General features: G+C 40.3%; 2 protein-coding genes and 2 pseudogenes across 3 annotated transcripts; 3 read left to right on the top strand and 1 right to left on the bottom strand.

Annotated features, from left to right (window-relative positions):
- The first annotated feature begins 21,775 nt into the window (after nt 1-21,775).
- LOC105032381 (uncharacterized) lies at nt 21,776-23,477 on the top strand. Its single transcript, XM_073256469.1, is given in 6 exon segments — nt 21,776-22,064; nt 22,151-22,327; nt 22,430-22,662; nt 22,664-22,939; nt 22,941-23,107; nt 23,109-23,477. Coding segments are annotated over 6 exon segments (1,203 nt in total). The 5' UTR covers nt 21,776-21,790; the 3' UTR covers nt 23,185-23,477.
- A 6,831-nt stretch (nt 23,478-30,308) lies between these two features.
- On the top strand, nt 30,309-34,026 carry LOC140857501 (receptor-like protein EIX2; annotated as a pseudogene).
- Nucleotides 34,027-52,159: 18,133 nt separating this feature from the next.
- Nucleotides 52,160-54,126, top strand: LOC140857502 (uncharacterized; annotated as a pseudogene).
- A 9,273-nt stretch (nt 54,127-63,399) lies between these two features.
- Nucleotides 63,400-68,448, bottom strand: LOC105032360 (elongation factor 2). Of its 2 annotated transcripts, XM_010906800.3 has the most exons (4): nt 68,312-68,448; nt 66,468-66,522; nt 66,284-66,371; nt 63,400-66,164 (listed from the first exon to the last, which is right to left on the bottom strand). In XM_010906800.3, the coding sequence occupies exons 2-4, from the start codon at nt 66,468-66,470 to the stop codon at nt 63,724-63,726; spliced, it is 2,532 nt and encodes an 843-aa protein (XP_010905102.1). In that variant the 5' UTR covers nt 66,471-66,522; nt 68,312-68,448; the 3' UTR covers nt 63,400-63,723. The 2 variants fall into 2 exon arrangements, with proteins under 2 accessions (XP_010905102.1, XP_010905101.1); XM_010906799.2 differs by lacking the exons at nt 66,468-66,522; nt 68,312-68,448 and having other exon boundaries at nt 63,647-66,164; nt 66,284-66,377.
- Between the last annotated feature and the right edge of the window lie 3,641 nt (nt 68,449-72,089).

The raw sequence follows: 72,089 nt of genomic DNA, 5'->3' as shown, positions 1-72,089 counted from the left end.
TGCCACATCTGGTCTTGTACATATCATGGCGTACATGATAGATCCCACGGCTGAAGCATATGAGACTCTACTCATACGCTCTCTCTCTTCAGGAGTTGTCAGACAATCCTTCTTAGAGAGAGAAATTCCATGGCCTATCGGTAGATAGCCCTTCTTGGAATTCTCCATGCTGAACCTCTTCAGCACAGTGTCTATGTACATGGACTGGGATAACCCAAGCATCCTTTTAGATCTATCCCTATAGATCTTCATCTCTAGGATGTAGGATGCTTCACCCAAGTCCTTCATGGAGAACTGTGATGACAACCAAACTTTTATTCCCTGTAGTGCGGGGATGTCATTTCCGATTAAGAGAATGTCATCCACGTACAAGATAAGGAATACCACAACTGGACCATTTGCCCATTTATAGATGCAGGGCTCTTCTCCATTCTTAATGAAGCCATACGTTTTGATCACCTTATCAAAACGCATGTTCCAACTCCGAGAAGCTTGCTTCAATCCATAAATGGATCTCTGAAGCTTGCACACCTTGGACTCATCTGTGGATGTAAACCCCTCAGGTTGTATCATATACACCTCTTCAGTCAGCTCTCCATTCAGGAAAGCTGTCTTTACATCCATCTGCCAGATCTCATAATCTAGATGGGCAGCTATTGCAAGCATTATCCGAATAGATTTGAGCATTGCCACAGGGAAAAATATCTCGTCATAGTCAATACCATAACGTTGACGATACCCCTTGGCTACCAGACGGGCTTTATAGGTCTCCACCTTTTCGTCTGCGCCCCTCTTCCTTTTGAAGACCCATTTACACCCAATGGGTTTAACCCCTTCAGGTGGGTCAACCAATGTCCATACATCGTTGACCTTCATGGACTCCATTTTGGATTTCATGGCTTCAAGCCATTTCTTGGAATCAGATCTCTGCATTGCATCCATATAGGTGATCGGATCCTCATTATTCTCATCAAGTTCGATGGGATCACCGTCCCGGACCAAGAAACTATAGTATCTGTCTGGTTGATGCGGTACTCTACCAGATCGCCTTAATGATGCAGGTATATTGGGCTCCGGATATGATCTAATCATATCAGACTCAGGTTCAGCTATTGGTGTCGGTCCTTCTACCTGTTGAACTTCATCAAGTTCAATCTTAGAGGCAACGGTTCCTTCACCAAGGAACTCCTTTTCTAAAAAGATTGCCTTAAGGCTGACGAACACATTTTGTTCATCAGCATGGTAGAAAAAATATCTTTTTGTCTCTTTGGGGTACCCTATGAATGAGCATTTGTCAGACCTAGGTCCAAGTTTGTCTGTGACTAATCGTTTGACATAGGTCGGGCACCCCCAGACTCTAAGGTGTGAAAGTGCTGGCTTACGTCCTATCCATATCTCATATGGAGTCTTAATTACAGACTTACTTGGAACCCTATTTAACAGATAACAGGCCGATTCGAGTGCATATCCCCAGAAGGATATCGGCAAGCTAGCAAAATCCATTATGGATCGGACCATGTCTAACAGAATCTGATTCCTCCTTTCAGACACACCATTATGCTGTGGTGTTTCTGGAGGAGTCTATTGGGAGAGAATCCCATTCTTTCTTAGATATGTGAGAAACTCACTAGAAAGATATTCTCCTCCTCGATCAGATCGAAGAGTTTTAATACTCTTCCGAGTTTGTTTTTCTACTTCACTTCGGAATCGTTTGACCATTTCAAATGAATCCGACTTATGTTTCATTAGATAGACATATCCATATCGGGATAGGTCATCCGTGAAAATTATGAAGTAGAAATATCCACCTCTAGCACTGGTGCTCATGGGTCCGCATACATCAGTATATACTAGGCCCAAGAGTTCAGTAGCTCTCTCACCTTTTTCAGTAAAAGATGACTTGATCATTTTATCAAGAAGACAGGACTCACAGGTTGGAAGTGATTCACAATCACTGACTTCGAGGATTTCCTCTTGAGTCAACCTGTTTACTCTGTTCTTGTTTATATGACCTAGCCTACAGTGCCATAAGTAGATATCTGACACACTATCTAATCTAGGGTGCTTGCCAGTAGAATAGGCTCTTATCAGGCTTGATCTTTTTGGTCTGGCTCTGCACAGATGTCCCAGCCTGAACTTGCACCTTCTTCACTTTCTTCTTCTTGTTCTTCTTCCTTTCTCAAAGGGTCGAGAACCAGAAGACGAACCTCCCACTGAGTTCACCGACTCCTTGAGGAGTTGGTGATCCTTCTCAAAGTTCTGAAGCAACCCCAGTAATCCGTGGTAGTTTACTTCAGGCTTTGTCATTCTATAATGAGTGAGGAATGGGAGATAAGACTTGGGCAGCGAGTTCAGTATTGCATCTTTCCCAAGCTGCTCATGCAAGGGAAAGTCGAGCTTGCTCAATCGTTCCATTAGCTCGATCATGTACAATACATGATCAATGACAGAGGCACCATCCCGCATTTTGACGTTGAAGATGGCACAACTAGTCTTGTGCCTCTCCACGTCATCGGGTGTGCCAAAGGCATCCTCCAACACTTGAAGCATGTCCTTTGGCTGAGCCGTCTCGAATCTGCAACTGAACTCGTCGCTCATGGTAGCCAGCATGATACAGCGCACTGTGGTCCGATCACTGAGCCACTTCTGATAAGTGTCTCTGACTGTTCCACGTGCATTGACAGCTGGCTCCTCAGGTGCAAGATCCATTATCACATATAGGATCCGTTCATGCTCCAGGACTATCTTCAACTTTCGGTACCAGCTACCGAAGTTGGGTCCCCTCAACTTATCATTGTCCAACAATGATCGGAGCGATAGGGAAGTGGCCATATTTGCACAAAGGAGAACCATAACCTAATTAGTAATTGATTCATTAAACATAAAGATTTGGACTTTAATCAAAAGGTTTCTCCCACTATTTTATTCGAATTGATAGCCTCTACCTCCAATTCAAGGAATTACCCTAATTCCTTAGTGGGTACTAGAATCCACTTAGACTGCACACAAGTCCAACTTTGGTTGGCCAACCCATGTACATCTAAGGGTAGGTTCATAATCAATTGTTTCTCTAAATAATTTCTAGTAATTTTAATTTTGCCTCAAACCTAATCAGTAGGCTTTGGCCTCCACTATAAGGATCCAATTAGGTCCAACCATTAACATGATCATACATGGTGTATCTAACCAACGAATGATTAAGCCCAACTTTGGTTGGCTCACCTAACCACCATTAGAGAGACACTTCCAAGTCATCATATGATGAGTGATAATTCCATTAGTCAACAAGCACCAGGCCTTTGGGTCTGCAATGATTATTGAGTTAATGGACTCATTATCAAACACCTTAATGGGAGGCTATGACTCAGTTATCTCCATAACTTTATTATTTTAAGGACCTAATAATTTTAGAGGATTTAAATAATATAGAGGATGAAGTCAGATGAACCAACTTATCATGATCCTTCCACTGGCTTCACCAAGTCAGCTTAAGGGAGACCAGGGCTGGTCTAGGAGCACCTAAATCAGTCACATTGATTTACCTAGCTGACATGGGTCAGCTCGAATAGTCAAGTGATCCGATCAAAACATAATTTCACCAAGAGGCCAGGTAAGTTCGATCAGTGGGAGAGTCTGCCAAAGCTTGCCTTAGACACCATCAGAAATGGCCAGGTAAGCAGGCTCCCAATTAAAAACCACTGGTCTGGTTTATCTTAGACACCAACTGGTTTAATTAGTTTCGATTAGATCAACCTAACAGTTCGTGCTAGACCGCTTAGCCAAGAATCAAGTCCATTTGGTTCTCGTTAAAGATATGGACTTGACCAACTACAACTATTGTAATTGATCTAGAGAATCTCTGACCTAATCTAAGACAACAATTGATTAGATTTAGTCAATTCTCTAATTAAGTCCATCTTCAATCTAACCATAGGTCTAACCCAATTAATGGACCTAATTCCCACTAACCCATTAACCCAATGTGTTATGGTTTGTGTCTTAGGTTCTTCAATTCACAATCCTAGAACCTAATCAAACAACTTCTTAATTCTTAATTAAGTTTTGGGCTGAGGGTTGGGTTTGGCTTTTCAAAAAATAATTTTTATATTTGTAAAATAATTTTACAATATGATTCTACCAACCATATTGCATATTTGATTCATAATCAAGATGCAAGTGAAATAAACATGAAACTACTTTAGATCTAATCTAAACAGGTTCATGTATTGAAATAATTTCAACTTTAAACAATTTCTTTGCACAAAAATTATTAACAAAGAGATTTTGTTTCAGATTTAAACATCTTTTAAATCTAATAAATTATAAATTTAATCTAGATCATATCTAATAAATCTATAATTAAAGATAGATCTACACAAACTAGGACAACCTTTGCACTGTAAGGGGTAAACCTTACAGCAGGACAACCTTGCAGTTTGTGATTGATCTAAAATTTTAATTTCAGATTTAATAATTAGATTATAAATTAGATCTAATCTAAAAAATAATCTAAGCATGTATAAATAATCATGTAATAAAGAACCTGGCTCTGATACCAATTATAGGAACCAGATCTAGGGTTTCAGGGTTAGATCTTGAAATTTTTTCAAGATCATACAGTGGAAGACTAAAATAAATCAAAATTTATTTTCTAAAACTAGAGAATCTCTAGATCTAAGATCCTATTACATGATTATTGCATAGCATTAAATCAAAAATTAAAATAGATAAATATAGCATGAACTACATGTTGATCATATCAACATATTTCTATACCACATCTAATGTATGTATTAAACAATAGATCAGATCTATTACCTTGCAAGTTAGACGCTCTAACCTTGCTGATCTGGGCTTAAGGATGATGTTGCAAGCTGCACACGCGTCCGGCCTCTAGGAGTCATCCACACGAGCCCACAAATCTCGATCAGAAGTCCTGCTTCAGGAAATCAGCACAGTATGCTAGTACTGCGCTGATCCTTCTTTGATGGTTGATCAGGTGCCTCCTTCTTCTTGATTTGGACTCTTCCAAAGATAGAAAGTAGAAGGAGGAGTTTCAGATATGAGATGCTCTCAGGAAACTCAAGATAGAGGGAGGAAAGATATGAAAACAAAAATCCTAGAAGAAGACCCTCTTCTTCTTCACGTTTTTCTCTCTAGACACCCAAACTTGCATCTTTTATATCTCCACGACCCAAAGGTATTTCTCTCTGATTTTTGAATGGTACAAAGGTCTCTCAAATATTTGACTTCTCCTAAAATTTCACAAATAAACTCATCTTATATAGAGAGATATGATAGAGTCCTTGTCTAGGTCAAACACCTAGTCAAGGCTTATCCAAACATGGCAAGTTAAGGGACGCCCAACTCTTGAGCACCTCCTCCATATTTTTGTGCATGGATCACCAGAAAGGGTGCACAATCTAAACCCTAAAATCTATAAAAATTCCAAAAAAAATTTGGATAAATTCGGTGCAAAATTGAAAGAGTTTTGGATTTCTAAAACTCTATCTCATAGAATTCGAAATCCAAACTTATTCCTTTTAGATTTGATCCAAACCACCTTCCATGTAAGAAAGAAGAGAAGAGACCTTTTGTGAACGTGGGAGAGATCTAGGAGAGGGCTTTTATCGCACAAAATAAGTGGAGATTGGCATTGAATTAAGAGAGAGGGCGTGGAGAAGGCTTATGTGGCGCAAGGTGGAATCCTAGTCTTACTAGGATTCTGTCTTATGACTTATTTTAATTTGTTTTTCCAAACCAAATCAAATCAAAATTAGATTAACCTAATTAAAATAGGTCTTAACCCAATTAAGAATATAATTTAATCAGATTAAATTAGATTTAAATCTGATTTAATTTTTTAATCAAATTAGAAATTAGATTGATCCAAGTCCTAGTTGAACTAGGACTAGTTTTTCTTGTACTTGGCTTATCCAATAAACCAATTGGACTTGATCCAATCAAGTCCAAATTAAATCTAATTAAATTATATTTAATTAGACTTAATCTCAGCCTATTGGCTTAATCAAATTAAGCCAATTAGCAATCAAATTGCTAATCGATCCTCCTGCAATACTTGTACTGGGTTAAATGTCAATCGTATTGATCATTTAACCCTAGAACGATTCTTAATCGTTGATCAACCATCCGATCGGATCATGAACTCTAATGTGTGTCACCTCATAGGTCCGAACCTAAGCCGGTAGCATAGGAACAAATTTTTATACCAATCGAAGTGACCATCTAGCAATGGTACCCGACGATCGGATAGGTCGAATGTGTAGAACAACATCCTTAGAACCCATGCGGATATAGTTTTCATATAATTCATCCTCTTGACCAAAATGATCATAGGACACCCCAGAGTTCAATTGTCAACTCTGATCAGGTTGTCCATATTGTATTTCAAAATATCAAATCCATCTGATGGATTACCCTGGCCAAGGTTTTGCTAAATTGAAATACAGCGACTCATTCTTCTCCAACTCTTGGAGTGGTCAATCCTATCTCGATCACACTCTGACTTCGCAAGTACTTGACTGTGCCCAGAAGCCTTCCGTCCCTGAATTAGAAATTCAGTTAGTCCAGTACCAAAGCACAGTGAGTTGCTTGCAAGTCACTGAGCGATCTCAAGTCTAAGGGACACTTATACCTATATCCCATCAGAGACATTCTCGACAGCAGAATGCTCTGGAGTTGGTCACGTTCAATGATGATGTACCCTTATATCTCACCTGTATGCCATACCAGTGTCTCCACACTCCTTGGTTAAGAGGACAACCAACCCATATGGCCTACAGCGACCTATGCTCGATAGAAGCTGTCGTCCTTATTAACAGCTTATCATTTGGTCGTGAACAGTTTTAAGGACTAATCGATAAATCCTCTCTTTATCGAACTTAAATAGTCTTAAGGACTTCATCATAACAACGGAGTTCATTAGAAGATGAAAGCTTATGATGAAGATGCCAAATATATTTTATTTGTTAACAAATTAATTACAATACTTGGTTGCTCAACCGTCAACAGCTTGACGATTGGCTTTTTGGGACATATTTTCCAACATGCTCATGTTAGGACGAGATTCTCCTCCTGTTCCTAACATAGCTGTGGGGGCACATAAGGATCGTTGCAAGGGCCTCTCCTCCTATCTGGTCTCTAAATAATCGGGCCTTCAACTTTGCTTATGTTAGGACGAGGTTCTCCTGCTGTTCCTAACATGACTATGGGGGCACATAAGGACCGTTGCAAGGGCCTCTCCCCCCATCTGGTCTCTAAATAATAGGGCCTTCATTCGTGTCAGGATGAGATTTTTCTCTTGTTCCTGACATACTTGATTTCGATTGTCTGAAGGAGCTACTCCCTGTCGTCATAAGCTCATACCAAAAGAAAAGATATGCGAATATGAAAGAACTTTTATTTAAGACAAAGTTATCGGTAATACATTCGTAGATTTTTCGAATTTTATGATCGCGGAAGGTCTGCTCCTCTAAGCTCTTTTAAATAATATGTTCCGGGCCAAACCACTTTTCTGACTTCATACGGGCCTTCCCAGTTAGGGGCAATTTTTTTTGATTCTGAGGTTATGAGACAGTGGCTCGCCGAAGTATTAAGTTTCCTGCTCTGAAGGCCTTGCTCTTGACCCGGGAGTTGTAGTAGCGGGCCACTTTCTGCTTGTAGACAGCCATCCGAACTTGAGCCATTTTTTGCTTTTCTTCTAATAAGTCGAGGTTGGCTTTGAGATCCTGTGAGTTGCGCTGCTTGTTGAATCCACGACTCACGCTTACGGAAGTTTGAGTTCGATCGGGATCACAGCTTCTGTTCCGAAGGCTAAGGCAAAGGGGGTCTCCCCTGTGGGCATTTTTGGGTAGTTCGGTATGCCCACAATACATGATAAAGCTCATCTGCCCAAGTTTCCTTTGCTCTTTCAAGTCTCGCCTTGATCCCTTGCAGTAGAGTCCTGTTAGTAACCTCGGCTTCACCGTTTGCTTGCAGATGGGCTACTGACGTGAAGTTATGGGAGATGTTTAAGTCCTCACAAAATTCAGTAAATTTTGCCTTAGCAAATTGTCGCCCATTAACAGTAATGAGAGTTCTGGATAGGCCGAACCTACAGACAATTAACTTCCAAACGAAGTCCTGCACCTTAGCTTCTGTAATTTTTGCCAAAGGTTCAGCTTCGACCCACTTGGTGAAGTAGTCAATTGCTACCAGGAGAAACTTTCGCTGTCCGGATGTCATGGAAAAAAGGTCCGAGGATATCCATCCCCCATTGTGCAAACGGCCATGGGGCACTCAAGGGTGTAAGTTCGGAGGCGGGTTGCCTTTGGATATTTGCATATCTCTGACACCGATCACACCTTCTGACATATTCGATGGAGTCGTGGTACATGGTAGACCAGTAATAGCCTTGTCAGAGCAGCTTATGGGATAAAGATCTGGCCCCCAGGTGACTTCCACAGACTCCCTCATGTACCTCCCACAAGGCGAAGTCGGTCTCAGAAGGCCGGAGACATTTCAGAAGGGGCAAAGAGTATACAGCTTGCCTTCATAAAGAATATATCGGGAGGCCTGGTTCCTAAGCTTCCGAGCTTCTTTTGCATCAGGAGGAAGAACCCCGTCCTTGAGGTATGCAACCAGTGGGTCAATGCAGCTGAGTTCATGATTGATCTCCATCACAAGCTGCGGTTCTTCCGTACTTAGGCACTTAAGAACTTCGAAGAAGACTTTCTTGGGCAGTTTAGTTGGAGCCAGTATAGCCAACTTGGAGAGAAGGTCGGTCCTAGTATTTCTGCTCTTGGAATCTGCTTGATGTCAAAGCTACTGAAGGCAGGGACGATCTCTTTTATCTTTTCGAGATACTTGCCATACTATCCTCCCGAGCTTCATAGTTTTCGCTGACTTGTCCCACCATCAATTGGGAGTCATTGTAGACTTGGAGCCGATCTACTTCTAACTCTTTGGCGATCCTCAGTCCTGCAATCAGAGCTTCATATTCTGCTCCGTTATTTGTCACAGAAAATTCGAAGCACAGCATGTACTCCGTAATAATTTCTTCTGGATTGATCAAGATCAGGCCCGCGCCTGCGCCTGACATGTTGGAGGAACCATCCACATAGAGGGCCCAAAAACCATTAGGGAGATTTGTTCTTTCTTCGGGAGAATTCGACTGGAGCCCTGAGTTGTCGGCTTCACCTCGTTCAAGTTCGGCCTCTTCTGAAATAGTATACTCCACTATGAAGTCTGCTAATATCTGTGCTTTAATCATCGATCGAGGTTCATAGTTGATGTCGAATTCTGTGAGCTTGACTGCCCATTTCGCTATCCTTCTGGAAGCATCCGTTCGATGCAGAACCGCCTTGATCGGCTGGTCGATGAGCAATGTTATGGTGTGCCCTTGAAAGTAAGGTCGGATCCTTCGAGCTGCAATCAACAAGGCATAAGTTAGTTTCTCTAACTTAGTATACCTGGTTTCGGCATCTCTCAATACTCGGCTAATGTAGTAGATCGGTCGTTGAATTTTTGCTTCTTCCTTAACCAGAACTGCTGCGAGAGCCACAGGAGAGACCATCAGGTACAGGAACAACTCTTCGGGTTTGGGTTTTGCCAATAGCGGAGGTGAGCCGAGGTAGCTCTTTAATTTTTCGAATGCTTGCTGACATTCAGTGGTCCAACAGAAGTTCTTCGACTGCTTGAGGGTCTGAAAGAAAGGTAGGCATCGTTCGACCGACCTTGAGACGAAGCAATTCAGAGCTGCTACTCTCCCAATAAGGCACTGAACTTCTTTTATTGACTTCGTAGCGGTCATTTTCTGGATGACACGAATCTTTTTCGGATTTGCCTCGATCCCGCACCCCGACACTATGAAGCCCAAGAATTTTTTTGAGGTTACTCAAAAAGCGCACTTGGCCGGATTCAGATTCATCTTATATTTTCAGAGGGCATTGAAGGTCTCCTCAAGGTCGGCGATGTGGTTCTTTATGAATTTGCTTTTTACAAGCATATCATCCACGTAGACCTCCATGTTGCGGCGATCTGCTCTTTGAAGATCTTATTCACCAGCCGTTGATAGGTCGCCCCTGCATTTTTGAGATCAAAAGGCATGACCCTGTAACAATAAAGACCACGGTTAGTAATAAAAATAGTTTTTTCTTCATCTTCCAGTGCCATCCTAATTTGATTGTAGCCGAAAAATACATCCATGAAAGTGAGAAGCTCGTGGCCCGAGGTTGCATCCACTTATTGGTCAATTCTGGGCAGAGGGTAACTATCCTTCGGATAGACTTTGTTTAGCTTTTTGAAGTCTATACACATCCTCCACTTGCCGTTCGCCTTCTTGACAAGAACCATATTGGAGACCCAGTTCGGGTAGTTGACTTCTCTGATGAACCCGGTATTCAGGAGTTTATCAACTTCTTCAGCTATTGCCACTTGCCTTTCTGGTGCATGACTTCAGATTTTTCCCTTCGTCGATCGATGTTTGAGATCAACAACCAGGCAGTGTTCCATGACTCCCGCATCAATCCCTAGCATGTCCGTCGGGACCCAAGCGAAAACATCCGCATTCTTTTGTAGAAAATTAATGAGCTGTGTCCGTACCTCTTCTCATAGGTTAGAGCCGATCTTCACCACATGCTCCTTATTCCCATCGTTCAAAGGAATTGAGATAAGATCTTCAATTGGCTCACCCCGTTCTTCAGCAAGATCATCGCGAGTATCCAATCCATCAATCGAACAGGGATCGGACTGACCATTTCTTTGAAGGGTTATGTTGTAGCAGTGTCTTGCCAGAGCTTGATCTCCTCTGACCTCTCTGACTCCTTGGCTAGTAGGAAATTTCAGCTTCAAGTGATAGGTCGACATCACAGCTCGGAGGGCGTTGAGGCCAGATCAGCCAAGTATTGCATTGTAGGCAGAAGGTGCCCTTACTACCAGAAAATCCACTTGCACTCTTGATTGCTTTGGGTACCGGCCTGCAACCATGATTAAAGTTATTACCCCTTCCACTGGCACAGCATCGCCAATGAACCCTACCAACGGAGAGTTTATTGACCCCAATCGACCATCCGGAATGGATATTTTCGAGAATGCATCGTAGAATAGAATATCGATCGAGCTTCCACTATCAACAAGGATGCGGCGTTCATCATAGTCAGCAATATTTAAAGAAACTAAAACTGCATCATTATGTAGGAATTGAATCTTCTGGGCATCTTCTTCAGTAAAGGTTATAGACTCTTCAGTCCTCTGCCGCTTGGACGGTACGGTCGATCCACTGGCTGCTCCCCGTCGGGGTCCTCCAGAGATGGTGTTGACGATCTCGGTTGGAGGTCGATCTTCAAGCTGTTCCTCTCTCCTTGGCAGCTCTGGCCATGGTAGGGCCCTCGGTCGATCCTCCCTACCTTCAGGTCGGCGTCGGATGAATCTGTCAAGCTGATCTCGTCTGATGAGCTCCTCGATCCGCCAGTTCATTTCTTGAAATCTTTGATCCAGGAGGTCCTCTTGACTGCGAGTCTCGAGGGTCTTCTGGTAGAAAGGAGGTAGGGATCCTCCGGGGGTGGAATCATGATCGGACGGAGGGCTCTCCGCCTTCTGCTTTCTCTTTTCAGGGAAGACAGGGTGACTGGCCCAAGTGGCCAGTCTGGTCGCTGGATTCTGAAACTCCGACGATGCTCTTTTCAGCCACACTGATGCCTGCAGCTGCTGCGGTTGTTGCTGCATGGCCTGCACCGCTTTGGTGAGGCCCCTGATCTGCTGAACCAGTAAGTCGAACTGCTCCATATCGACTGCCATTGTCGGAGGAGGAGAAGCCTGAAAAACTGGAGATGAGGTCGGAGCTTGCGGATCTCGCTGGGATCTGGCCGCGGAGGCCGTGGATCGCCTGGTGGATGCCTTTTGGAGAGGCATCAGGTGGAGATCTGGCAGGAGAAGAAGAAAGTGTCAGAGAAGATGACCGAAGACAGTTTCATTGAGTACTCCTTTAAGAACAAGGGTACTGCGAAGACACAGACCCTTTCTCTAGCGCCAATTCTGTTGGTGCAAAATTTCACCGACGCCGGAGAAGCTGAAGTCGAGGGGATCGCGTCCGCCATCGGGACCTGCAAGGGAAGTCTAAATCGGAGTTAGGGGTGCTCCGACAAGATCCTTCGATGCTCAAGTCAGTACTCTGCCTCAATAGAAATGGATCACTCGAATAAAATTTTAGCAGAGTTTCGAGATAGAGTTTAGAACTTAGAGAAGAACGTATCTGGGGGTCCCTTTTTATAGACGGAGGGCGTAACTGATTGACAGCGACGCCTGTAACTGCCTGGTAGTGGGCTGTTCGAGGCCACATGGAGTTTGTTACGGAGAGTAGTGGCGTCAGGGGGCCGTTCAGGGCCACGTGGAGTTTGTTATGGAGAGTAGAGTGGTGTCCATTATCGCGACTTGCCAGAGAGTGGTGGAGCAATGTAGAATCCGTTACAGAAGGTGGAGTAGGGTAGTGGCCATTGTCGTGACTTGCCAGAGAGTTCGGGCCTGACAGCTGAAGCTCGGCTGGGATGTCTGATGGAGCGGAATGGCTCTTTGTCTCAGTAATCCAGGAGAAGTTCGGATGTTTCTGAGGTTGCTGACGAGTCTATTGTTGTCAGATACCTTGGGCGCTGATGCTACAGACGGGAGTCATCTGTTGTAGAAGCTCGGACAGAGACTTTCTGTTAGTGAAGTACGGTAGAAGTCCGATTGCCAGAGAAGTCTGTTTGGGATTTACTTGATGTGGAAGCTCGTCTGAAGATTGTCCGTCGGAGAGGTCCAGTTTCATGAGGAATCCGATAGGAGGTCGTCCGACAGTGGAGTTCGGATGGCGTTGTGGAGGTTTGTCCGCTGGAGGAGTCTTAAGGACACTGTGGAAGGTTGAACATTGGAGGAGTCTAGGATTCAATATTCAATTCTGCTGTAGAAGTTCGGATGGAGTCCAGCTTTTGTAGGAGTTTGAAAAGAGGCTGCTTATTATAGAAGCTCGGACGAAGACCAGTTATCGTGGAAGCTCGGATGGAGACTTCTTATTATAGAAGTCCCACTGCTGGAGAAGCTCGATCATTGACGAAGTTCTAAAGAAGTTCAGAGTAGAGATCCGGCTGGTGGAGCCTGTCTGTTGTAGGAGTTCGTCTGTGATCCATCCACTGCGGAAGTTCGGATGGAGTCTGACTCTTGTAGGAGCTCGGATGAAGCCCGCTTGCAATAGAAGTTCGGGGTAGAGATCCGATTCTTGTAGGAGCTCGGATGAAATTCGGAAGGCGGTCGACCGTCATAGAAACTTGGATAGAGTTTGGTTACTATAGAAATCCTGCTGTTGGAGAAGCTCAGATATTGACGAAGTCTGGAAGGAGTTCGGAGTAAAGTCATTCGTGGCCGGAAGAAGTCTGGAAGAGATTCGGAGAATGGTTGATCACTATAGAAAATCGGCTGATAGTGAAGCTCGAAAATCATTTGGAGCAGCCCGACATATGAATAGAGGAGCTCATTATCGGAGAAGTCCGGATGGTATTATGGAAGCTCGGACGGTCGAGGGAGTTCAGAAAGATGCCACACAAGGTCGGAAGCCGGAAAAGCCCTAGAAGGGTCGGCCTTTTACAAACTTTGACTGGGGGTATTTTATACCCAACAGAACTAAAGGATTGGATCAGATTTTTTGATTTTGGTTTTGAATTTGGAGTCAATTTTTAAAAATTTTGAATTTTAGATTTAGATTTAAAATTATAAAATCCAAATCCAGTCTAGAGTTTAAATTATGGATCCAAATCAAATCCAATCTATTCTTCTAGTTTGTACTTTTGAATTTTACAATATATATATATATATATACAGAGTATGTATGTGTGTTTCAAGTTTAGTTTCTTTTTAATGTTATGGAACTTATTATATGTTGGCAATGTAGTTTTTTTTGAAAATCTAAAACTTATGTTTTTGACATGATGCTATTATAGCATGATTTGTTGAGACCCTTGATATTAAAATCTATATTTTTTTATTGCTTATCTATGGCTATTATAATATTAGTTGTTAGATGTATGGTGATATTATAGAGTACATATAAATAGTATATGTTTCGAATTCATATAACTTATTTTTGAATTATGATCTAAATTGCAGTCTAATGTATGTAAAAGTCTAAAAATTTAGTCCAATTCAATCTGAATTTTTTGAATTGGATTGGATTGGACTAGTCAAATATTTGTTTCAATTTTAGAACCAAGTTTTCAAGTCCAAAATATTTCAGATTGGAGTTGGATTTAGGTATAATCCAATCCAATCCAGTTTATTTATACCCCTAGCTGGTGGATATAGTTGTATTAAGCTCGAGTGAGCATTCTTTTCAATACTACTAAGGGCAAAGATCCATCACCATAAGATATAGTTGTATTAAGCTGGAGTAATAGCATTCTTGTCAATAATACTAAGGGCAAAGATCGACCACCCCATAACATTAACCTATTTGTATCAGAAGAGATGCTTGTATTAAGCTTGAGTAATAGCATTCTTGTCAATAATACTAAGGGCAAAGATCCATCACCATATTGCATTTATCTATTTGTTGCTGATACGTGAATTCGAATGTTTTAGTGATATTTAATATTTCAGTGATTCTGTTCTAAGAACTTCCTGCTCTGTCTTTTGTTCCAAACTTGTTTTATCCTTTATTTTGTTAGATTTATTTTGAAATATTTTTATTTTGTGAAGCAGCTCGGTAGAGCGGGCTAAATTCTTTCTTCAAAATTGTGAAGATTCATGTGGGTACGTGTTGGGTTTGATATTAGTTATCTCTTGGGTATTTATACACAATATAGTCAGTTGTTAATGTAACCTTCCTAATTCAAAATCAAATCTCTCCCAAGTACTTTTTGTTTCTTTTTCAACAATATATAGTTTTCATGAAATAAAAAATATTCCTTGAAAAAAGGAATATGATGACTATATAATAGAAATAACTTAAAACCAAGTTTGATCTCCATAATCATTAATGCGTCCTGCCGTTTACGAAAAGAAAAAGGAAAAGGAAGTGAAGAATGTTTGTCAGGTGTAAGACACAAGCCTCATGCCTACCAAATTATAAAACCTAATGATGTTTAAATAGTTGTCTTGAAAAAAAAAAATCTGACTTCTAGTACCGTTTTGCGATTGCCATATAATCAAATGTTGGGATGTAAGCTATACTCCGCGAGGGCCATGCGGGTGAGATCATAGACAACAAATTCCTTGCTGCTGCATTAGTGCTGTAAGGCCCTCACTTCTTCCATAGAAAACAGAGAACAGAGGGGTCGATCAACACAATGGCTGGCTAAATTTTGTTTCCTCCAATTTTCTCCTCTCATAATCTTCTTCTACATGGTCGGTTATGCAAAAACTTCATTGCTTTCATCAGCAGAAAGGCCTTCCACAAAAGAGCTGGGATATTAAACTTTAACACTTCCAAAGCTTAAAAACTGACGGAAAGAAAGAATTAGGAGGATGTTTGGTTCGCAACCGAAATCAAAATAAAAATGAAAATCGGAATGACTTGAAATCGGAATCGGAATGATCAAATCTCCTGAAATATTTGGTTTACGATCGAAATCGAAATCGAAATTGGAATGAAAATTTGAATCCATAGAGGAGAGTGGGGATTGAGTTCTATATAGATTGAGCCATTCCTATTTCATCCTTGAATTGAAATCGGAATGGGATTCTTCGCAACCAAATGGTTGGAATGGGAGTTGTTGGTGCAAAAATCCGCCTGCGTCGGAGAAGCTGGAGGTGAGGGAGTCGCGGTCGCCGTCGGGACCTGTAAAGGAAGTCTAAACCGGAGTTGGGGGTGCTCCGGCAAGACCCTCCGACGCTCAAGTCGGTTCTCTGCCTCAACAAGAATGGAGTGCTCGAACGGAAATTTTAGCAGAGTATTGAGATAGAAAATGAGGGCTTAAAGGATAACGTATCTGGTATCCCCTTTTTATAGGCGGAGGGTGCAATAGATTTATAGCGACGTTTGTAACCGTCTGTCAGTGGGCCGTTCGGAGTCAGGAGGAGTCTGTTATAAAGAGTAGTAGAGCGGAATCGTGGCCATCACCGTGACCCGCCACGTGGAGCCTGTTGTGGGGAGTGATGCGGCATCCGTTGTCGCGACTCGCCAGAGGGTGGAGAGACCGTGCGGTATCCGTCGCAGGAAGTGGAGCAGAGTCGTGGCCATTACTGTGGCCTGCCAGGGAGTGATGGAGCCGCGTGGAATCCGTCGCAGGAAGTGGAGCAGAGCCGTGGTCATTACTGTGGCCTGCCAGGGAGTGATGGAGCCGCGTGGAATCCATTGCAGGAAGTGGAGCAGAGCCGTGGCCGTTACTCAGGCCTTCTAGGAAGTGATGGAGCCGCGCGGAATCCATCGCAGGAAGTGGAGCAAAGTCGTGGCCGTTACTCAGGCCTTCCAGGGAGTGATGGAGCCGCGTGGAATCCATGCAGGAAGTGGAGCAGAGCCGTGGCCGTTACTCAGGCCTGTCGGCCGAAGTTCGATTGAGGTGCCGCAGGAGCTCGGAGTCCGGCTCCTGTAGGTGTCCGGATGAAGTCTCCCTGCAGTTGAAGTTGGGGACAAAGTCCGGCTCCCGTAGGAGCCCGGACGAAGTCTTCCTGCAGTTGAAGTTGGGGATGAAGTCCGGCTCCCGTAGGAGTCCGGGCGAAGTCTTCCTTCAGTGGAAGTCGGGGACGAAGTCCGACTCCCGTAGGAGTCCGGGCGAAGTCTTCCTTCAGTCAAAGTCGGGGATGAAGTCCGGCTCCCGTAGGAGTCCGGACGAAGTCTTCCTGCAGTTGGATCCGGGGACGAAGTCCAGCTCCCGTAGGAGTCCGGGCGAAGTCTTACTGCAGTTAAGTCGGAGACGAAGTCCGGCTCCCGTAGGAGTCCGGGAGAAGTCTTCCTTCAGTCGAAGTCGGGGACGAAATCCGGCTCCCATAGGAGTCTGGACGAAGTCTTCCTGCAGTTGAAGTCGGGGACGAAGTCCGGCTCCCATAGGAGTCCGGATGAAGTCTTCCTTCAGTGGAAGTCGGGGACGAAGTCTGGCTCCCGTAGGAGTTCGGGCGAAGTCTTCCTGCAGTTGAAGTCGGAGATGAAGTCCGGCCCTCATAGGAGTCCGGGCGAAGTCTTCCTTCAGTCAAAGTCGGGGACGAAGTCCGGCTCCCGTAGGAGTCCGGACGAAGTCTTCCTATAGTTGAAGTCGGGGATGAAGTCCGACTCCCATAGGAGTCCGGACGAAATCTTCCTTCAGTGAAAGTCGGGGACGAAGTTCGGCTCCCGTAGGAGTCTGGACGAAGACCAGAAGGTGGTCGATCATCATGGAAACTTGAGTGGAGCCCGTCAGTCGTGAAGAATCCGGTCGACGCTGGTGGGGGTTTATCCGTCGGCAGAACTTGGAAATGTTGCGGAGGCTCGGCCGTCGGAGAGGTTCGAAAAGATGCCGCCGAAGGTCGGACGCCGGTAGAACCCCTGGAGGGTCACTCCCGACACGAACTTCGGCTGGGGGTTTTATATCCAACACCAATCCCCCTACTTTCGAGTTCGAATTTCGAATGGAGAAAGTACAGAAAATTTTTCCAGCCGAAGTTATCCCCTTGAATCCTGTGCACGATCGCCCTCAGATATTCTGGCATTTAATGCGCGCGTGCCGGAGTCTTTTCAAATCGGGGCGATCCGAAGAGACCTTTCGGGATTTCCGCTGGAGCGTTGGCTCAGGAACGACGCAGTAATGGCTCTTTCAGCTGTCAGCCACTTTTGGCCGCCTGCTGTGGCGAGTGGGACACGTGGCGAGCATGGGTCAGCCTGGGGAGATTCGCGATTATTATAGCGCCAGATCCCAGGGTCTATTTAAACCCGCCTTTCCGCCTTCAAGAGTCTCATTCCGCTGAGAGTTCTGTCGGTGTCTGCCTTCTCTTCGAGAGCTCTGATCCTCTTTGGCGTCTACCTTAGCCCTACGCGTTCTTCGAGTCATCTCTGTCCTCGCACCTCGGCATCCTTCGGAGCGATTTAAGTTAGTTCCCGAAACTTTCGTTTCTCTTCTTGCCATCTAGGTGCCCTTTCTCCTTCATTTTTTTTCTGCGCATTCCCCTAGTTTGGCCCCCTGCGAACCTTTCGCCCCTTATTTCGTCTGATTTCTCTGAGATTTTTAGGGTCCTAGCTTAAGATGTCTTCTGGCACCTCTGCCTCTAGTGGTTCCGGGAGTTCGTCCGCCTCAGCCCCCCAGAACCCTCATAGTGTAGACGAACCCTCAACTAGGGTTGGGCCTCGTCCGATTTTTGCGCTGGGCACCATTCCTTGTTCCCTGACTCCGGATGAGCTTTTACTGATAAGGGTTCAATACGGAGTTCTCCCAGAGTACGATCTGAAACTTTCTGGTCCCGCCGATCGGGCTAGCACCCCCCCTCCTGGCCGTTTCTGTCTGTACCAGAAGGCCTTCCGTGCCGGGCTCCGTCTTCCGCTTCCGCCCTTCGTCGTCGCTCTTTTTTATTTTTTAGACATTTCTTTGGCTTCAGTCGCACCGAATTCCTTTAGGTTTCTGATAGGATTCCTCTCCCTTTGCCACGTAGTTGAAGTCCAGCCATCTCTTTCTTTGTTTAGGTATTTCTATACCTTCAAGCGCCACCCCTCGGCAAAGGACTGGTGGTACTTCTCCCCCCAGTTTGGCAAGAAGGGGTTACTGAAGGGTGCCCCCTCTTCAATCCATAATTGGAAGGGGAAGTACCTCTACATCCAATGCCCAACTTTGGAGCTGGGACTGCCCCCTTGGGGTTCCCTAAGGGACTCTGTCCGTCGGGCCCCCAGCCTGGGGGAGGACGACCTTCAGGCTGCCTGGAGGCTTCTTAGCTATTCGACTCCTTCCCTTCCCAACTTTCTGAAGGAGCAGTTTTTGTTCAACATCGGCTTGAGCCCCCTGGATCCTGCAAGTATCTCATCTTTCCCTTCCTCTTCTTTTCTCTGCTTTTCTTCTCTCTTCTTCTTTTTTTCTTTTTTTTTTTTTTTTTGCGCGTCACTTCTTCCTTTTTCACTCCATTACTGATCTCTTTTCTTCTTCTTTTTTTTTTTTAGGAATGGACGCCGAAGCCGCACGGATGCTCGCTAGGGGCCTCAAGGCTCACAAAAGAAAAGGCGTCACGACCTCCGGATCGATGAAGAAGGCCAGAACGGAGGAGACGAACTCGGCCACGTCTGCCCAAGCGGCACTCGCGGTCGACGTTCCTTCAGATGCTGAGCCTCCGGCCCCCCGGGCCTCTTCAAGGAGTTCCCCCACTGAGGTTCCCATTTCGGGGGCCTGCTTCGAGGAGGTGCCAGGGGTTGAGAGGGGAAGGAGAAGAAAGTCGGTGGCCCATAGGGTGAGCAGCCGTCGGGCCGCCATCGAAGAGTCTCGTGGTTCCGAAGAAGAGCCGGGGAGAATCCTTTTAATGACAGGGACCTGGTAAAGTGACTGGTTGATGGCTGCGTCTTGTCTGAAGTCGTCCAGAGGATCGTTCGCACCGATCCCGAGCAGCGGGTCTGGGACTCTCTAGGATCCTTTCTTGAGGTAAACAGGTTCATCTTCCTCCTTCCCCTCGCACCTTCATTTAATTTGCTTCCCAACTTTCGTCCTGACCTCCTAGCCGCCCTTGCAGATCGGGCACCAACTCCTTGCCAACATCGAGACAGCGAACCGGGCGAGGAGGGACGCCACCCAGGCGGAGGAGAGCCGCCGGGCCGAAGCCGTCCGCCTTAAAGAAAAGGCCGCGAGGTAGCTAACCTCCAAGAGGCCCTTGAGAGAGAAAAACAGGCCTCGGAGGAGTCGGTGAGGAAGGCGAGGCCGAGGTCGCAAATTTGACGAAGCAGATTCCAGTTCTAATCTCAGAGGCCAGGGTCCTAGCAGTGGAAGAGTTTAAGGCCTCTGCAGAGATGAGGGACCTGAACGTCAAGTTCGGCCAAGAAGCATTCATCAAAGAATTCGAGCTCTGTCAAGAGAAGGTGGTCAAGAAATTTTCCGAGCTCGACCTCAGCTTCTTGGACGAGGCATCTGAAGACAAAGCTGGACCCTCTTCCACTGCCACTGCCACCGCAGCCCCCCTCCCGAGGACACCGATCTCCCCAACTCCTATTTCAGAGGTCTGAGACCTCCGACCTTGTATTTTTCTTTTATTGCCATTTTTCTTTTCCCTTTTGTCTTTAAGGAATATTCAATCAATAAAATTGGGTTTCTCCTTATGGAGGGCTTTTTCACTCTTCCTCCCTCCTCTTTTTCCCTCTCTGCAATGAGATGCGCCTTGACGCTTTTGTCTCCCGATGACAGTGTCCGGCCGAAGCGCTTCCCTTGCCACTGAAAATTCCGCTGAAGTCTACGATTCAACGTTTGAAGAAGGAGGTTCATCATTTGACAAAAAAGTCGAAGGAGATGGATGGCGAACTTCGCAGGTTGAGGGAGAGTCACTCTGAGGCCACCACGGAGGCCACCCACTTTCAAAACCTCCATGTGAAGGAGATCATGGAGTACAGCCAGAGGAAAGCGAACTTCGAGAAGAAGCTCAAGGAACATAAGAAGCGCGCCAGCGACCGATCTTGGGCCCAAGCTGTCAAGATCAGCTCTCTCAGAGTGGAGCTGTCGGCTGCACAGGAGAGGATTAGCCAGTTGGAAGGAAGCTCGTCTCGGCTCTCGACTCGGGCCGACTGTGACCGAGAATGGTCGAAGAAGTTCTCCGACCTTCAGCAACAGCTCCAGGATGCCGAGGCGAGCTATAACGCGTACCGTGCCTGCTGGTGCAAGCAGGTGGACAACTACAGGGGGAAGCTCAGGATGGCGACCGACGAGGTTGCCCGCCTTCAAAGGCAGCTAGCTGAAGGAGCTCAGTCTGCTCCTGTTTGGGATCCCGATGAACTCCAAACCCTGAGAAGAACCGTAGAGGAGTTATTTGTCGCCCTTGGGGAGAGGAAGGCCGAACTGCAGCAGTTGAAGATCCAGCTGATATACGAGCAGCAGGTAGTCAAGGACGCGGAGACAGAATCCGAGGTCCTGAGAAAAAGACGTCGAGAGGTAGAGAATGAAAGCCAGCGAATTCATCGGAGATACATGGAGATACTAATGAGAGAGAAGGAATTGGAAGAAGAAGTCGAGAGCTTAAGGCACTCCCTGATGAGGGTCGAAGCCGAAAATTCGAAGTCGGAGGAAGTTGGGCCCCCTTAGGGCTCTTTTTGTCTTTCATCCTTCTATGTGTCTTCTTTTGATGCCGATGTCGTCTATGTTGCTTTGTTTTTTTTTTTTTTTGCCAATGTCGTCTGGAAGTTCTTGGTCGTTGCCGCACCGACTTGCTTTTCTTGTCATCTTTCTTCTTCAGCCTCAAGGGCTCTGTAATGTGTACTTAATTAATAATATGAAAAGAAAATTTTCGTTACCTCTTTTACTCACATGTTGAGTTGTTGTTTGCCGAGCTCCTTTCGGCTTCTGCCTTGCTCGATATCGATGCCGTTCGGAAGTACTCAATTGCCGTCGCGTCGACCCATCCTTTTGTTCATAGCCGCAGATTTGTCCGGGGCCGCTCGGGTTTGACGCCGCCTTTCAGAGTTCGAGCTCGGAGGTCCGAGTTTTTCGTCGCCCTGAGAAAGTCGTCTTATCCTTGGCCTGTGTTGAGAGCTTTCTCGAAGACCGAAGATTTCGATAAGAACCCCAACCCTCACTGAGACGAGGTTCCTCGCATTTTTGATGTGAATTATTTTTCATTCGTCGCTGATACAGTTCGTCGCTTTTCTTTTTATCTTCCCTCCTCTTTTTTTCTTTTTCTTTTTATGAAGATTTTTTCTCTGCTCTTATTGGGGTCGCGGGAGTGCGAAGGGGCCGCTGAGTTGAAGCCGGAGCACCACCACGACAAGAAGCCAGTGTTGAAGAAGGTGAAGGACAAGGTGAAGAAGATTAAGGACACTTTAAAGATAAAGCAGCACGGCCATGATGACGTGCATGACCGCGACGACGATCATGACACCAGTGAGGAAGAAAAAGAAGAAGGTTACGAAGAGGATGAGGAAGAGAATGTACAGGACCCTGAGGTCCATGACGTTCCAAGTACGTCTCTCTTCTTTACTCCTGTACAGAGAAAATTCCAGCAATTAAGAATCGCGTGAGCTCTTTTCTATGGTGGATGCAGTACGTGTATGACACTCCGGCGGCTCAAGAGTTTGTTGCTGGCGAAGACAGCAAAGAGCCACCACTGAAGGCCAATTTGGGAAGCATAAACCCAACATTTCAAGAGGACCCTGCTGCTTCAAAGACCGAAACACTCGGCAAGAGTGACCAGAACCGTGCTACCCAACCCCCACCAACCAGAGGTTAAGATTTCATGGTTTCTTCCTCAAAGAACATTCATATTATCATTTATTACAAACTCATGCTGCTGCTTGTTGGCTGTCGTGTGATGATGTGCTCGATAGGTGGCGAAGAGATTGAGACGTCGCCGGTGATCCAGTCCTTCGAAGCTATGACCATCTCCGACCAGCCCCACGTTCGGAAAGAAAAAGTGGTCAAAGAATCCACTCCCCCGACCGGGACCCACGACCAGTTCTCCCCAGCGGCGGCGCCAGCCGCAGAAGAAGATAGGCCCCAAAGCACCGAAGGACCCAAGGGGCCTAGCTACACCGAGAAGCTCTCCGCCACCGCGGCCGCCAGCGAAGTCCGCCGCCGTGTCGGCGGCGGCGGCGGGGTTTACCGAGTACTGGAAGAACATCGCGTCGACCGTCTACGAGAAGGTGGCGGAGGCCGGGACGGCCGTGAAGGCAAAGGTGCAGCAGAAGCCAAGGGGGACCACTGGAACGGTTGGCGGTGATGCGACGGCAACGCAGGATAAGGGTAAGGTGGTGTCGGCGAGAGAGTACCTGGTGGAGAAGCTGAGGCCGGGGGAGGAGGACAAGGCACTGAGCGAGGTGATATCGGAGGCGTTTCAAGAAGAGGAACGAGGAGGCAGTGGGGGCACCGAAGGTGACAGGATCCAGCGCGAGGGGCGGGGGTGTGCGGGTAGTGGAGAAGATTCGCGGGGCGGTTACGCCTTTGGTGGGGGTTGGTGGGATTTCTCGTGCATCGCCGGTGAGCGAGAGTACGCAGACAAAAGGAAAGTCAGCAGAAAGAAACTCGTCAGGAACCAGAAGGACAAAAGCAGGAAGAGCAGGACCTCAAAAAAAACCCTTCCTAGAGTTGTTGCATGTCACATTACTTTAGAGTGTGGTCTTCTCTTGGCATGGTTGATCATAATAATTCTTGTTTTGTTAATTTAGAAGGCGTTATGAACGTATTATATGGTCGGCAAATATGTTCTATGCTTCTGTGTACATGTAAATATGACCAAGGGAACGGCAATGTGTCGTATGTTGCCGGAAGAAGGAAAGGAGAATAATCATAGTAATTGGATTGATTTATATTAATATAATCTGCTCATGATCCTTCCAACTTTTTGAAAGACAAGAAAAGCTTTCTGGAGTCCATTTGCAAATGATTGATACGGCATTTGCGTGCGTAGATCGAAGGCAAGCCTTTGCATGTAAAATGTCGTAACAAAGAGCATCTCAGGATGAAAATGAGAGGTCATTGGGCTGATTGTTGCTTGATCCTAGTTGATTTCGTTTTGGTGCAGTGGTTGGAAGTCTTGGATTTTGTTTTCTTATGCTTAGCTTGATTTGCTGCCATTTCATGCAACGCAAACGTTCATGTGCAAGTTGTATGTCATGGTTTTTGTAGAAATGCATTAATACCACCCAAAAATAGTTTGCTCATGTGGTGATGATGATGCATGGAGTTGAATGCCATTGCTTTGTATGATCTATTGCTGTATATATAGGGCTAAGATTTTCCTCTTCCCACAGTCCTACCAAATGAAGTTGCTGGTCATTCGCTGGTGGATATTGTTGTATTAAGCTTGGGTGATGGCATTCTTATCAATAATACTAAGGGCAAAGATCTACCACCACATAGCATTTATTTATTTAATTGTTGCTGGTACATGAATTCTATTTTTTTTAATTGATTTCCAATATTTTATTGGTTCTATTTTTAAGGACTTCCTTCTCTGTCTTTCCTTCCAAACTTGTTTTATCCTTTATTCTGTTAGATTTATTTAGAACTATTCTTATTTAGTGAAGAAACTCGATAGAGCAGACTAGATGGGATATAATCAAGTATACGTTTTCCTCCTTTCAAAATTGTGAAGATTCATGTGGATATGTGTTGGGTTAGATGTTAGCAATTTGTTGGTGTTTATATTGAGTCAAAGGATGGAGTTTTGGTTTTTTGGTTGAGATTTTAGCTCGTTAATATAGCCTTCCTAATTCAAAGTATTCTTTTTTTTTATTTTTATTTTTTATCAACAACATAATCCCAAGTATTTTTTTTTCAACAATATAATTTTTTCATTAAATTAAAAAACATTCTTTGAAAGAAAAAGAGAAAATGATGACTATGTACTAGAAATAACCTACAACCAAGTTTGATCGCCATAATTATCCATTCTTCATGCCTTTGACAAAAAAAAAAAAAAAAAAAAATGAAAAAAAAAAGAAAAAGGACCAAGACTCATGCCTGCCAAATTATAAAATCAAATGATGTTTAAATAGTTTTTTTGAAAAATAATCTGACTTCTAGTACCATTTTGCAATAGCCATATAATCGAATGTTTGAATGTAAACTATACTCCGTGAGGGCCATGCGGGTGATCACAGACGACAAATTCCTTGCTGCTGCATTACTGCGGTGGGGCCCTCACTTCTTCCATAGAAATCAGAGAACAGAGGGTCGCTTAACACACTGGTTGGCTCCTTCAACCAAAAAACACAATGGTTGGCTAAATTTCGTCTCCTTAATTTTCACCTCTCATAATCCTCTTCAAGAGGGCCAGTTGTGCAAAAACTTCATCACTTTCATCAGCAGAAAGGCCTTCCACAAGACAGCTGGATATTGAACTTTAAAACCCCCTTGGCTTAAAAAGTGGTAGAAAGAATTAGAAGAAAAGCTTGCTTGTTTACCCCATCTCCACCTCATTGCATCCAATGATACCTCATTGGCTAAAAAACTTGTTTAGTTCATCAGTCTTCCCCTCAATTGAAAGAATCTCCTCAACAATTAACCAGACCACATATTCTAATTAACAGCTATCTTGAAAAGCTTAGGAAAAACCATAAATGGTGGATGGTCCCCCTCCTAGACATCCTTTCAAAATTTGAGAAAATTCCCAGTTAACTCCACTCAAGAACTCTTTTCCTGATGATAGTGCATTAGGGGGGCATCCTTTTTTTTCGATGGAGGCCTTCTCCATCACCATTTTCATTTCTTCCACTAGCATTTCAAAGCCTGGCTAGGGGCTTTCTTTGGAGACATCAAAGATCTGGTTCTTAATCACCATTAAGAGGAGCTTCCTAATTTTTCTGCCGCTTTCAAGGTTCATTGAATTTCTCTATTCTTTTCCAGTGTTATACACCCCTTACATAGGTAACCTTTATTTTTTATCACCATTGTAGAAAGTTCTACACTCTCTACTAATCCTTCCGCAATTGCTTCAAATAACTCCATGCACCTCCACTCCTCTCACTAATCCAAGTTTGTTCTCATCCTGTACTATCCACCCCTCTAACAACCCAAGCACCAGCTTGATTTCTAAACCTTTGATTGGTGAAAATCATTACAGTTGGTCACGTGCTATGAAATGCCATCGAATATCAATAATAAATTGGGGTTCATAGATGGGCCTCTTTCACGGCCATCCACCATATCTCCCATTTGTTCTTTATGGGATCATGTCAATGACATGATCATTTCATAGATTTTAAATTTGCTTTTCATAGAAATATTAAACAATATTCGTCATCATTTGATAGCCTATGACATTTAGAAAAAATTAGAAGAGAGATTTACACAAAGCAATGGACCAATAATTTTGAATTAGTACATAATATCATAACAGTAAAACAAGGCAAATCCTATATTGTATTTATTATGAAAAAAATTAAATCTCCATGAGACGAGCTTGCTGACTTGTCAAAAACTGATTCTTGCACATGTGGTGTGTCCCGATCTAGGTCCCACTTTGAGCTTCATCAACTATTGATGCAATTCTTGATGGCACTCAACGGATCATACTCTTCTCTTCATAGCTAAATTTTGCTTATGGACTCACTCCCTTCTGTGAATAAGGTATATAGTCTCCTAGTACAAGAAGAACAATGCTGCACTCTTCATCCAACTTTCAAACTCTTGTAGAAACCACTACCTTGGCTGGTTTTAAGAATCTTTTTTTAAGAATCTCAGGATAAGTGCTTCCAATCTTGCAAAGCCCCTAATTTATTAATACTGTAAGAAAAAAAAATCATAGAGTTGAAAATTATTACAAATGGAGGAACAAGCAAAAGAATGATGTCTCTTATCATACTCCCACTCCACTGCTCCAGCCTTTACACCCAAGCAATATGCAAAGCTACTTGCTTTGATTTTTCCAGGTACCCCAACACTAATGACCAATATTGCAGGTATGCTTCTAGTTCATTTCTTTATCTTTTCTATATTATGGGTGATTAAAAGTGGAACCGCTAATCATATAGTATCCAATTCTTCTCTTCTAATTTCTTCTACTACTTTAGGTTCTCTAAAAAGATGACCCTTCCTAATGGAAAGGAAGTCAACATTACGCATATAAGAACAGTAAATCTCAACTCTTCTTTATCCATAAACAATGTCCTTTACATTCCATCCTTCTAACATAACCTTCTCTCTGTTAGCAAACTCACAAAATCTCTAAATTATGTCCTTATTTTCTATCATGACAAATATGTTTTATAAGATCTGTCAACGAGAATGGGGATTTGTTTAGGTAAAGAGCAAGTTTGTCCTAGTCTAGGCCTAGCTAGAAAATCTTGGACCAAGCTTGTTCCGAAATTATAACCTTGTTTCTTTTATTATTATTTTTTTTCTCTCTTTTTTTGTGGGGAAAAAAGAGTTAGGAAAGCTTAGCCCATTCGATATAATAGAGATGAATAAGAGAAGGTGTCGCAATTATGAGAAGAGGGTAGAACAATACAAAGTGGGGGGGGAAGTCTGGTTAAGGAAAGAAGAAAGTCTGAGTCTCATGGAGGAGGAAATTTTCGCAGCCGAGCAATCCCATCCTACTTGATGGTAGTTCTCCATGAGGTCCAAAGATCCTATGCAACAGTGATTAGGTTATTGACATGAAGGTTCTGCATGAGGTACTACCAGATAGATTGAGAGCAGGCGCACCATAGAAGTAGATGATATGTTTTTTCTTCTCCTGCATTGCTAGGAGCGCTTTCATTAGGTCTAGTCCAAGTTCTTTCTTGAAGGTTGTTAACAATCAAAAATGTGTTACAAAACATGAGTTAGCTAAAAAGAATTTACACTTCACCAAGGATTGGAGTTTTCCATGTCATATGCGAAAAGGTAAAGCATAAGCCTCCATCAGTACTAACACATTCTGATAGTAAACAAGCTGTGCGATACCATTCCCAAAGAGTTGTATCAAAGTACTAAGAACTTGAGTTAGGATACACAGGTTGATTAGATAAGTGATGCTGGTGTTGAGTGACTCCCTGAACTTGGATGTTCAGTTCTCTTTTGAGTGAAATTGATTATATTTCCCAGTAGTTAAAATGTATGCGTTAGTGAAGGAGTTACTCAGTGCACCCCCGTCCTCCCCGGGCCCCCTCTTTTTCTCCTTTTTTTTTTTTTTTTTTTGCTAAGTGGTGGACGTTAGAATACTCTTCCATGAAGAAACTGCAATTGATCTTACATCATTGGAAATTGAACTTGAATGTCATCTAGAATGGTGGATGTCATAAATTAAGATTCTCAAAGGCCTTTACACCTACGAATACTGCCAGCACCACTAAATTAAAAAAGTTTTTTGTCGAATGTGTAGAGTACCTAGCAGCGGTACAGCCACCTTGCTTCTCAGGGTGATAGGATGCGTTCCACTTGACAAGCTAGAAGCCATTAGAGTAGTTTGATTCACCTCTCCACAAAAAAAAAAACCTTTGATTCTTGATTCTTTTTTTTTTTTTTTTTCCTTTCTTTTCACATGGATCTGGAAACTTTACAAAATCCATGCAAAATAAATGTGTTTGCATGCTATGCAAAGCTGATTGAATTTTGCTATCCAACTCCAACCCAATTATGATTGTGTTTGGTCCTCGACTCCTCAAATCACCATAAATATATATATAGACACACACACACACACACACACAAGGGCCGGGTTTAGGATGGGTTTTACTATTATCTATATGTACCCTGGATCAATTACGGGTCGAGAAAATTCTGTCTTATTTAAACTGGGTATTTGATGGAGTGAAGTAAATTGCCATCTAGCATCAATCTGGCCCTAATTGACTAGCTTCATTGGTGGGCATTTACCAATTAGATGAAATTGAGGAATTAATAAATAAGAGGTAGTGCTCCGAATGAGATAAGTGCTTTTCTTCACCGGAACAGCTGAATTTCTTTGAGCTAAGCATCAAGCATTTTGAACGATCTCATGCCACAGAATTGCTGAATTTACTTATGCATCACAGAGCTTTGGCTAGTACTAATGGGACTACAATATCTTAATATCTCTAGAGCAGGTAATAGTGCATTATTAGTGGGCTTACAACTGCATATTGATCTTGATTCCTTCCACATTTAGGAAATAGCACCAATATTCCTAACCTGTAAAGAAATTAATTCCTTGAAATGTTATTCCATTTTAATAATGCTGGAATCATGCAGCATTTTTTCGCTCTCATGGGTTCATTGAGACAATGAAGCTTATCAGACAGTTTGCCAAAGAGGTGGGATTAGACATTACGATTACAGGAGACTAGATGTAAGTAACATCATAGTTGCATTCCATGCCTATCTTTTGAGAGTTGATAAAAGCATAGCTTCATTCAAAGAGCAATTACTCACAAATTAAATATTAATGGTTTCAAGATATCAGATGCAATAGCCCCAGACCTTACTTAAAAAAACTGCTAAAAAGATATTGTTTGAGCTTTTTTGGCTCTATAAAAGTATACAATATCTTTCTAGTGCATAATTGATACAAACGTCAACATGTGCTCGTATGGTTCTTTATAGACTTTTCTTATCTAAACCATGGTTTCCTCACCAGACTAAGGATTCAATTCCAAACACAATCATATCTGAAACACAATTATCCTTGTTTAAGCTTGGCATCCTCATAAGTCTAAGGATCCAATTTCAGACACAACCATATCTTAAACACGATTGTCCTTATTTAAGTTTTGGCAACTTCATTAGGCTAAGAGTTTAAACAAACTACATCTTAAATACAATTATTTTAAATTTATTATCAATAGCTTCAAAATATTAAATGTGATAATCCAATACCTCATTTAAAAAGGCTAGCTAAGAAGGAAGGCATTATGTAAGCAACCTAACATGTAAGTGATATAGAACTAACTAAGCACAGGAGCTCACATTCTTCCTCGCCACACCATGATATCTCAGCATAATCATATACTACGGCTAGTTCAAGGGTAGCTTTCAATAACCCCCAATCAACATGGATCTTGTATTAGATTCATTTTGACACCATTTGTAATGGTTTAGAATTACATTTGAAAAAACATAGTCAAAAAGGTGATTTGATTTTCTTCGTCCCTCATCGGTATCAAGATCTTTTCAATATATGCTCGATGTAGGTTTTTCTTTTGTATTTTTTTTTTTGGATAAGAATTGATGACTTTAGACTAGTTTTGGTATGACTTATTTGATCACCGGACAAGCAGCCTCTGTGGGAAAGTTTTTTTTTTTTTGATATAAGCGGATGACCACACCATTATAGAATGAGTACAATTCAGAGAATCAAAATATAAAATGTCACATAGTATCTGTAGGTAGTCGTCGTCTTTGGTGTTAAATCTAGTCATCAATGTGATCGGCGACAAAGCACAAAAATTTTGGGCCACCGAACAAGCGTAGAAGTCATGCGCAAGTTGTGAAGTTTTGGACCACCAGGCGACTGCAGATATTTATAATTTATAAATGTCCCGCGGGCATTTTTGATTGCAATGTTGGCTTGACCTCGTTGGGTACTCTGAAGTTTCCGAGATAGAATTCAGAGGCCAATTCAGTGGTTGGTCATGGACGGCAATGGAAGACACTTTCCGTTGTATCAAACAAATAGATACTTTCTACCCTGCTTCAGATAAAATATAAAGAGACCCATCTACTTCCACCTTACAGCAACAAAATTCAGGGATCAGCGTCTTGTTATGTCTTGGACCATTGGATAGGTAAACGACTTTTGACTGCAATGCTGGCTTGACTTGTTGGGAAGCTTCTACTTATCGGCTGGTCATGGATCGCAATGGAAGATACTTTTTGTTCTGCCAGTATAAAGAGATCATTCTACTTCATCACACAGCAACTAAATTCATGGATCTCAAAGGAACCCAGCTTCTACTTCTACTTTTGTTCTTTGCTTTTCTGTGTGCTCAAGTGAGTAAACTCAATGGAGATCCTATCCCGGGCTGCATACGCATCGAAAGGAATGCTCTTCTTGGGTTCAAAGAAGGCCTCAAAGATCCCACCAACAGGCTATCTTCTTGGGTGGGTGACGACTGCTGCACATGGGAAGGCGTGGCCTGTGACAACCGGACTGGCCATGTTGTCAAGCTAGACCTCCGCAACCCTCACCCATTTTCTGACATTGGTGATCTTCCTTATAACCATTGGTCCTTGGGAGGTGAGTTAAAGCCTTCCTTACTTGGTTTGAAATACCTGAATTATCTTGACCTGAGCATGAACCACTTTGGAGGAATTCGCATCCCAGAATTCATGGGCTCGTTCCGGCAGCTCAAATATCTTAACATCTCCAGAGCTGGTTTGGGTGGAATAATCCCCCATCAGATTGGGAATTTATCGAGCCTCCAATATCTTGATCTCCACAACGATCTTGATCCCAGCTTTATAGTTCCTGTTCGTGAATTCAGCATTGATAATGCCCTCTGGATTTCTCATCTTTCTTCTCTGCGGTATCTCAATATGCAGAATGTGAAATTCAAAGAAGGTGCTCATTGGCTGGAAGCACTAAACATGCTCCCTTCTATTGTTGAGGTACACTTGCCCCTTTGTGATATCAGCACCATTCCGGTCTCTCTTCCGCATGTGAATTTTTCTTCGCTTTCTGTTCTTGATCTTTCTATGAATTCAATTAATTCGGCGGTGCCCGGTTGGTTGTTCAACATAAGTAGCCTTGAGTACCTTGATCTCAGCGATAATTCTATTTCGGTCATCATTCCGCCTGCAATTAAGAGTCTAGCTTCGCTCAATTTTCTTGATTTAAACGGTAATCCGTTTCTTGAAGGCAAAATTGCTACTGCACTTGGGGATCTGTGTAAGTTGCAGCATTTGGGATTGTCAAACATTAATATCAGCAAAAATTTGAATGAATTTGATGAAGTTTTTGCCGGATGCATAAAAAATAGCTTAGAGACTTTGCACATGCAGAACACCCAGCTTAGCGGTTATCTACCGGAGTGGCTGGGGGACTTCAAAATGCTCAAATCTCTCCATTTGTATGGCAACTCAATTTCTGGTCCTCTTCCTGCATCACTTGGGAGGCTGTCAGCACTTCAAGAATTCTATCTTTCCTACAATAAGTTGAATGGGACTATCCCAAGGAGTCTTGGAAGACTTGCAGAGCTGGTTTATTTAGACCTTTCCAACAATATGCTGAATGGGACCATCCCAGAAAGTCTTGGAAGACTTGCGGAGCTAGTTTCTTTGGACCTCAGCTATAACTTTTTGGAGGGTCTCATATCTGAAGAACACTTTGCCAATCTCACCAAACTGAATTATCTAGATTTGTCGAAAAATCAGTTAATTCTGAATCTGGCGCTTGATTGGATTCCCCCTTTTCAGCTGTCAGAATTATTTATTGGTTCATGTAAGCTAGGACCACGATTCCCAGCATGGCTCTGGATGCAAGAAAATATTACCGGTCTAGACATGTCTAGCACAGGAATTGTGAACACATTGCCAGATTGGTTTTGGAGGTCATTTTCCCACATACAAAACTTGGATATCTCCAACAATGGAATCACTGGTAGAGTACCTGACCTTATTGACTTCATCTACCTTGAGTCTTTTAATTTGAGTTCTAACCACTTTGAGGGACCTTTGCCAAATTTTAATTCTCCAATGTTGTCGCTGCTAGACCTGTCAAACAATTCATTTTCAGGAGTGATTCATCCCGACATTGGCAAAAGTATGCCCAATTTGATATATCTCTCTCTTTCTACAAACAATTTAAGTGGTGAAATTCCCTTATCTCTCTGTCAGCTTGACCTTTTTCTTCTTGATCTCTCAAAAAATCTCTTGTTTGGTGAGCTCCCATATTGTTGGAACCACTCTCTCAGTATCATGGTCATGGATTTTTCAAGCAACAATCTATCTGGAAGCATTCCTCCGTCAATCTGTTCATTACCAAATCTTGAGTCACTACATTTGAGTGATAATAATCTATCAGGAGAACTCCCTTTATCCTTGAAGAGTTGTGTGCATTTAAATACTCTTGATCTTGGACAAAATGAATTCACTGGTGCAATGCCTACCTGGATAGGAGAAAGTTTATTGTCTTTGAAGATCCTTAGCTTACGATCAAATAAACTTGTTGGAAATATTCCTCCTAATCTATCAAGACTAAGTGCTCTTCAAATCTTAGATCTTGCTCATAACAATTTATCAGGAAGCATTTCTTCGAGATTTGGGAATTTCACTGCCATGAAAGTGTTGCGGAAGACTTATGAAACAATTTTAGATAATCAAAATGAAGTAGGAGCTGTTGCTTCTTACAAGGACAAAATACAGGTGACCATAAAAGGAACAAACATTGAGTATGCCATATTACTTCCACTTGTGATTGCCATAGACCTTTCTGATAATAACTTGTCTGGAATAATACCAAAAGAATTGACCAATCTTTTTGGACTCATGAGCTTAAACTTGTCTGGAAATCATCTAACAGGAGAAATCACAGAAAAGATTAGTGCATTGCAACAATTGGAGTCACTTGATTTATCAAGAAACAATCTTTTCGGTGGAATTCCTTCTAGCATGATTGCCCTAACTTTCTTGAGTTACTTGAACTTATCGTATAACAACTTGTCAGGAAAAATTCCAACAGGTAATCAGTTTCAGACCTTTAGTGATCCATCTATCTATGCTGGTAATCCTGGTCTTTGTGGGTTTCCATTACCTCAAAAGTGCAAAGATAATGAGACAAACCATAGTCCAAATGCTATTGGAGGGGATGAACAAAATGATAATGCCATGGATGAAGAAGGATTTGAAATGAAGTGGTTGTATATGGGCATGGGGCCAGGATTTGCACTAGGTTTCTGGACTATTTTTGGACCACTATTATTCAACAGGAATGGAGAGAAGCCTATTTTCGACATATAGATCAAGTTTATGATATGGTTTATGTGGCCGTGGCAGTGTTTTTCGCTAGGTTTAAAGAGCATAGAGTGGGCGCATGACTGTCTGTAACCTTGAATTGTGACTACAATTTTTTTTCTTGTTTTTTTTTAAGTACTTGCAAATATTCAAAATGGATTATCTGCAATCAAATTCCAGTTTTTACATATGGAACCATGTACTTGCATCACTCCAATAAAGTAACTAGTTTCATAGTAATTCAACAAGTTTATCAAGAGAGAATTGCTCATTACAGTTTGAGGGTCGCGACATATGTCATGCTTAAATTATATGAGCTTAGAGGACTAAGAGTAAATTCATGTGAATGAGCTTTGCAGACTTTGCATGAGCTTATTTGAATTTAAAACAGTTCGAGCTCAGAAGATTGCACTTGTAGGTGCAAGAGACTATGCATAATTTATTTAATTAGTAAATTCATGGAAATAAAACTTTGCCTATTTTTGATATGCTATAAAGTCGGCTATATCTCAAAGCATTGCCTGATGAGCTCACAAGATTTTCATCTTTCATGCTACGTGAGTTGCCGCGTATGATAGATCATCTTCCGCCAAAAAAAAAAAGAAAAGAAAAAAAAAGATAGGTTATGTCATTGATTTGACATCTCGAATGAAGCAATTTCTGAAAATTTCATTTTCCTTCGTCCATCATTTTCGGAAGCAACCTTTCAGAGGCCGAGCAAATCTTGTAGTTTTCAGTATCAATTATTCTGATGATGAATTTATTGATTGAAGGAAAAAAAAAAAATGATGCTAATGCAACCTTAATGATCACCTATTCATTAGGTAACGAACAACTTGACAAGCAATTATTTAGCTTCTACCTGCACCAAATTTTGGGAACGAGAATTAAAGGATAATTTTATGTAACATACAACTCGCTACAATAATTTTTCATTGTCTAGTCCATTTAATTTTGAATGCCAGCAATATCTTACAATTATTATGCAAACTAAATGAAGTATATTGCTACAAGAAAACTTTAAGATGCTATATTCCTTGAGGTTGCCAGCTTGAGTTGCATGGACTAAACGATCCTTAGCAACTAAACTCTAGAACAAGCCCGAGGTGCATCACCCTGAGGGGCCCATTTCAGGACTCAGGAGCATCCGATCGCTAGTGGTTAATTTATAGGATAAATCATGAATATATATGACATGATTGGTTATAAAGATTGTCCGTCAAGTACAAAATATGCCTTAGAGAAAGATATATGTGAGCCAAAATTAGCTTCTAGGATACACATTTAACAAACTCTCACTTGCACTAAAGCTAATCTATCATATACCTGAGCCCCATCTTTTGAAGACAGACTTCGGTATTTAGCTGGCTAAATGACTTGGGCCCATCACATCCTATGTGAAATCTACTCTCTATATCTCCATATATTTCTATTGAGGTAATCACGTATATCCTGCTCTATGTGTATGAACTTCTGGTAAAACCTTGGCTCCTTAACGAGAGCTATGGACCATTATTTTGCCGTACAATGTCATAATACAATGTCAGCTTGAGTTACATGGAATAAACGATATTTAGCAACTACACTCTAGAGCAAGCCCGAGGTGCATCACCCTGAGGGCCCCATCTCAGGACTCAAGAGCATCCCATATGAGTGGGCCACCACTGGACCAACATTGGAATTGTCCAGGTTCAAAGAGGAGTGACCCAAATTGCTGCCACATCTCAAAAATCTCAATTGGGCTGAAAATTGACTTCATGCATCAGAAAACTTCCATTATGAATCATTGGTTCCCCAGAATGGTGCAGGAAAATTAAGGGACCCAATTCTTCACTCCCTCCCTCCTTCCTTTCCTCTGGGAGCCAGTTGTTACCATATTTTTGGCTGCATCAACAACCCCTCTTCCCACTTCCTCATCCCACTGCGTTCAAGGATGATAAACAGATGCTTATAAATGAAGAACAAGGCTGTGAGACCCATGAATTTGAATCTATGAGCTAATGAAACAGGCGGGTGATATCCTTTTAATCAAAGCACTGGGCTTTTGCTTTATCCTTCTCAAGTACTTCAATAGTTAAGGACAAAAACAATCATTTAAATAATTTGATGTTATATTTTTCCAAATATATTCCTGAAATTACGTGTAAGACTTGATATTGTATCATTGAGCCTGAATGCAATGCAATCGGAGCTTCAATTTGATGTTTGCCACTGTAGTCCTAAAGCCAATGTTTGAATGCTGGAACAGAGTTATAGGAAATGAAGATCAGTATAACTTATATTAAGAAAAAGCAAGCTTAAACTAGAACAGCCAGTGTCCTTTTGTGCAGCACCTGAATCCGCAAAAGCAAAGATAGCTCTCAACATAGTCAAATCAAGTCACTCAAGGACAAACTTAATTCTACATGACTTATGAGAGTATTATGGAAATGTTGCTGATACATTTGTTAAGGTGAAAGAAATAGGTTTACAAATATTTGCACAAATCTTCATTCAGAAAATTATGAAAGTAAAAAAGACCATGATAAATTCTGGAGAAAAAAGATACTCAAACACTTGACGTGATAGATTTTTTTTAAAGGTTCATGATAACAAGAATATAGTTTAGGTTTGATATTGGATCAGCGGCAATTGCAACATGAGAGTTTCCTCTATTTCTAGCCTTTAGGACTTACTCATGGCATGTCAATAGGCATTCTGAATGCAGCAGACCTTCCAATACAGAATTTGTATACTCAATATTGTTCAGTGAACCAAATTGTTTTGCAGGTGAATTGACATGCCTTACATAAGATTTTTCCCCATCGAAGTCAATTTCTGAGTCAATGGCAACCAAAAAACCCTCTCAGCTACAATCAGTATCTTTTCCGTCATTTTGAATATTTGACCTCAGAACCTCAATGTGAGAACAGTGATGGATGGGATTCAATTAACTGTTTCTCGGCTTTCCAGTGCACATCTTCAATTAAGGACTTGAGGCGTCTTTAATTTTTCTGCCATATGGTCCAATGCTTCTTGTCAAATTGCATAGATATAGATGAGCAATATGGACACCAAAGATGCACACGTAATATGCCAACTGCTTAAGAGCACAAATTCCAACAAGTGCCACGGCATCTTCATCCTTACTGCCTAAACTGAACTGGCTTGCAAATTTTTCCAGCTTTTGGTTTGGAAGGCTTAAGACTTCAAAACAACGAGGCATTTTGAATGATCTCTCTCTCTTAAATAAGCATTTTCATCCACGATGGCTAAATAACTATTGTGAATATAATCAATAAGGCCTAAAATATGATCTGAAAGGTAATCTGATGGATTTCAATATCCCATTTCCCAAACTTTTCTTTAGGGGTAACATATGGAACAGATTGATCTTTCAAAGAAACAAAACTTTGGGTTGTTACCCAAAAAAAGAAAAGAAAAGAAAAGAAACAACAGGTTGGGTGACTTTGTGTCACGTCCTCAATCCAAAATCGCGAGTCAGGGATCCATATACCCTCTTGCTAGATAAATTTAGCAATAATAATGCATTAAAAATAAGCATACAAGATGCATCAATTCAAAATATACGACATTAGCCAAATAGAATTCATACAAATTCATTCTTTTCAAAATTTATTTTTAAATTCATAAATAAATTTCTTTCAAAACATCATGTTCATCTCGACAATAATGAACTAAGTCAAATTGTCACTATATAACCTCCAATACAACCCCCATTGCCCCCATTGGTAGAGTATCAAAGTACCAGCATATACACTACAAGAAATTTGATTTTTTGCGATGAAATTTTAGCGAAGAAATATTTTTCGTCGCAAAAAAGTAGGCTTTTGCAACGAAATTTAAATTTCATCCCCAAAAATTAGGTATTTGCGACGAAAAAAATTACATTGCAAAAAGTTATATATTTTGCAACGAAATTTTTATTTTTGTTGCTAGAAGTTCATTTTAAGCGACGAAATTTTTTTTCGTTGCAAAAAATAATTTTTTTGATGATGAAATATTTTTTTTTCGTAGTTAAAAATTTATTTTTTGCGACAAAAAATAATTTTGTCGCCAAAAAATTATATTTTTTACGACGAAATTGATATTTCGTTGCTAAAAAGAAAGACTTTTGCGACCAATTTTATTTATATTTAGCGACGAAACTATTGCGTCGTTAAATTTTATTTTATTAAAAAATTTTTGAATATTTTGCGACGAAAATTTAAATTTCGTTGCTAGAATTGATTTTTAGTGACGAAAGTTTTTTCATCGCAAAAAATTATTTTTTTTGGCGACGGAAAAATTTTTCGTTGCTAATTTTTTTTTTGCGACGAAAATAATTACGTCGCCAAAAATTGGATTTTATGCGACGAAATATTTGTTTCGTTGCGAGAAACTTGATTTCCCGATCATTTGCGACAAAATTAAATTTTCGTTGCCAAAAATTAATCATTTGCGACGAAAATATTTTTGTTGCAAAAAATATATTTTTTGCGACAGAATATTTATTTTTAGCAATGAATTTATTTCGTCGCTAAATATTTTTTAATTAAAAATAAAACCTTTGATATTCTGCCCTAATTGAAAAAAACCCTGTTGATTTCTCCCTCCCCGATCTCCGCCGCGGTCAACCAAATTTTCTCTCTCCCCGATCTTGGACGACAGTCCTCGTTCCCCGGTCGCCGGTCGTCCTTCCCGGTAAGTCCTCTCCCTCCCCGCCACCATCCTCTCTCTCTCTCTCCCTCCCCACCGCCGTCGAGCCCTCCCTCCCCGCCACCGTCGCCGCTCGAGCCCGCCCCCCGTCGCTGATCGAGCCCACCTCCCAGCGCGCCGGCCATCTCCCTCCCGCCTCGCCACCCTCTCCTCCGCGCATCGAATCCTCCCTCTTCTCTGCTTCCTTCCCTCCGGTTCCCTCCAATCCCTCGAAACCCTAACCCTCCAATCCATAAAACGAAGGTGGCGGCCACCTCTCCTCCCTCCCTTTCCTCCTCCTTCCATACTTTCCTCCTATTCTTCCTCGCCGGCCGCCGCCGAAATGACTACCTCCTCCCCGTCTGGGCTACTCCAAGGATAAGGCCCTCGTCGCCTCCAAATCCCTCCTCCACATCACCACCCCCGACAAGCCTGACGCCGTCCTCGCCTTCCTCCGCCGCCACGCCGGCCTCTCCCCCCGCCAGCTCCACGCCTTCGTCCGCCGCCGCCCTACTGTCCTCGCCACCAACGTCCCCTCCAATCTCCTCCCTAAGCTCAAGGTCCTCGAGCGCCTCCTACCCTCTCCCGTCCCCCGCCGTCGCCTGCCGCTTCGGCCTCCCGTCCCCTGCCGCCGCCTACCGCTTCGGCCTCCCGTCCCCCGCCGCCGCAGCGTCTGCAAGGCAGTCGCCGCTGGTCGACCCATCCATCCCTTGTCTCTCTCCCTCATTTTCTTTCTTAGTCTGGTTTGTTTGTTTTCGTAGGGCCGCCGCTGCCGCCGCGTCGCCGTCGGGCAGCCACCGTCGGGCCGCCACCGCCGGTTGCCGTCACTGTCACCATCACTACTCATGGAAGAGTTGAAGGTGAAACCATTTTTTTAATTTATATATTTTTTTAATTTTTTTAATAAATTTTAGTCATTAAAAATAATTATTTATTATTTTAGTAATTAGATATAATGTTAGATATAATTATTTGTTTGATATAATTAATTTTAATCATGATTTAAAAATATTTTAAAAATAATTTTTTTTAATAATAATATATTAATTGTAGCATAACAAATTTATAAGCCTTAGAATTTTCGTTCGAGGATAGTGTGCATAAACTAATATTTTTTTTATGAAAAAAATATTGGTGCTTTACACACTATTCTTGAATTGTTCTCGTGGACAGTTTGGGCACGTGAATGAATTTAATATTGCAACACATGTGCTTCTATATTGCAGAGTTTTATCGGTATTTTCGATCATGTTCTCTGGATACATAGCACAATTTTAATGCTTGTGTATCTGGAGAACTGCATCGAAATGCTGCCAAAATTTTTTTGGTATACAAGACATGTATTGCAATATTAAATTCTTACGTTCCTGAATGGAATAGGACCATCACCCTATAGGTAGGAGATATAAGGCGTTAGTCAACTATTATTACATAAAATTGATTGTATAGTTTGCATCATAAATATGTGGGTATGAATCGTAGTTGGATGTCTTTGCGTGATAAGTTCTGTCCCGAGTATATTACGGGTGTGACGACTTTTATGAATGTGGCGTCCAATCATACTAGAGAAGATGGGAAAGCTCGTTGTCCATGTCGTCGATGTAGGAATTTATTTTGGTGTACCTTATCAGACATTCAGAATCATTTATACGAACACGGTATAGATGTGACTTACAAGAGATGGACTTGTCATAGTGAAGATTTGCCGACTAGCTCGAACATGTTGTCCAGGAGTCCCATAAATCCGTCGTCAGTCGGTGGATCATGCAGTCGTGAAAGACAAACACTTGGTGAAGAAGATAGAGAAATTTTAAAGGATCTTCATCCGGAATTATTTGAAGTAAATGTAGAAGCGAGAGCAGAACATCAGCATTCCATTCCGAGACAAGAAGCTAAAGAGGACAGTAATATATCTATAAATGATAGATTCGAGCGTCTATTAAGAGATGCACAAAGTGATGTTTATCTTGGTTGTAAGAAGTACTCTCTGTTGTCCGTCGTAATAAAGTTATTACACATGAAGACACTTGGTAAGTGGTCAAACAACTCGTTTAATTGGTTGCTCAAATTTTTGAAGGACTTACTGCCAGAGGGAGAGTTACTTCCGTCAAGTCATTATGAAGCCAAAAAATTATTGAAAGGACTCGGTTTGGGAGTCGATGACTTGGGCCTACGCTGTGAAAAGATACATGCATGGCCGAATGATTGTGTTCTATTTCGGAAGGTTAAACAAGATCTACAAGCATGTCCAATTTGTCATTCAAGCAGATGGAAAGAAAGTCATGGTAAGGATAAGAAGAAAAAGAAAATACCATGCAAGATTCTGTGGTACTTTTCGATTACACCACGATTGCGTCGATTGTTCATGTCGAGGCATACTGCTTGTGACATGCGGTAGCATAAGGAGGTAAATAATATGGACGATGATGTCATGAGACATCCATCAGATGGAGATGCATGGAAATATTTTGATCGTGAACATCTATGGTTTGCAGCTGATTCACGAAATGTCAGGCTAGGGTTGGCAACAGACGGATTTAATCCATATGGTAATCTTAGTACTGCTTATAGTATGTGGCCTGTTATGGTATTTCCTTATAATTTACCACCATGGAAGTGCATGAAATCACCTTTTAATCTATTGGCCTTGTTGATCCTGGGTCCCCGTGCCCCTGGAAGAGACATAGACATATTTTTAGAGCCATTGATCGAAGAGTTACAATATTTGTGGGAAGAAGGATGCGAAACATATGATCATGTTGTAGGAGGCATCTTTCGTATGCATGCAGCATTGCTTTGGACAGTTAACGATTTTCCTGCATATGGTGATATTTCTGGATGGTGTACAAAAGGGTATAAAGCATGCCCAACTTGTAACGATGATATTACATCGGACCGTATTCGTGGAAAGATTTGTTTTACCGGCCATCGACGTTTCTTGCCAGATGATCATAGATGGAGGAGAAGTCTTAAGTTCAATGGCAAGCATGAACGACGTGCGCAGCCAAGATTCTGGTCTACGGACAATATTTTAAATCAGATACCAAATCCACAGGATGTCATATTTGGTAAGGGTCTGGCCAGCCAAGTAGGGGTGCGAACAAGTATCGGAAATTGAAGAAAAAAGAGCAAGTTGTTTGATCTTCCATATTGGAAAACGCTTCTTCTTCGACATAATCTTGACGTCATGCATATTGAAAAGAATATATTTGATAATGTATTTTATACCATTCTCAATATCGAAGGAAGAACGAAGGATACCGTGAAGGCTCGTCTTGACTTAGAGGATATGCGGATTAGAAAGGAATTACATTTGATTTGACGAGGGGATAGGTTGGTGAAGCCATTGGCATGTTATACACTGAATCGAAGAGAGAGAAATCAATTTCTTTCATATTTGAGATCAGTGAGGTTTCCTGATGGATACGCCTCAAACTTGAAACGGTGCATCAAGTCGAAAGATGGGAAGATCGTCGGGATGAAAAGTCATAATTGTCATATACTTCTACAGCATGTGCTCCCAGTTGGTTTGCACGGATTATTGCCGGATAATGTGTGTGATGCGTTACTTGATCTGGAAACTTATTTTCGAGACTTATGTGCGAAGACATTGAGACGAAGTCAGATCGACATATTGGAGAAGAAGATTATCATTACTCTCTGTAAGCTCGAGATGATATTCCCTCCCGCCTTCTTTGATATCATGGTGCATCTTTCTGTTCATCTTCCACATGAGGCTAGATTGGGTGGGCCGGTACATACAAGATGGATGTACCCAATTGAAAGGTAATTGCATGATATTGTAATATTTATTATTCATTATTATATTCTTATTATATGTGATATCAATTGATAATTTATTGAATAGGGAGATGCGTGAATACAAGAGTGCCGTCACTAACAAAGCACGGCCTGAAGGTTCAATAGCAGAGGCACATGTTATGAATGAATGTCTGACGTTCTGCTCTATGTACCTTCGACGAGTGGAGACCAAATTTACAAGGCCACAACGGAATATTGATGTTGACGAGATTCTGACTGATAGATTGTCTGTGTTCTCCAATGTTGCCCAACCATATGGTAAAAAAGATTTTCGAATGTTGACACCACAAGAAATGGATGACATGCATTGGTATGTGCTAAACAATTGCGAGGAGGTAGAAACCTACATGATGTGAGTATATACATTTAATTTTTATTTGTTGATATATCAACGAATGTACGTGGACTCTAAATTAAAATATACATGGTATTACTGTATCACTTCAGAGAACACGAAAGTGAGCTCAGAAGAAGTAATCCTACATTAGCAGCGGCACGACATAGGAATCAATTTGCATCATGGTTTGACGAACGGATAAGTTATGTTCATGTTCATCCATGATTAAAAGTTTGTTTATATAGTATTTATTTTGTCAAATTTAACCTGCTTATTGTTCTTTTAATTGTAGATAGCTCAGCTACGTATAGACAATCCTAACTGTATCAGTAATGACTTAGCTGCACTTGCACGAAAACCTGACAGACGTGTATCAGTATATTCAGCATGCATAGTCAATGGTGTGCGATTCTTAACGGAAGATCGCGATCGTGATCGAACCACACAGAATTATGGAATAAGTGTGGAGGGCGAGCACAAGGATGAAATAATAGATTTTTTTGGTGTTCTGCATGAGGTTATAGAGTTGAGATATAGTGGTCTTCGACGGATTGTGTTATTCAAGTGTCGATGGTATGACTTAGGACGACACAGGCCAATTGTTATAGATCCTCAACTCGTCAGTGTTCACACTGGTCATGTATGGTATGAAAGTGATCCTTATATTTTTGCAAAGCAAGCAAGACTAGTGTGGTATATTGATGATAACAAAATGAAAGAGCCTTGGCGAGTTGCAATAAGGGTTCAGCATAGGCATTTGTTTGATCCTGCACTTTTCACATGCCCGAACGATGAACATCTTGAGAATGAAGTCTGTACAATTATTAAAAACGAAGCATATCAAATGCAAGCACCAGATAACATATTAGTGCCAGATGATACGATTGACATAGGACAATTACAAAGAGACGACCATGAACCTGAGGATGTTTCTGTTGTTGGATCGTCGATAAGGGCACGGACACGAGCACGATCCAATAATGACTTCATTAACGACGATGATGATAGCACTTCAGGGTCGAAGTCTTCTATGACTCCCGTCGAAGATGACTATATGGACACGAGTTCAGAATCTGAGAACAATAATTAATATGAATAAGTAATTCAATTTATTTTTTTTTATTATATCATGTAATACTTGAGTTTTTTTGATTACTTACTGATTTAAATTATTTTAATCATTGCAGCATCATGACTGGTCCTGGACGTAGACATTCACGGGGTAGGCAGCAAGCTCCGCTTGATGATACACATCCTCACTTTAGCATTTTGCATGATGAGTCAGAGGATTTAGATGAGACTCAGTTGCCCGAGTCCACAGAGCAGACTAATGCTCAGCCAGAGCTTGCCCAGCTGGAGGCCATGGTACCGCAGCATCATCCCCTTACAGGTACATCTCTATCAATTTATAAACCATATATATTTTTTTGTTATATGCATTTAGTGATACATGATATATGTTCATTTCACCAATTTTTACATGTAGGAACACAGCATCGACGTGCAGTGCGTGGTCCTAGTAGGGGTCTTGTTTTGAAAAAATATGTGCATACACACAATGAAAAACCGAAGGTACATATATTTCGAGATCATCCGATTGGCACAGAGGCTAGTATCGTCGTAAATGAGATCAGTTTGTATATGTGGAATCATTTTCCGTGGGCTGCTGAAAGTTTCAAGCATGTAGCTCCTCGATACCGTGATGCTCTAGTCTCTTACATCAAGGTAAGAATTAAATTTGGATGTCTTGCATATCATTACATGATCCATATTATTTTTGGTTATATAAATAAATTTTTTATTATATGAATAATTTCATGTATTTGCTTTTTGGTATGATTACTATGTAGGATAATATTGACTTCGAGGATTGCACTGACGAAGAAGTGACGGCATGTATTCTCAAAATGGCTGCAAATAGATACAGAGATCGGCGATGTAGGCTTCATAAATACTACAATGAGCTGCAGGCGAAGGGGATTGATCCTGTGACCCAGCCATACAGAAATTGGGCTGGGTCTAGTGACGATTGGCGGTGGTTATGTGAGCATTTTGGAAGTGAGGCATTTCAGGTATGTCTAGTGTTCCAAGTTTTTTTAATTATGTTATGTCCTTTATTGGTTATAATTGTATGTATTTTGTAGCGACGATCGGAGGCGAATAAGGTGAATAGGAGCAAGATTGATTCTATTCACACGCAAGGAAGTGCCTCTTTTGCACAGGGAATGAAGAGGATGGTACGTAACTACATTTGCAATCATACTTTGTAACTTTTTATTAAATATTTATATTATTTTGATATCTTTTTTTTCTTTTTTTTTGTTTGAACAGGGACTATCTGGAGTCGATGCCTATGCTAAATTCTATCAAAACAAGAGCGGCGAGTTCGTGACCGAGGAGGCGAGGTAGCGTCATGTAAGTATCATTACTCTACATTTTGAATACTTTTAAAGAGTTTGAAAAAAATTTATGATTTTATTTGGTTTATTGTGAAGGAAAAAATGTTAGAATTGAGAGAGCAGACGACGAGGGAGGTGGGATCTGACGGTGATACTGGATCGCAGCAGGTTTGTTTGATGACAGATGATACGATTTTGGATACCGTCCTCGGGCGGCAGCTAGGATCTGGTCATAGCATGCGGTCCAAAAAATCACACAGTTCGTCATCCGGCCGGTCTGATGATGCATCGGTGCCAGAGGCAGTTAGGACATCCATGAGCATGATGCAAGATCAGATTAGTTACTGGATGAATCGTAGTCAGACGCTCGAGAGGATCGTAGCTGCGGTGGCAGGACGGCTCGGTATTGATGCTTCTGAGTTAGCACCTCTACAGTCACATGATGCCGCCTCTGCACCACCATCGCGACACATATCGGGTCAGGGATCGACGCCTGGAGAAGGGAACGAGGCCAACGAGTCAGATCATACTTAGTTTGTACTTATTTTAAATTTAAAATGGTGTATGGACTTATATTTTTGTATATGACAAAGATGGTTATGAAACTTTTTGATACTTGAAATTGGTCTTTTGACTTAGAATATTTTTATTGTGTTAACATACTGTTTATTTAAAATATGTTTGATCAGATAATTTGTATTTGAGCAGGTTTTTTTGGAAAATAAATAAAAATTTTATTTTTTATCCAAAATTTATTTTAGCGACGAAATATTAATTTCGTCGCAAAAAAATTTGTGAACCCAAAAAAGTAAAACTTTTATTATTCATTGCAATGAAATTTTTTATTTCGTTGCTATTTTTGCGACGAAAAAATAATTTCGTCGCTAAAAATTATAACTTTTTGCGACAAAATTTTTATTTCGTCGCAATTATGGCGGCGAATATTTTTATTTCGTCGCCCTTCTAGTGACGAAATTATTATTTCGTCGCCATTATAGCGACAAAATTTTTTTTTCGTCGCAATTATAGCAACGAACATTTTTTTCGTCGTAATTATTGCGACGAAATTATTTCGTTGCTATTTTTGCGACGAAAAAATAGTTTCGTCGCTAAAAATTTTACCTTTTTGCGATGAAATTTTTATTTCATCGCAATTATGGTGACGCATTTTTTATTTCGTCATAATTATGGCGATGAATTTTTTTATTTCGTCGCCCTTCTAGCGACGAAATTTTTATTTCGCTGCTATTATAGCGACGAATTTTTTTTCGTCGCAATTATAGCAACGGACATTTTTTTTGTCGTAATTATTGCGATGAAATTTTTTTGCGACGAAATCCGTCGCTAAGTTTTACGACGAATTTCATTTTCATCGCAAAAAATAAGAATTTTTTTTTTAATCAAAATATTTAGCGACGAAATTTTTTTTCGTTGTAATTTTAGCGATGAAAATTTAAGCTCTTGCGACAAAATATTTTCGTCGCTAATACAGCACATAACTTCGTCGTCTGGGTTTACTATTTTTTGCGACGAAATAAAATATTTTCGTCGCTAAGGTCTTTTGCTACGAGGCTTTCTCTACAAATTTTTAGCGACGATATATTTCGTCGCAAATACGTTTAGCGACGAAAATATGATTTTTAGCGACGAAAAAATTTTGTCGCAAAAAATCAAATTTCTTGTAGTGATACAATCTCCACTAATGGGTTATCAAAGTATGAGTGCATAACCCTCACTGATAGGGTATCCAAATAATAATGCACAATCTCTACTAGTAGAGTATCAAAGTACCGACATATAACCCCCGCTAGTAGGGTATCAAAGTACCAACACATAATCCCCACTGATAGGATATCGAAATACCAACGTTTAACCTCTGCTAGTGGGGTTCGATACATAGCCAGATTGCAAGTTAAAATCCATCTCAAATCAAAATATTTTTTCATATTCTAATTTGAAAAGTCATAAATCAGGCAATATTGAAATCAACTGATATAATCTATAGTAAAATCAATACAATCGATCATAAATCATTTGATATTTCGAAAAAAAGGCATATTTGGCAATCCAAAATACAATGCATCAATTTCATAAATCATAAATAATTCAATACAAAAAATATTTTATAATTTGCTTATAAATCTAGAAAAAGTGCAACATTACTTACCTCACATGTATTCTAATAATATCATATAATTTTATAATTTTTTTTTCAAAATCTTCAAATTATAGATTATATTGCAGTATTCCACTGCTAAATATTTTTTTATCAAAATAACTACACCTCTATACATAATTAGATCCAATAATCAGAAAGAATATGAATAATCGAGAAAGATATAATTGATAGATAGTCGTCACATCCAACAGTCCAAATCGATCTAGTCAAAGTATGTGTCGGCACGCTATCTAACGATTGCAGATTAGGACCCTTCACTAAGCTCGATAAAAATCATCAAAAGAAAGCCCTCTACTTGATCAATCTTAGGGAGAGAAAACTTCGTAGAGAAAAAAAGTAGAAGTCCATGAAGAGTGAAGGGAGAGAGAAAAGAGGAAAGAGAGAGAAACTCTTTCTCTCTCCCTTCTTTTTTTTCTTTTCTTTTTTTTTTCTTTTTTTCATGGTGAAACAGGAGACTTTCCATCCCCTTGTTTTTCCCTTTCTCAAAATGCTTGACCTCCCGCCGACAGTGGTTGTGGCCAGCGATGGCTGGATCCATAGTGACACAAGTGGGGACCATAGATTGGCGGTGCCAACGGCAATGGAAAATCAAGGACGAAACAAAAAAAAAGAGAATTTTTTCTTCTCTCTAAAGCTTGAAATGGTGGGTGACTGCCGACTTGACTCTAGCCGGTGGTGGCTGGAGCTACGATGATACAGCTAGTGGATCCTACACTGACAGTCGCCAATGGCAATAGTGCCAAAAAATCCAAAAAAAATAGATGAAAAGAAAAAATGCAACAGGAGAGGATTTCTAAACAAATTTTCTATGGTTCCTATGGAATTCAGTCAGTGGTGGCTTGCTAGAGATGAGAGAAGAAAAATAAACAAGAAATAGGAGTCTATACCTTATCTCTGATGAGGATTTAAGGTTGACACGAAGCAAGCATTCAAAAGAAGATGAAAGCTTTTTCGACGAGATTCGGCGGTAGGTCGGTGGGGCTTTCATAAAGAACTTTGTCTCTTTAAATAGAGGAAGAGTTGGAATCCTCCTAATGTCTAATTCCAACTCCGATCTGGAGTCTATAGAAGAGAAGAACTCCCAATGGGAGTTCCTCTATTTCACTTCTTTTTTTTATTTTTTATGCTATTTCAAGATTGGTGCAGGGTATTTCATTCTCCTTTCCTAAAAAATATTTCATCCTTGAAATTTTTTTTTTGCTCAAATCCTCAAAAATTCAGGATTAATTTTACCTTAAATCATAGTCATCCTTTAATTTCAGAATTATTTTTTTTTCATTATAATAATTTTCAAATTAAATTACTATTTTGATCAGTCTGAAAAAATTTAGACTACCATGCTTCCGTTGTACATTCTGATTCAAATCCATCAATGCACTTGTGTCAAATTTAAATTTTTAAATTCTGTCATAATTAATCAATATAAGTTTCATACCAATGTCCTTAATATCTATCTATCTATACTCATGTTTGATTTTGTGTGTCATAATTTATCCACTTATGCTCTAATACCATATAAATTATTATACCCCTGATCTGAGATCACGGATCAGAGATCACGGCAACCACTACATACTCATGAAGAACTCTCCCCACAAGCATGCAAAGCATCTTATTATAAAATTATAAAATAACAGCAGAATAAAATTCAAATAATTAATGTTCAATCTTAACTCAAATAACTAAATAAATATCTTATAAAATAAAATTTTATAATCTTTCATTAATATCAATAAATCCTAATCTAAATAAAGATATCAAATTTTATTTTTAATTTGCTCTCCCATATCAAAACTCCGAATAAAGCTAGTCCTCTGAATCTGTAAAAATAGTATAATATAGAGTAATGAGGTAAACAACCCAATAAGCAATGTATATTCTAATTAGATAAATTCAGCGATAACAATATAATGAAAATAACCATGTGAGATATATCAATTCAAAATATACAATATTAATCAAATAGAATGCATGCAAATTCATTCTTTTTAAAATTTATTTTAAAATTTATAAATCATTTTTTTTTAAAATATCACATTCATCTCGATAGTCATGAACTAAATTAAATTGCCACCATATAATCCCTAATTACAGGATAATAAAATACCAGCATACAATCTCTATTGACAGGATATCGAAATATCAGTGCATAATCTTCACTAGAAGGATATCGAAGTAACAGCGCACAACCTCCACTGACAAGGTATCAAAGTAGTAGCACACAACTTCTAATGGCGGGATATCAAAGTACCAATATATAATCTCAATTGACAGGATATTAAAATATCAGTACACAAATCTTATTGATAGGTTATCAAAATACCAATGCACAACCTTCACTGACAGGATATTAAAATACCAACATTTAACCCCTACTGATCGAATATTAAAATACCAATGTTTAACCCCCACCAGTAAGATATTGAAATACTAGCATTTAACCGACACTGATGGGGTTCGATATATAATCAGATGGTGAGTTAAAATCTATCTCAAATCAAAGTACTTTTTTATATTTCAATTTGAAAAATTATAAACCAAGCAACATCAAAATTAATCGATATAATCCATAGTAAAATCAATATAATCAATCATAAATTATTTGACATATGAAAAAAAAGCATATTCAGTAATTCAAAACACAATGCATCGATTACATAAATCATGAATAATTTAAGATAAAAAATATTTTTAATTTACTAATAAATTTAGAAAAAAATACAACATTACTTACCTCACACGTACTCCAATAATTTTATATAATTCTAATAATTTTTTTTTAAAATTTTTAATTTATAGATTATATTATCATATTCTATTACTGGACATCTTTTTATTGAGATAATTATACTCATATATATAATTAGATCTAATAATCAGAAAGGATACGAATAATCAAGAAAAATTAATTGATGAATAGCTACATCCAACAGTCTAAATCGATCTAGTCAAGATGGATATCGCTTGCTATCCAACGATCGAGATCAGGATCTTTTACTAAGCTCAATCAAAATCATAAAAAAAAAAATTTCGATTAATCTGACGAAGAAAAAAACTTCATAGAGAGAGAATTTTAGAGAGCAAAAATCTATAGAGAAAAAAATAGAGAGGAAAAATGAAAGCTCACGGAGAAAGAAGGAAGAGAGGGAAGAGGAAGAAATTTTTTTTTCTTTTTTTTTTTTTTTTTTTTTTTTTTTTTTTTTTTTTGTTTTTCCTTTTCTTCTTTTCTTTTCTTTTTCTTTTTTCCTCGTCGTGAAACGGGGACTTCCCATCCCTTTGTTTTTCCTATCTCGAAATGCCTAACCTCCCACCGGCGGTGGCTGTGGCCGGCGATGGCTGGATCCACGGTGGCGCAGGCAGGGACCACAGGTCGGCGGTGGCCAACAGCGATGGAAAATCAAGGACGAAACACAAAAAAAGAGAGAAATTGTTTCTCCCCTCTAAATCCTGAAACAGTAGGTCACCGCCAGCTTGGCTCTGGCTGGCGATGGCTGGGGATGCGATGGCGCAGCCGGTGGACCCGACACAGGTAGTCGACAATGGCAACCGGTGCCGAAAAATCCAAAAAAATGGGCGGAAAAACAAAGCGAAATAGGGGAGGGTTTCCAAACAAATTTTCTGGCGGTTCTGGACGGAATCCAGCCGGCGGTGGCTCGCTAGAGATGGGAGAAGACCTATACCTTGTCTCCGGTGAGGATTTAAGGTTCACACGAAGAGGGCCTTCGGAAGAAGATGAAGGCTTTTTCCGACGAGATTCGGCGGTCGGTCCGTAGGGCTTTCACAAGGGACTTTGTCCCTTTAAATAGAGGAGAAGGGGGGAAGAGTTGGAGTCCTCCTTAATGTCGGATTCTGACTCCGACCGAGAGTCTACGGAAGAGAAGAACTCCCAATGGTAGTTCTCTCTGTTTCCCTTTTCTCACATCCAAAAAAAGAAGTTGAGATCACTGGATTGTGATCTGAGTAAGTTCAGATTTAGCATACAGATTGCTAGCTAACGATATATGGAGCTCAGTTGGTACTTCATTGCAATGTAATGTATTCACCCTTTCCTGAAAATCGTCCAAGAAATCAATGATAATAGCAACCGCTACCTAAGATTCGTTTTGCAAATCGCATTGTATCCCTTCACAACTTACCTCCTCTAGAATGCCCACAAAAGTAGTGCAAATTTCACGATTGCACATACCTTCCAGCAACAGGTGCCCACGTAAGTATATTCCATCACACGCAGATTGAGAATGTGGTTTGAGGTCTCTTAGTATATCTCCAATAATTATGGTCAGTGATTTTGTTGCTTTATCATCAGAAAGAATGGTGTAGGCAATGATCTGAGCACATCATCTGCCAGAGCCAACTCAGAACTAACAACAGATTCATTTAAGCTTTCTGCAATGTCCGTTTCATCTTTGAACATCTGCTCGGGATTTTTTTTTTTTCTTCCGGTAGAATGGCTATTTCTGAGTTGATAAGCATTTGGAATACATCATTCAAAGGAAAATAAAAAATCTGGACTTCCTGTAAATGGACAGAGCTTGATGAATAAGAACGAGTTCTATCAGGGGCAACTTGATAGATTGTCGAACTACTTTCAAGGAGCATCTTATCTGTGAAATTTATATAGTCCATTTCTAACACAGAATTGAGCGAGATAGATTCGTGTCCAGGACAATCTTGTGATGGAACACCCCCTGAAAAGTGCTCCAAGAGATCTATATCATTGGCTCCGTCAAAGCATTAGTCCTCCCTGGTACTTGGGGATTAATGTGGTATTGTTGGGAGGGAACCGGAGATGAGAATATATGGTGAAGCATATTTCTAAAATCCATAAGCCTAATAAATCTTATAGGTTTGAATCCAATCAATTACATTTTTACTAAAGCAAAATGATCAAATAAATGGACCAATTGTCAAAGAATTACAAAAATCAATAATCAATTCATCAAAGTGACATATTGAAGTCGGCAGACTTGCTCATCACACTTTCCCCGGTTTACTGATGAGCAACGGTCAAACATGGGTCCAGTTTGTTACCAAAAAGAAAAAAACACGGGTCCAGTTTTTTTTTTTTTTTTTTTTTTTTTTCCCTCCAAGTTTGAGCGCAAGCAAAAGCATCGGGGCAGTTACAAGAACGCATAAGAACCTTCCAGGCTGAGCCTCGCTGCATGACGAACCCCCAGTACATGCCACGTCTCTTTAAACATTGCAAGCTCGGCCTCCACGTGTGCCCAAAGGTGGCAAGAGATCACCGAAAGTTGATCCCCTCGGACCTCCCTCCTTGTAACTCCCCACTCCTCCCCCCTCCTCCCCCTGTTCTCCGCTAGTGTTATCCATTCCTCTCCGACATCTCTCTCTCTCACGCGCACAGGCACAGGCACGAGTATTTATTGATTTAATTTTTATACAGGATCTTCCCAGTCTCTCGAATTGATGTTGTCTGGAAATGGATTATGAGGAAGTATCTCGTCGTCAGGAACAAACTTACCACCGGATCCATCCGGAACTCGTCTCATTCGCGGTAAGCTCAAGCCTCATCTATGGTATCATGTATCTAGTTGTATAACGTTACTAACTCTCTTATTTTCTTCTGTAGTTGAAGCGGAGAGGAGCACCACCACGACAAGAAGCCAGTGTTGAAGAAGGTGAAGGACAAGGTGAAGAAGATTAAGGACACTTTAAACATAAAGAAGCACGGCCATGATGACGAGCATGACCAAGACGACGATCATGACACCAGTGAGGAAGAAAAAGAAGAAGGTTACGAAGAGGATGAGGAAGAGAATACACAGGACCCTGAGGTCCATGACGTTCCAAGTACGTCTCTCTTCCTTACTCTTATACAAAGAAAATTCGAGTAATTAAGAATCATGTGAGCTCTTTTCTATGGTGTATGCAGTGTATACACTCCGGCGGCTCAAGAGTTTATTGCTGGCGAAGAGAGCAAAGAGCCACCGCTGAAGGCCAATTTGGGAAGCATAAACCCAACGTTTCAAGAGGACCCTGCTGCTCCAAAGACCGAAACACTCGGCGAGAGTGACCAGAACCGTGCTACCCAACCCCCACCAACCACAGGTTAAGTGTTGGGGGCGACAGCTCTTGAAATCTTTCATGGTTTCTTCCTCAAAGAACATTTATATGATTCATTACAAACTCATGCTGGTGTTTGTTGTATGTCGTGCGATGATGTGCTCGATAGGTGGCGAAGAGATTGAGACGTCGCCGGTGATCCAGTCCTTCGAAGCTATGGCCATCTCCGACCAGCCCCACGTCCGGAAAGAAGAAGTGGTCAAAGAATCCACTCCCCCGACCGGGACCCACGACCAGTTCTCCCCAGCGGCGGCGCCAGCCGCAGAAGAAGACAGGCCCCAAAGCACCGAAGAACCCAAGGAGCCTAGCTACACCGAGAAGCTCTCCACCACCGCGGCCGCCGCCAAGTCCGCCGCCGTGTCGGCGGCGGCGGGGTCCACGGAGTACGGGAAGAAGATCGCGTCGACCGTCTACGAGAAGATGGCGGAGGCCGGGACGGCCGTGAAGGCAAAGGTGCAGCAGAAGCCAAGGGGGACCACTGGAATGGATGGCGGTGATGCGACGGCGACGCAGGATAAGGGTAAGGTGGTGTCGGTGAGAGAGTACCTGGTGGAGAAGCTGAGGCCCGGTGAGGAGGACAAGGCACTGAGCGAGGTGATATCGGAGGCGTTCCAGAAGAGGAAGGAGGCGGCGGCTGAAGCACCGCAGGTGACAGGATCCAGCGCGAGGGGCGGGGGTGTGCGGGTGGTGGAGAAGATTCGCGGGGCGGTTACGTCTTTGGTCGGGGGTGGTGGGAGTTCTCGTGCTTCGCCGGTGAGGGAGAGTACGCAAACAAAAGGTAAGTCAGCTTTGTACGCTTGGTAAGCTAGGTTAGGCTATGTTATATTACTGATTTGTATCGGTCTGTATTGCACTCTAGCAGGGGAAGAGGAGCAGAGAGAAGCTCGTCAGGATCCGAAAGGTCAAAAGCAGGAAGAGCAGTATCTCAAGTAAGACCTCCGTAGAGTTGCTGCATGTCACATTATTTGGAGTGTGGTAGACTATTGGAGTGGTTCCTAATGACAATTCTTGTTTTGTTAATTTAGTAGGCCTTGTGCATGTATTATATGTTCGACAAATATGTTCTATGCTTGTGTTTGTGTGTACATGTAAATATGACTAAGGGAACAGTAATGTGTCCTATGTTGTAGGAAGAAAGCAAAGGAGAAATAATAGTAGTAATTAGATTGATCTATATTAATATAAGCTGCTCATGATCCTTCCAACGTTTTGAAAGACTAGAAAAACTCTTTGGAGTCCATTTGCAATGATTGATACGGCATTTGTCTGCGTAGATTGAAAGCAAGCCTTTGCATGAAAAATTTCATAACAAAGAAATTCTCAAGGATGAAAGTGAGAGGTCATTGGGCTGATGGTTGCTTGATCCTAGTTGATTTTGTTTTAGGGCAGTGCTTGGAAGTCTTGGATTTTGGTATATATCGTGTTCAGCTTCATTTGTTGCCACAAACTAGTTAATGCAACGCGAACGTTAACTGCAATTTGTATGTCATGGTTTTTTATGGAAATACATTAATACAATCCAAAATAGTTTGCTCGTGTGATGACGATGATGCGTGGAGTTGAATGCCATTACTTTGTATCATCAATTGTTGCATAGGGTTGGGATTGTCTTCTTCCGCACCTTATAAATGAAATTGCTGGTCATTCCTTGGTGGTAGGGGTGTAAGTGAATTAGAAAAAATTCAAAATTCAAATTGATCCAAATCGAACTAAAGGATTGGATTAGATTTTTCGATTTTGGTTTTGAATTTGGAGTCAATTTTTAAAAATTTTGAATTTTAGATTTAGATTTAATATTATAAAATCCAAATTCAGTCTAGAGTTTAAATTATGGATCCAAATCAAATCCAATCCATTCTTCTAGTTTGGATTTTTGAATTTTACAATATAAATATATATATATATATATATATATATATATATATATATATAGATTATGTACGTGTGTTTCAAGTTTAGTTTTTTTTTAATGTTATGGAACTTATTATATGTTGGCAATGTAGTTTTTTTTGAAAATCTAAAACTTATATTTTTGATATGATGCTATTATAGCATGACTTGTTGAGACCTTGATATTAAAATCTATAATTTTTTTATTGCTTATCTATGGCTATTATAATATTAGTTGTTAGATGTATGGTGATATTATAGAGTACATATAAATAGTATATGTTTCGAATTCATATAACTTATTTTTGAATTATGATCTAAATTGCAGTCTAATGTATGTAAAAGTCTAAAAATTTAGTCCAATCCAATCTGAATTTTTTGGATTGGATTGGATTGGACTAGTCAAATATTTGTTTCAATTTTAGAATCAAGTTTTCAAGTCCAAAATATTTCAGATTGGAGTTGAATTTAGGTATAATCCGATCCAATCCAATTTATTTATCCCCCTGGTGGATATAGTTGTATCAAGCTCGAGTGAGCATTTTTATCAATACTACTAAGGGCAAAAGATCCATCACCATAAGATATAGTTGTATTAAGTTGGAGTAATAGCATTCTGGTCAATAATACTAAGGGCAAAGATCGACCACCCCATAACATTTACCTATTTGTATCAGAAGAGATGGTTGTATTAGGCTTGAGTAATAGCATTCTTGTCAATAATACTAAGGGCAAAGATCCACCACCATATTGCATTTATCTATTTGTTGCTGATACGTGAATTCGAATGTTTTAGTGATATCTAATATTTCAGTGATTGTGTTCTAAGAACTTCCTGCTCTGTCTTTTGTTCCAAACTTGTTTTATCCTTTATTTTGTTAGATTTATTTTGAAATATTTTTATTTTGTGAAGCAGCTCGGTAGAGCGGGCTAAATTCTTTCTTCAAAATTGTGAAGATTCATGTGGGTACGTGTTGGGTTTGATATTAGTTATCTCTTGGGTATTTATACACAATATAGTCAGTTGTTAATGTAACCTTCCTAATTCAAAATCAAATCTCTCCCAAGTACTTTTTGTTTCTTTTTCAACAATATATAGTTTTCATGAAATAAAAAATATTCCTTGAAAAAAGGAATATGATGACTATATAATAGAAATAACTTAAAACCAAGTTTGATCTCCATAATCATTAATGCGTCCTGCCGTTTACGAAAAGAAAAAGGGAAAGGAAGTGAAGAATGTTTGTCAGGTGTAAGACACAAGCCTCATGCCTACCAAATTATAAAACCTAATGATGTTTAAATAGTTGTCTTGAAAAAAAAAAATCTGACTTCTAGTACCGTTTTGCGATTGCCATATAATCAAATGTTGGGATGTAAGCTATACTCCGCGAGGGCCATGCGGGTGAGATCACAGACAACAAATTCCTTGCTGCTGCATTAGTGCTGTAAGGCCCTCACTTCTTCCATAGAAAACAGAGAACAGAGGGGTCGATCAAACAATGGCTGGCTAAATTTTGTTTCCTCCAATTTTCTCCTCTCATAATCTTCTTCTACATGGCCGGTTATGCAAAAACTTCATCACTTTCATCAGCAGAAAGGCCTTCCACAAAAGAGCTGGGACATTAAACTTTAACACTCCCACGGCTTAAAAACTGGCAGAAAGAAAGAATTAGGAGGATGTTTGGTTCGCAACCGAAATCAGAATGAAAATGAAAAATCGGAATGGTTTGGAATAGGAATCGGAATGGTCAAATCTTCTGAAATATTTGGTTCATGATCGAAATCGAAATCGGAATTGAAACGAAAATTTGAATCCATAGAGGAGAGTGGAGATTGAGTTCTATATAGATTGAGCCATTCCTATTTCATTCTTGAATTGGAATCGGAATGGAACTCTTCCCAACCAAATGGTTGGAATGGGAGTCATCCATTCCGATTTCGATTTCAGAGCCCCACTCTCTCTAACCAAACACCCCCTAGAAGAAGTGCTTCCTTGTTTACCCGATCTCCACCTCATTGCACCCATCCATACCTCATTGGCTAGAAAACTTGTTCAGTTCATCAAGCTTCTCCTCGGTAATCAGGATTCTGAATCTCAGATGCCAAATGAAAGAATCATGTTGCTCCTCAGCATTTAACCAGACCACACCATTCTCGTCAACAGCTATCCTGACAAGCTTAGGAAAAAACATAAATCGTGGATGGTCCCCCACCCAGACATCCTTACAGAATTTGAGAAAATTCCCAGTTAACTCCACTCAAGAACTCTTTTTTAGATTTGAGAACCCCTCATCAGAAGAGGGACACCGCAAATTTGTGATCCCTGCTTTCCTTACCAGATAATTTTCTCCTATAATATCTAAGCATCACCAAACTCTTCCAAGGAGCAGCTCCATTCCAATAGTTTCCATCACCATTTACTCAACAAAGCATTATTGAAAAACTCAATCCTCCTTCAGGATGTGAACTCTATCCCAACTCACTAGACACTTTGAACCTGTAACAGCTCCTGAACTGTGCCTTGTGAGGAAACTCCTTCAGATTCTATCTGTCCTCTTGAGAACTGCATCTAATAAGATTAATCTCCTCCCAAAGACAGGAATCTACTCTTCCAACTGGCTTGCTTCCTTTTGAATCTTTCAAACGTCTCCAAACTTGGTTGCAAAGCTGGTACCCGTGCAAATGACAATATTAGTTTGAACACCTCCGCTTGGCAGTCCCATGATCTTGCATACTGCTACCCCCACAGTTAATCATCTCCAAGAAATAGTAGGAAACTTTACATGGATTCAGTCTCAAACTATAGAGTAGTTCTATGCAAAGGGGATCAGCTTCAAAAATACATTTTAAGTAGGATTCCTCAGCTTGGCAAAATTTAATAGTATCATCAGCAGATTAGATGTTCCAGAACTTCTCTTCATGTTGACTTAATTCTTACAATGTAGCCTTGCTCAAGATTTTACTTATCCCATCTGGCACTAAGACAGAGCAGAGGGGATATGGGATCACCCTGTCGAAACGGTCTCATACAGATCAACCTGTTCAAACCCTCTCCTACATTGAATGCATCTTGCCTATTCCATATCGATCAAACTGTTGTTTTTGATGTTACTGGGTAGACTGTCACCTAGCTAATCCATCTTCTTCTGAACCTTTTAGCCTCGAAACTTGTATCAGAAACTACCAATTTATACGTTCTTAAAGTCAAGTTTGCGCATCACTGCCATTCTTCCTCCTCCAGCTCCACAACACAGCCTCCTCATGCACTCTCACAAAGCAATCAAACTCTTATCTGTTACAAAATCTTACTGGTTCGGATACACCAAACTATTGAAGACCCTCCTAATCATGTTGGCTAAAGATTTGGATACAATCTTAAACGGAACTGTTAAGCAAACTGATAAGATGATAATGCTTAACCTCATTAGAGTCTGGCTTCTTTGGAACCAAAGCTAAGAGTGGTTAAAGTCCTGTTTGGAATTGCCGTTGGCGATAGATCCGTCAGAGTTTTTGAAAATAGAGTTTTTATGAAGTAAAATTTTTAAAAATAAAGATTTTATAAAAAAATTATTTGCTGCCTAAATTTCTAAAGTACTGTGGAAGTTTAACATATATTTGATAACTAAAAAAAAATACTTTTGGTATAATAAAATAACAATAAAGTGTATTGCATAGTATTATATAATGGAGTATAATATAATATAATATTACATATTATTATATACTACAATATTATTAATATTGTCTAATATTATTATAACATAGCGTAATATAATATTGAGTACTATAGTAACATATATGACATGATATAATATAATGCATAATAATATTATTATAATTATAACATAATATATAATATAATATAATAATATTATGTTATTATTAAATATTATTATATTAGATTGTATTGTTGTAATGTAATAATATTACAGTAGATTATATTATATTTTTAGATTACAATAATATAATATAATATTCTATTATATTATTATAAAATACATTATATGATCATAATATAACTATTATTATTAGAATTATATAATATTATGATTGTAATAGTATGCTATATTATGCTTGGTTGTAATATAATATAAGAATATATTAGATTATAACTATGTATCATCACAATAATATAATATAATATAATATAATATAACATAACATAATATATTATTAGTTTATGATTATTATATTATATTTATTGTATAATAATATAATATGATAGGATATAAGATGTAATTATGAGATTTATTGATAGATTTTTTGATCATCAAAAAAAAATTATTAGAACCAAAACAACTTCCTAATTTTTTACTGGATGTCACCATACCATCCAAGTGTGTTTTTAGACCTCCAAAAGCTTTTCCAAGTGGGGCTCAAGTCTCTCTGAGGAGTTGAGTTCCAAATAAAATTTACCAAACATCTGTTTGAGATCAATCTTCATAACCTCCCAATAACAGCTTACATAAATTTTTGAAAGCAAGTATTCCTATAAGGCAGCACTTCATGTAGATGTTACACCTATATATGTACGTCACAGCTATTTTATTGTGGCACAACAAAATGTTTTACAGGTAAGTATAGCTTCTTTTTTATGAACACATCTCTTGTTGGTTCAGTTTGCTCTCATGTTCACGGTTAACCATGACAACATTTGTACATGTCGATATTATTTCACTTAGGTAAATTCATTACGATATCACTTATGGTTCTGAAATGCTAAGACTGTTGCATATCATTCAATAGTTTGGATGTGGTGAAGAAATAGTCTTGGCTCCTAGGAAAAAATGAAACAAAAAAAGAAATAGTATTACTAGATATCATCTAATGAAGATTGAATAATAGCATTAAGTCCTTTTGAATCGAGAAGATAGCTAGGAAAAGACAACTGAGATGGATTTATTTTATTGTTGTCGTTGAGGCACCGTGACTTTTAACTTCTTTACCGTTCTTCTTGTTACCATTTTATTTTGGATAAAGCCTATCATAGTTTAACTCAAATATTTCGAGCATTAATACATCCACCAAAACCAGAGAACAGTCTGTCTTTCTCCAAGGATATGGGTGGCCAGGAGTTGAGACAACTGAAGGACATGTGCCAAATATCAAGAAGCCAAGGGCGTCCATCAGCATAAGCCTGTGACAATTTTTTAATCCACTTGATTACCGTTCAAGAGTCTCTTCGAGCCATATATGCCTTTCTCGAAGATGATTCAGAGTATATTACCATTCTTTTTCAAAAAAATACAGCTGATCCTTCTGTTTAAACTCCTACTGAGTGACCATTTTGACCATCTTGGAGACGAGCTTGTCAACTGTCTTTCCAGTATTACACTGGTTGGATGACAAAGGAAGGTTAAATATCCTTCGAAAAAGAAATCAATTCTTGCACTGTTATTTTCTGTAGAAATATAGTGGGAATGCCCTCCTCTGGTTCAAAATCAAAACCTATTCCCCGCTCATGAGGACAGGTGCTAACCAACAAATTCAGGTCCTGTTGTAAATTTTGAATTGATATTGTTTTTTTAAACATTAGAACAGCATATCTTTCCAAACTCCTTTTTCTGTCAACTCATAACTTTGAAATATAAGTTTAAGCAATGAACATGCATGACTGAGGCTATTGTTTACAAACAGTGGTATATCAATAAGGCATATTGGATAATAAAAAACAAATGAATATATAAATAGCAAAGTCTGATACAACTAGGACTACCACAGATTTCAAAGGACACTAGTGTAATGATACAGTAGTCAGAGCAATTGGAAAAAGAGGATGAGAAAATATGTCTGAATCAAAAGCCCAACTAAGGAGCTAAATGAATCATAAACAATGAATCTAAACGATGTAAAATTATCATGGAATTGTTCTGATCATCTCTTTTCTGTATGTAACACAAAAGTTGGGGTGGGATGTGCTGCGAAGGTTGGAAGTTGATGGAGTTGCACTTCTGCTACCCAAGCTCTTGTTTTCTTCTTGAGGTGGCTTTTCAAAAAATGCTCTTATATTTTCTTTGCACTTATTGCGGCAGCTCTGAGTGCATAATTCCCACCACGTGTAGCCTTTCATGTGCAATACACATTTAGGCTCTAGTAACTAGCAAGTCATAACCATCAAGTTTGTTGCAATAATTGAATGCAAGTTCCATTAGTTTTTCAGAAAGTTTAAAATGCTTCCATAACTTTCAACCATGTCGCAAATCTTTGAATATCCTCTAAGCACAGTGATCAAGGAGCTTGTTTCTAAGTTTCTAATCAAGATGTAGGAGATATGAACTACGAAATATGTCATAATGGTCTAGCAACCTTGCTCATCTATTTCTACATTCATTGTGATCTAGGATGAATTTGTTATTGCTTGACAAATGCTAGAAGTTTTACTCATAATTGAAGCTAATATGTGATATAGGTTTGATTTATGCTTCATCATTTGCCTAGAAAGCATCGCACCAATCAATAAGTAGGTTGAACATTGCTTTTTTACTTTTAAGAATGACAGGAAAAATTTATAGGTTAATCTCATTAATAGTTCTGTCATATGTTTTTATAAACTGAACAGATTTATGAATGTAACTCAATTATCGAATTTATCTTATAAGTTAGACCTCCAGATAATTCATTATCAAAAGTTGTAAATCTCATAACATGTTACACTGTATGCAAGTTGCAACCTGCAACTTAAAGCTTAAAATATTTGTTTCATACATATTATAAAAGCATATGCATGTATTAGTCACCAAATCAATACTTTATGTAATCATTATATTTTTTTTTTTTGCATTTAAATTTTTCTTTTAGCAGGAATTTTATGGTATTGGTTAAATAGGACGTTTGATGCATTGGCATTAGTAGGAATACGAGGGTGTCAACTAGCATGATCCGTAAATTTCTTGGGTGCTGTATATCAGTGCAGTAGATGTTACCTCAGTGTTAATCCCCACAGTTTATAGCAATCAAGGTTCTGGCTTGGATAGCGCATTGTCAAGAAATTAAACCTCCATTTCTTTCTCCCTCAAAAAAAATAAAAATAAAAATAAATTCCAACCAGCACCTGGATTTCAGTCTGGATTCCTCATTTCCTCCCTCCGGAGTTCTCATATCTGAGTTCTGAAAAATAACTGCATCTGCTGAATCAGTTTTGATAGGCTTCAACTATAATTTTATTGAGAGAAAAAGGACATGCCCACTCCAATGGTGAAAACTCACCAAGATAAACCAAGTTGCGAGCTGGCTCAGTCATCACTCTTGTTATGAAGGAGAGAATTGAAATCAAGGAGGACTTGAGATTATATAAGCTTCTCTTTGAGATGATTTGAGCTTCTATTTATTTTGCAAACCTAAAATGTTCAAGCTCACCTCTATTAAAAGCAAAGCTTTAAAAAAAGGTCTAAGCATATCTATTTTTCCTTCCTAGCTGAACTAAGCTCAAAGAAGCTTGCTATCGATGAGCCTAAGCTGTTCATGATTAGGTTAGTTTCTTTACGGCCTAGCCATTCTAATAAGATAAATACTTCCAGTCCAAATATTGGAAATGTACCTCCCAAAGTCTCAAACAAAGAGACTCCAAATGTACAGGTGTGACCACCGAGGCGTTGCTGCCACTCAACTAGAAATAAATTCTAGATCAACTAATTCAGATTTTACCCTTTATTTTGCATCTAATCATAATTCCACCATAACAATAATGGGAAGTAGGCAATATACTTCATGCAATGTCTACATAATAAATTATTTCCTGTTGTTCATGCAGTGTTTGTAGAAATGAAATAAAACATCAATATCTAAGATTCAAAAGACATTATTTTACCATTAGATTGGCTCATGAGTTTGATAAATGCCTTACCTCCTTTTGCATCCGCTAATTGGACATGCAGGTAATTAAGTTCTTTTACCCATTCGCTGTTCTAATTTCACAGATTATTCCTATCATCTTATTTAGCACTGGAGCTTCAATTAGTGCTCTATGGACCACCATTACAACAGGCAATGTGACAGCAAGCATGAAGACCTATCACATTAAAAGAGCTGCTGCTTCATGAAGCAAGCTGCCAAAAACAGATTTGCGTGCATATTCCAATCAGAACATATCATAAATTTCTCAAATAATGTGGTAACATAACCATCACATTGTAAAGATGTTCTTGTAAGAAGCTTGCGCAGCAGTTGGAACTGTAATTAGAAACATCTAAGATTTCATAGCAATGTCAGATCACTGACAATAGGATTTAATGTTCCACAAGTTAATATAACTGAACAAACCATCCCACCTTAATGCAATACAGAAAGCAAAATCTGCAGTATATATGTATATCAAAGTGGCAATCATAATTACATTGAATTGATAATTATCCTCAGAAGGCTAAACACAGAGACAGCAATAACGATGTCAGCACAATAGAGGGAGGGATCCAGGACAGTAGATTCAAATGGAGACTCCTAACTGCAGAACCTACAACAAGCAACTAAGCCATCCAGATAAATCCTATCGCTTGTTTCAGATAAATCGATTTTAAAATGCAGATGATTCATCAAATAAGTGCATAAACAAAGGTTGAATGCACAATCTCCAAATATATAGTACTGTATTATTATTCTGAATTTTGATCCCCAAATTTCCAGTCATGTAAAATCAATATAGTAACTCTGGCATAAAATGCCAGAAGAAAAGTACCATAACAAAACTCTCTCAAACCAACTATAAGTTTTCCGACCAAAAGATAAAAAATGTGATTAAAAAATGTGACCCTCGCGGAAAAAATGCACCCCAGATACTTGCCTGGATGCACAACTCAGTGACTAAAAATTGGATGCCGAATAAACCATTCAAGGAAAAAAAAATTAAAACAGACCAGCCAAAACATGTCTCTGATATTGGATTCCTTATAGCCTGTCCTCGTACTCGGAGAGTGGTGTAATCTGTTGCTTGAGACCCTTCCTCTTGCGAATATCAGCAACCAGGTTTGCAGTCTGGGACCCAGGCTCTAATGGGTCAGAAGACATCATATCCCAGTGATCAAAGACAGCCTGTGGGAACGCCTGACCAGAAGTTGCAGCCCTCAGAGTGCCCGAGAATCCAAAGGACTCGATGACAGGCAGGTAAGCCTTGACATTATAAAGTGGAGTACCTGGCCTCTGCATCTCCTCAAAGACATGTCCTCTCTTTTGATTAAGAACACTATATATGCCTCCAAGTGCCTGTTCTGGTGCCTGAATTTCAACAAGATAAACAGGCTCCAAAAGCCTAGGTTTGGCAGTCATCTGGGCTGCATATATGACCCTCCTTGCAGTTGGAATAATCTGCCCGCCACCTCGGTGGATGGCATCAGCATGGAGAACAACATCACAGACTTCAAAGCAAATGCCTCGCATATTTTCTTCAGCTAATGGCCCTTCTTTAGAAGCCCATTGGAACCCAGCAACCACAGAGTCTTTGATTTCATTCAGATACTGAACTCCCTTACACATGTCAACAACCATGTTAGGACCGGTGGTTTCCGGCCCAAAGCACCAGATCTTCTTTGCAAGCTCTTTATCCCATCCAAACTCTTCTGATAGGATTTTGGACCGGCTTTTGGGATCATCCCTGGGGCCAATACGCCCATCATCAATAGCCTCAGCAAGTCCATCCTCCAAAGGTCGGGCCTCCATGTACAAACGGTTGTGCTTGTTAGGAGACTTGCTCATCACTGTACGACAAGACCTCTCAAGAACTGTTTCACGGAAAGACACAACAGGATCAGACTTAATAATCTCTGCACCGCCCATGAAGTCTTCTTGCAGGTCCTTCAAGCAGATCTCAAGGTGGAGTTCTCCAGCTCCAGCAATAATGTGCTCACCAGATTCCTCAATTGTACACACCACCATGGGATCAGATTTGGCAAGTCGTTTCAAGCCCTCAACAAGCTTAGGAAGGTCAGAGGCAACCTTACACTGCACAGCAACACGAACAACAGGTGACACTGAGAACTTCATTGCCCTGATTGGATGAGCATCCACTTCCTTCTCATTGGTTAGAGTAGCATTCTTTGTAATGAACTGATCCAGACCAACCATAGCAACAGTGTTTCCACATGGCACATCCTCCACGGACTCTTGCTTCTTACCCATCCAAATAACAGTTCGCTGCACACTCTTAACATACAGATCCTTCTTCTCACCAGGAACATAGTTAGGCCCCATTATCCTAACCTTCAAACCAGTGTTTACCCTCCCAGAGAAGACTCGGCCAAAGGCAAAGAACCTACCTTTATCTGATGCTGGAATCATCTTGGAGACGTAAAGCATCAGAGGCCCATCTGGGTCACAGTTTCTGATGGCATTTGCATATATGTCATCAAGAGGGCCTTCGTACAAATTCTCCACACGGTATTTCTGTGCCTTAGCTGGAGATGGAAGGTGGAAGATCATCATTTCAAGAAGGGCTGTACTTGCAGGCAGCCAGGTCTGCATCACACGTTTCATCAGTGCTTTCCCATTCAAATCTTTCTCCTCAGCCTTCATGGTAACACCTAGCTTCTGCAACATGGGCCACAACTTGTCCTTCTGATCATTCATGCATGTACTTATAATTTGTTTGATAGGTTCATAGCAGAACTGAACAAATCCCCTCTTGCAAGTAGGTGAACCTGTGTTTCTGGAAGTCCACTTCCTTGTGGCAGAATCAAAGTAATTCTCTCCCCAGAGTCTCTCCATCATTTTTCCCTCATCAACTCCAAACTTGGATGCATACATCTTGGCAAAGTTAGTCAACGTGAAAGCCCAACCATGCAAGCCAGCAGAAAAAGCCACAGTTCCTTTCTCTGGATAAACTTGGCAATCACCAAGAAGAGAATCTTCATATGTAGCCATGATCACATTGGCATTTTCAATCACACGTTGAAAGGTCTGGTAGGCTTCCTCTCCATCAACTTGGAGCTCAAGGAAGCAGCGGTCCATCTTGTTGACAGTCAAAACTGGTCTAATCCTTTCTCCAAGAGCCTGTCGTAGGACAGTTTCAGTCTGAACACAGACACCCTCGATACAGTCTACCACAACCAATGCACCATCAGTGATACGGAGAGCAGCAGTGACCTCTGAAGAGAAGTCAACATGCCCAGGCGAATCAATGAGGTTGATCAAGTACTCATTTCCATTCCTTTCACCCTTGTAGTTTTTTAGTGACTCATCAGACATCTCATAATAGAGAGAAATTCCAGTGGACTTGATGGTGATGCCACGTTCAGCTTCATCCTGGCGTGTATCAGTCATACGCACATCACCTGCCACTTCTTGTGCAATGATACCAGCAGCCGCCACAAGAGAGTCAGTAAGAGTAGATTTTCCTGCATATTTCATCAAAGATTTATGTTAACACATGCTTTCAAGCATTCACAGCTTCATACTTTTAGAACTCTGACAGAATGGATTGAAAACAGAAAACAGAAAAAGATTATAATCATACCATGATCAACATGTGCAATGACTGACATATTACGGATATTGTGCTTGAAGTCCATAATTTTGCGGAGCTCTTCTGCCGTAAACTTCACCTGCATATACCAACAATATTTATCAGCAGTTAGAATATGGTAAAAAATTAAGTGAACAGTATATTCCTGACTAAAACAGTTGTTTGGCACAAATACCATCTTGAATGCACTTAAAAGTCACCAGGTAAACTGCAGTTGTGCAAGAAAATTCCTGTAACATCAACAAAAATATTTTTCAGCCAATGTAATATTAGTATGATAAGACATTTGCCAGAAAAGCACTCCAATTAATATTAAATAGTAGAAATAGAATGCAAGAAAACATCATGGAAACAAACATTTCAATTGTGTACAATGCACATCCAATGAAAAAGATACGCAATAAACAACAACAAAAATCATAATAATGAAAAAGATCAGGATAAAGCTCATCAACTAAGAAGTTCAAAGAATAAATTATAAATTTCATTAATATAAATTAAATGCTAAAATTTTTACAAGGCTTACTGATATGAAAAAAATTATTATCTGAAAACTGAAGGAAAAAGGATGTGTTCCTACTGTGCTATCAAGCAAAATCAGCATACATGTATTGCATCAGAAAGGAGAATAAATAAATCCAGCTAAGTTCACGACATACTAAACTTAGATTTTAGAATAAACAAGTGTAATAGAAGCACTGGAAATAACAAACCAAATAAACTAAATTTGGAACCACACCAACGAAAACCATCTTAGCGACAATTGAATAAAAGATACCATGTGATGCCTCCAGAACACATCCCAAGATCATTAATACATTGTGCTGCAAATACACTTCAAAGAAAAGGTATATTCACGTATTTTAATCTTTGATATTCTATTCATTATTTGGCAATCATGCATTGGATTGAGAAAAATATTAAGTTAAAATATAAACTACTTAAGCATCATTCAATTAATATTTTATTGAACAAAAGATAAAAAACCAAACCCCTCTTCCCTTGGAAGGAGGCCATGATAAATATGATCATTGGTTTTACTCCATTGAATCTTCTACTAGGTTTTATTGATCTTGCTTTATAGAAAATAAATGTAAAGATCCAACGTTCACACCCTACAAGAGGCCACAAAATGACATTCATGAACCGATGATCTAACTGCACTCATCTAGTACAAGTTGGAAGAACCAGTACAAGGGATCTGTAAAAATAAAAAAAGAAGAAAAAAAAAACAATACACTTTTGTTATTTGACCTTTATCTAAAAATCCTTTAGGGTCCAAAAGAGCACCACAGCTTCATAAAGCATCATGCTCAATTTAAAGCCAAAAATATGAAGATATATGTCTGACATGATACGTATGTATTTATAAAGGAAGATAGTTTCCAAAACATATATAATCCCAGCCAATATAGAAGGCTGAAGAATTTTCAGTGAGCCAAAAATTCTAACATCTCAGCCAGTATTCAGCAAAGAGAAAATCTAATAAGGGGACAATAAGAAATGATATACGTATGCATCTACAATAGCTATACCAACCAATTTTCTAAACTAAAAAAAAATCTAGAAATAGCATCACTAAATACTTCAAAAACCACATCGGAACAACAAAGGCAACGAAAGCAACAATTATTATATAAACAACTCCATAGATCAGCACACAGAAAATATCAACAAAATTTATATCAACGACACCAAAACAGCATACGAAACCAAATACAGCCAACCAATAACAAATCAACCGAAAAAATGAAGTTACTGCAGCCAAAAAAACTCAGAAATATATATATATCTAATCGCAAGACATCAAAAAATGATCAATGTTATTCACCGAAAAAGAAAACAGAGATAGCGAAAGAACAGAAATAAAGACCGATTGGAATCGCCAAAAATTTAGCACCCACAGATCCTTCCAAACACAAAGAACGTCATTCCAAACGAAAAGAAACAACGATGAGATACAAATAAAACCATGGAAAGAACGGAGATTTGTAAGCAAAGATAAAAGAAAATCTGGACCTGATCGGATGGTGATCGGCGGAGAAGAGACAGAGAGCTCCGAGGTAGACACGGAGAGAGAGGGAGGCTGCGATTAAAAATTGTGGAGATCCTAGGGTTCGAGCCAACAAATACAGATGAATTCGGCGTATGCAAGCAGACGTGATTGTTTGATCTGGTATGAATGGCCCAGATCATTTGATAAGTTAGGAATGAAAAGGTTCAATAAATAATACCCAAAGACCCACTCCTTTGTTCCTAACTAGGGTCGGAAGTAGGCTCAGAATGGCCTGAGACCCATCTGATCGGGCCGGCTTTGAGCTCAACCTGAAATTATTCGGGTCGAATTTGGGTCAAAAAATAATGCTCATTTTATTTTTGGATTGAGCTCAGACAGATTTTTGGCCCGACTCGAACCCAGGCTCGAATTTGGGCCCGATCAAAGCAGCCCATATGCTCTCAGATTTGCCTTACTTGATCATTAAAGCAGTCCATTGGCCGTTCCCAAGCCGACAAGCTCCGGTCTCCCTCAACCACCTCCCCCAAGCCCCCATCTTCTGATCTGCTCCGACCGTCGCCGCTCGGCCACCTCCTTCTCTCTCGCCGCATTGATCGGTCTCTTGAACGTGGGAGGAGTTGCAGGTAGTGGCGCCAATGTCACCGTTCTTCGTTTCCTCCAGAGAAGATGCATTGTCGGGCTTGATCCATCGGGCAGTGAAACAGCGGAGGAGAATCGAGAAAAGCACGACGGGCCAGAGAAAGGCATCCAGGGTGGTGGTTTTTCTCCGAGAGGCTTCACTGGAAGAGGGATGACCTCTGGAGCCTCCTCCAGATATCCAGTTCTTCTTCTGCATGAGTGGCCGAAAAAAGACAAGACATCGAGCGGGCCCGAGAGCGCCCATCGCTCGATCGGCTCGAAGAGGATAAAACCCCTATCGAGCGGCCCCGACACGGCCCTCGTCGCCATCGAGAGCTAGAGGAGGATGGTGAAGAAGGGTCCAGAGCTCCAGAACATGGCGGCCTATGACTGGATGTCGATGGTGGCCTGTGATCGGGCGGCGACAGTGGCGGAGCCTTCATAGACTGGGAGGGGGCAAAGTTGGCGGAGGAGGTGCCGCCGTGCCGGAGAGGGTCTTGAACGTGGTCTCGGCCACAGCACCAAAGGACGAGACGAAAAAGGGGAGGGAGTGGGCGGGTGTGGGCTTTGGGCTGAACAAAACTCGGGCTGGCACAAAGGTCTTCGGGCTGGCCCAAAGGTCTTCGAGCCAGGCTCGGCCTGGGCTCAGGCCGGGCTCGGACTGAAATTTTTATATATTCATCAGGTCTAAGCCCGGCCCGAAGCCCAAAAATTATTTTTGGGATGGACTCGGGAAGGGATAGGGCCTGGCCCAGTTCCACCCCTACTTGCTAAGCACGCTTTAGGACTAATGGAGCAGAAATTAAAAACAAGAGATATATATTATCAGCTCATCGGGTTTTGCAGACGAGACCCAACCCAAATTTGAAATGGCACGGACAACGAAGTTTTTTTTGGTAAATTAAAGGGGTTGGAGGGGAGCGTTCCAACGTGGCTACCTCATCTGGGCATGATCATAGGACCTCAATCCCTCCCCACCCCAGCACCACGAGGTCTGACGGACTAAAAACCACTTCCAATATCCGTGACTCGAATCTGGATCACTTGCATGGAAGCAAAGGTCCGTTTTCACCAAGCCACTCCCTCAATGGTGCAAAGATAATGAAGTTGAGCATACAAAAAGCAGCAGCCGAATATCGATTGAGTAGACTAATACTGATACCAATCTTGCAATTAGAAATCCTATATCTATACCTACTCCAAATCTATCACAAGATAGATTGGTCGGATAGAGTAGAGTGGGGAAGGTTATCACAAGTTGGATTAAGAAGGTTATGTCCCTTATTTTCCTTACCGTGTCCATCTCCTATTCTCTCTACCTAAGGCTGCAAATGGATCAAATTGACCTGTGATCTGATCCAATCCATATAGATCCGATCCAAATCATTTTAAAAGATCTCTGGATTTAGGTCGGGTTCTAAAATTGGATTCGTTCCATTTTCTGGATCGGATATGGATTTACTGAATCTTGATCTAACCTGATCCGTGGAGACTTTTAGATTGATTTGGATCTTGAGATAAATGATCTGAGCCAACCCAACCCTATCCAAATCCAATGCGAGATCTGAATACTCACTTAGATGACTGAACCTAAACCCATCCTAAGTCTCTCTTTCAGCTTCTTAGATGCTCTCTTAAAATAAAATAATGCTCTCTTTCTGTCCCTAATCGCTCTTCTTTTCATCTCCTAGGCTTTTTCCTATTTTCGATTAATCTTCCTTCTCAAAAGGCAAATTTCTATACCAACAATGTTTATTCTTGTTTTATTAAAGTTATAATATTAGAAAGTAGAAATTCTTAATATCTAGATACAAAAATAATAAGATAAAGATAATTTGGCATATTACTTAACTTTAAGTTTTATTGCATCTTATCTTGTAGATTTCTTCTTCTAATTTGTTTAATAAATTTTTTTATCTTAATTCAGATATTTTTATCTTATGGTTAAAAATCTATATTTTTTTGTTTTATTTATTATAACTCATATTTTTGTCAAGAACTTACAAGTTCAACCATGTTTGTCAGCATTTGCCAATTTTTGTAAATATTTTTGAATTTTTTTATATATATAAATAAAATTAGACTTGGTCTCTCAAAGTTATAGGTGTATTTTATATATTTGTAGTCAATTCCCTGGTCATAGGATCTGATGAATATTTCTAAAGCTAGATTTTTTGGAATGGTATGTCATAAGCTATAAGAAGGCAACATTCATTGTGTTGCTTGAAAGTTTAAGACATATAACCTCTTAAAAGGAAGTTTGGATGGGTGAATGAATCCCATGCCATTACTTACATAATTTTTTTATTATTCTTTCTTATAATTTTTGATATTTGGTTGCAACTTGTGCACACATTCTTCTCTTTGAAATTGGCATTTGCAATTGAATATAGCAAGCTTTTCAACCACTTGTTTTCTATAAATGAAGCGAAGAACTAATTTATTAACAAAAGAAGTTGATTAAGTTCAATAGTAGTACAAATAAGGTTGTTTATAAATCTTTTACTTATTAATTTTATTATTTATAACCCAGATCTGAACCAACTCGGATCCAGATCCGAACCGAATCTATATTTTATGGATCGAGACCGGATTAGATATGGATCCAATTCGATCTGAATGATCCGTTGGGTCAAAAAATTTGATCATGAGCCCAATCCAACCTATCCTGATCTTCTATTGGATTGGTTTGGATCTAATATTTAGATCCAATCAAAGAATCGGATTGAATCAGGATCATTAATGATCTGATACAATCCGACCCATTTGCACCTCTATCTCCGCCACTTGCACCCCAAACTTTTCCCAAAACCTTGGTCACCAAATACCCTTTCCTTCGACAAATCCTTGCTCCTCTTTTCCTCTACCATCCCCAACTCTTCTATGCACGAGGAAGAGGAAGAGAGAGACGGAGTAAGGAAGAGGGAGTCGAGGGGGTGTAGAATAGGGGATGGCCCTATGATGTTCACTAGGTGAATGGGTGAGAGGGAGAGGGAAAGAGGAGGAAGGCACAAGAAGTGGGGTCACCCTATGACATGACAAAGGGGGGTGGTTTCAACCGTAGGGGAGGAAAATAGGGGATAAGAAAGTAAGGAGGAAGGGAGAAGGCTAGGAGGTTTTGGCTTGATTGTTGATTGAGAGGTGGTGCTCAACAACCTAGAC

Source organism: Elaeis guineensis, chromosome 4 (assembly GCF_000442705.2).
Source record: "Elaeis guineensis isolate ETL-2024a chromosome 4, EG11, whole genome shotgun sequence".
Taxonomy (NCBI): domain Eukaryota; kingdom Viridiplantae; phylum Streptophyta; class Magnoliopsida; order Arecales; family Arecaceae; genus Elaeis; species Elaeis guineensis.
Note: the sequence above shows the minus strand (reverse complement) of the source record. Positions and strands in the feature narration are given on the sequence as shown.

What these genes read in the sequence shown, in the direction of transcription:
- LOC105032360 (XM_010906799.2), bottom strand. Translation starts at nt 66,377, where the DNA reads ATGCAGGTGAAGTTTACGGCAGAAGAGCTCCGCAAAATTATGGACTTC. An exon ending in CATTGCACATGTTGATCATG is followed by an intron (nt 66,165 to 66,283) that starts GTATGATTATAA and finishes TGAAATATGCAG; the next exon opens with GAAAATCTACTCTTACTGAC.